The sequence below is a fragment of the Periplaneta americana genome, chromosome 15, assembly GCF_040183065.1.
Source record: "Periplaneta americana isolate PAMFEO1 chromosome 15, P.americana_PAMFEO1_priV1, whole genome shotgun sequence".
Classification (NCBI taxonomy): domain Eukaryota; kingdom Metazoa; phylum Arthropoda; class Insecta; order Blattodea; family Blattidae; genus Periplaneta; species Periplaneta americana.
The window spans coordinates 18,589,361-18,661,449 of NC_091131.1; the positions used below are offsets into that span (position 1 = coordinate 18,589,361).

Here is a 72,089-nt window from a genome sequence, read left to right on the forward strand (position 1 = left end):
TCCTATCAAAATTTTGTATAGAATAAAACTTATCGGAAATAATTAAAAAAAAAAACTTTTGTTATGTAACATTTTTCACGAAAATTAATAATAAGGGAGATATTTCGATTTATGTAATTCAAGTCCCCTTATAACCCCCCTTTTAAATAAAGCATTTTGAATTCCATATAGCCTAAAATCTAAGTTACAACGAACTTAATTTATATTCCAATTTTCATATAAATCAGTTCAGCCATTATCGCGTGAAAAGGTAACAAACATCCAGACAGACAGACATACAAACAAAAATTTCAAAAAAGCGATTTTCGGTTTCAGGATGGTTAATTATACATGTTAACACCAATTATTTTTGGAAAAGCGAAAATTACCAGAAAAATTTTGGCTACAGATTTATTATTAGTATAGATTCCATTAACTCAGTTTCCATTCCTAAACTTCATAGTGATCCACATATAGTAAACAGAAAAAAGTCGTTATTAATGTTACCAGATTTTGTACCGTTATCCACTGTCTGGCCGCAACGAAGAGCAATGGATGGGATGTCCAATGCTAGTGTTTACAGATGTTCTATATATTTTTTTATTATAACTTCTGAAATGTTCGTCAGTAACAGTTAAAGAATTAAATCTATTAACTTGTTCTAAAAATATTAATCTGTTTACCGTACACTGGCGTTCAAAGGTAAGCCTATCTGACCTACAATATTCTAATTGTGTAAACGAACTTTCTAACCACGGAAATTTCGGAACCAAAGATATAAATAATTGACAAACTTTGAAAGAGTTCCGTTAGTTCTCAATAGGTGGCACCATTATTGGGGCGGTTAAAAAAGTGCCGGGGAAAATTAAGCTTAACTTATTCTCATAATTGACAATATCAACGGTTTTCACCAAAACCCAGTGTTGTTTTATAGTCAGGAGGGTGATATAAAAATTGAAATCTATAATGCGGGTATATTTATGTACGATTGGCAACATTGACTACTATTTTCGCCGTGTAATCATATAACAACAAAAGAAGCTACACTTACACCAACAAATTATCGATCACTATCAATTAGAAGGGTCAGATAATATCTTTGAATGTTAGTGTACCTGTTCTACGGAGATATTTTCTAATTTTTTTAAATAATTATTTGATCTCTGAAATGTTTCTTTGCCAGAAAGGGCTATTCTTCAGGTTTTAAGAGATATTTCCATGCCATATGCATAAGTATGTTGTATTTAATTCAAGTATCATTATTTGTGTTTATGATTTCGTTGCTAGGATGCAAAAATTTCATTCTAAAATCTATTTTATTCAGAAAAGGTATAATTTGGTAAAATTCTTATTGCATTATAATAATTCTATATACACTATTATGTAGCGGTTTTAGATCACAAAATGGAGGAGTTTTGTAAAGGTTTTTCGTTCAAGACAGATGACGATGTTTAAATAAGAATTAATTAATTAAAATATTTCGTAATTTTGTGAATTTTACAACAGATAATTAATAATTTCACCTTAGATATTATGTTATTTAATTCTTTTCTGCATTAAGGGAAGACTCCACTGAAAATCATGAAAATTTTTCCAAATTTTTTTTTTTTTTTGCTATTTCACTTATTCAGAATTTATTTTCATACCACAAATGGAATCAGCTTAATTCTGATTACAAATACTCGTATGTTTACACTTTTTAAATTAAGGCTGGAAGGGGGCGTGGAATTTAAAGAGCTGTCAATGTTTTTCATCGAAGAATTCCTTTTTAAAATTTCTGATTACAAATCTAGTAACTTTTTGTTGGCTCCCTGAAGTTACTAGATGAATGTAGCGGAGGAGAATAGTAATTTATATACAGACGTGGACAAATTATTAACAAAATTGACGATTTTTATGATATTTTGTTTACAAAATTTTACTTTTCAATTTAGACTACAGTTGACAATTTTGGATATTTCCATCATTATAGTAGAGAGAAATATGCAAAAATGTCAACTGTAGTTTAAATTGAGGAGTCAAGTTTTGTAAAAATATATAATAAAAATCTTAAATTTTGCTAGTAATTTGTAAATTAGCAAAAATGTCAACTGCATTGAAGAGTCAAGTTTTGTAAAAATATAAAACAAAAATCTTCAGTTTTGCTAATAATTTGGAAATATCCAAAATGTCAACTGTAGTCCAATTTGAAGAATCGAATTTTGTAAAAATATACAATAAAAATCTTCAGTTTTGCTAATAATTTGTAAATATGCAAAAATATCAAATGTAGTCCAAATTGAGGAGTTAAATTTTGAAAAATATGCAACACAAATCTTCAATTTTGCTAATAATTTGGAAATACACAAAAATGTCATCTGTAGTCTAAATTGAAGAATCATATTTTGTAAAAATATATAATAAATATGTTCAATTTTGCTAATAATTTGTCCACGTCTGTAAATATTCATTTTATTTTCAAATCTATTTTTCTGTGTTCATTTTTGTTGATTCAACACCAACTTTATTATGCCAAATATTAATCAATCTGTATGAAATTTTTACTGCAAGTATTTATGAGGTAGCTGCATGTTTCTATGCATTTATTTTGTGAGAAATGTTGCTAGTTTATTTTATTAAAATTTTTCTTAATGCTGCTAGTATATTTTATTAATATTCTTAAGAAAAATATTAATAAAATAAACTAGCAGCATTTCTCACAAAATAAATGCATAGAAACATGCAGCTACCTCATAAATACTTGCAGTAAAAATTTCATTTAGATTGCTTAATATTTGGCATAATACATTTGGTGTTGAATCAACAAAAATCAACACAGAAAAATAGATTTGAAAATAAAATGAATATTTATGTAAATTAATATTCTCCTCCGCTACATTCATCTAGTAACTTCAGGGAGCCAACAAAAAGTTACTAGATTTGTAATCAGGAATTTTAAAAAAGAATTCTTCGATGAAATCAATTTTGACAGCTCTTTAAATTCCACGCCCCCTTCCAGCCTTAATTTAAAAAGTGTAAACATACGAGTATTTGTAATCACAATTGAGCTGAATCCATTTGGGGTATGAAAATATAAATTCTGAATAAGTGAAATAGCTAAAAAAATTTGGAAAAATTTTCATGATTTTCAGTGGAGTCTTCCCTTAGATTGTGGATAAATGCTGTTTATCTTGTATTCTCTGACGCTGAATTCGTCAAACTCACATTAATACAAATTCCTTCCCTGCTTGGTTGCCATACTTTATCACCCATCCGCATACATAAACACACGCGCAAGGATTTGAGCAAGTCACAGCATACAGTATTACACAAATAACATATTTACATTATTATTATTATCATTATCTATTCTATATACAATATACAGTCTTTCACGAACAATATATACGTACATACATATTTACAAACACATCTAAGAGGAGGGAGTGGGGGGAAAGGAAAATATTGACTTGGAATCAAAAACGTGGGCAGGAAAACGTCAAATACAGAGGGCGTCAACGACGCCTTTCGAATTAAATATTTACAATGTTTACCACTTTCAAACTGTGTCAAGACAAGCAGCTAAGTGGTTCTTGCAACGTGTAATTTGAAAGCACTGGAATGAGTGATTGTTGATATTACGCTTATAAGCATCAATACGGAAGTAATTTTGTTGAAAGCTGTTCTGATTTATGCAAGGTATACATCCATGTAACAATAATGTACAGATATCAACTCACAGGGGATTGTTTTTTCTGTTATCACGCTCAAAATGTTAAATACTCCAACCTCATGTTTCTTATTAACAACTACGTCTTTATAATAAAATGCAATTACAGACAGGAGTATTCGCAGAATTATATACAGTGTGTTCATAATAAGTTTATACATATTTACTGCAACACAACTGATGAACTGTAAGGCACGTAAATGAAGACTAAACTCATTTAATTTATAAATATTTTGAACAAGGGAACAATGTTCGGCGAATTATAAACGGGCAGTGAATTATTAATTTCAGCGGTTACCAGACAAAGTCCAGGATTGTAATGTCCATACGTCAACATGTCCATGGAATAATGTCCACGTTGAAAATGTCCAAGTTAAATCTTCCAGAGTCAAAATGTGCATAGTTCTATAATGTACACTACAATCCATTGTTCATGGTAGTTACAGTAATCTGTGTAAACATTTTCAAATGCAGAACTAACCAGAACTGAATTTTTTTAAAGACGGAACAAAATCCTCAGTTAGCACCATCAAAGGAGAGTAAGCCACTTCTTTCTCTTCGTGGATACCTGTACCAACATCATGACTTTAATAAAGGTAGGACAAAAATATATTGGCGATACAGGAACATGAACCTCCCAAGCCTGAAAGGCATGCAGCTCACAAACAACGCGGTAGAAGACTGGCACAATCTTCTTCTACGCGTGATGGCTGTACATCCATCCACTTGGCGATTTATACAGTGCCTAAAGCGCGAAGAAAATGGAATTTGGACGCAAATATTGCAAGCAAGAGTGAGGCATACACAAATTAAAGAGCTGGGAATGAAACATATTTGACGAATCAAAGACAAATTCTCCAGATTGTGAGAAACTACAACAGGTACAAAGAAAAATAAGAAATTCTCTTAAATCTTAAAAGTATTAGTTACCATCTTAAAAGTGGGGCTCCGGTTCCCGATGATTAATAACTTATTTGTACGAGTTATGGAATAAAATTTGTGTTCTATTCAAGGAGAATTTTCCTTTGAACTTGGACATTATGGACATTTGACACTATGGACATTTTGATCTAACGGACGTTTTATCATATGGCCTTTCTGTCGTATGGACATTTAGTACATGGACTTTTCACCGTATTGACATTTTGACAACATGGACATTTTGACCTTATGGACGTTTTATCATATGGACGTTCTGTAGTATAGACTATATACGGTGGAGGCGTTTCAGCAGGCAGTACTATCCACAGCAGCAAAGGTGTACATGTCACGTAGAGTTGAAGCTTTATTATGGATTTGAATTCTACTGAGGGTTCATGATCAATTTAGATAAAGGGCTTATGTTTTGCTGGTTTCATGACACGGGAAGACCAAGATGCTTTCATAAAATATATTCATAGAACTAAATATAGGCCCAAAGAAATCCCCAATATTGCGTAAAGTCTTATCTGAAGAAGAACTAGTTTGGACATTTATATTTTCCAAAATAGTATAATACGGAAACATGTCTCTTCCAAGAAACAGTCAACAATAATTTTATTATCTTCAGCCAAATGCAGAGCATCAAAGACTTGATTCATCTTTGTTCTCCTCGCTTATGGAAATCATGACAAAACCAACTTCCTAAATGTCATGTGTTCATATACAGTGAAATAACCCTGCAAATTTTTAGAGCAAATAGCTCATGCTGTATGTAACAAAAACAAATGTAATACTATATTGGTGGAAAGTCCATAGTTTTGTCAGGAAAAAAAAAAGTCCCCACCTCCCCAAATGTTTAACACCCTCTCATTCAGTAACTATTGCGAGTTTGGATCGTGATTTTTGTCCATATCGATAGAAAATGTAATGAAGAATAATTTATCCCTCTGTCGTATTTGAATAACGTGGGCGGTTTCGCGTAAATTAAATTTAATAATCACTAATTTAAAGCCACTGAACGATGCAACTGAGACAATGAATTGCAGTAACATCTGTATGCAGAGCAGAGGCTCTGTAGGTCTGTAATTTCTGATTCAGGGATAACGCTCTTTTATTTGCTATAAACTTGCTACATGGAACCCCCGTATTTACTTCCCTTTTTAATGAATTCATATTACTTAAAGGTTCAATAAATTACTAACCTGCGAAACAATTGTCATGAAACTATTGTAATGGCTTTTCTATATACTTTTTTATAACTGATATACAGTCTAACTCTAGAAAAGTAATAGCAAATAAATTTGAAATAAATATATCATGTAAGAGAATTAAATAATTGCAAGCATTAAAAGTTTTTCTGGGCCCAGCCTGCTATCCAACTCGCGATGCACTGCAGTCTATTGTATTAGCTTTCGTATTGCTTATATGTTATATTTTCTACTGTAACCGTCACAGGCCTCTGAATTTTCACAATAAATCCTATTCGCAAAGAAGGAATTGTGGACATAGTTATATGAGTTTAGATTTCATTTCTGCTTCTTTCATTTCAAAAGCAATGAGACAATCTAGGGCAAGTAATATATTTATGTGATATCGATTTATATATACACAGTGTTCAATCCAATTTTACTAACCAGTTTAATGACATTTCACTTTTCCTATTGTATTTCATGGTGACCGCTCTTCCGAGAGATTAACTGAACCAAACATTTTTTTTTTTTAAATTTACTTAAATGTAGTGTTCGGAATTCTTTCCCTTGATGGGTTGTTGTATTTAGAAGTCTATGTTATTTGAGTTATCACAGAGTATAGTCATGTTCACTAAAAATGGGTAGTAAAATTTGATTGAGGTTTTTTGACTTTCATAAATGTTGGTTTGTGATGTAGATTTTGTATATTACAACCGTGACTAAATGTTTAGGCAACAATTTTTTAGACTACCAGTTGATTCCATTTTTTTTAGAGGCATAGGCAACAGAAGCCTGTGATACAAACAGGAACTGCTAATAATTATCCATGGTATTCGTTATGCCAAATATTTTTCACAAATAAATATACAAAAAGTAACTTCGCGCAAAATATTTTATTTATAAAATCATAATAGAAATTGTAAATGCGAAATCAATAAATTGTTCCTACCTACATTTATCTTATTAATATGGTATCTGTTAAATGTCTTGTCACAAACGAAGCTAAAGGCTGCATTAATGATAAGAAAAATTGCTGCAATGACAGTAGAGGAAAACAAGATAAAATTTAATTTTAAAACAATTTATGGAATAATACTATATTATTAAAGAGTACCCAAAAATTCTGATCCTGTTTCGATCAATTCTAACATATAATTAAATTTTCAGTATATTTCAACCTAGAAATATTTCATTCCAGATCTTGATATCAGTTACCATAGTTACTATGAAAGTAATTTGAATTTATTAATGTTCACCGTGCTCATACTGTAGCTTTGATGCTCCAGTTTACCACTATGAAAGTTTGTTTTGCGTAATTTAAACTTGACGAAAATCCGAACAAATAAACACAGGGGTTTCAAAATATGAAATAACCAGATCTCATGTTCTTAGGATAATAATTATAACTATCCTTAGAAAAGGAAGACCAAAGTTAGTTTATCTTTTATTGTACATAAGGTTTTCACCTCATCTTAAACAAATCAACGTAATATTTTTCAATGACATTGATCGAGACTTTTGAATCACCCGGTATAGTACTAAAACATTTTTCAATAATTGTAATCTTCGTAATAAATACCGAAATAGAATAATATTTATAAACTTCATACTTCACCACACGCTTGCAACACTCAGTTAGCCAACCTTTTACTGTACACAAGCTTTTTGCCTCATCTTAAACAAATCAATGTAATATTTTTAATCGACATTGATCTAGACTTTTAATCACCCGGTATAGTACTAAAATGGTTTTCAATAATTATAATCTTCGTAATAAATACTGAAATAGAGTAATATTTATGGACTTCATACTTCACCACACGGGTGCAACACTCAGTTAGCCAACCTTTTACTGTACACAAGTTTTTTCCTCATCTTAAACAAATCAATATAATATTTTTCAATGACATTGATAGAGACTTTTGAATCACCCGGTATAGTACTAAAATGTTTTTCAATAATTATAATCTTCGTAATAAATACTGAAATAGAGTAATATTTATAAACTTCATACTTCACCACAAGGTTGCAACATTCAAAGTTAGCCAACATTTTACTGTACACAAGCTTTTTGCCTCATCTTAAACAAATCAACATAATATTTTTCATTGCCATTGACCGAGACTTTTGAATCACCCGGTATAGTACTAAAACATTTTTCAATAATTATAATCTTCGTAATAAATACTGAAATAGAGTAATATTTATGGACTTCATACTTCACCACACCGGTGCAACACTCAGTTAGCCAACCTTTTACTGTACACAAGTTTTTGCCTCATCTTAAACAAATCAATATAATATTTTTCAATGACATTGATAGAGACTTTTGAATCACCCGGTATAGTACTAAGGCATTTTTCAATAATTATAATCTTCGTAATAAATACTGAAATGACTAATATTTATAAACTTCATACTTCACCACACGGGTGCAACACTCAAAGTTAGCCAACCTTTTATTGTATACAAGCTTTTCGCCTCATCTTAAACAAATCAATATAATATTTTTCAATGACATTGATCGAGACTTTTGAATCACCCGGTATAGTACTAAAACATTTCTCAATAATTATAATCTTCGTAATTAATACTGAAATAGACTAATATTCATAAACTTCATACTTCACCACACGGGTGCAATACATAAATTCTACACCACAAAAATTATTACAGGTAAATGCAGGTTAGCCTTCCATTGAACACTCCACAATGAAAATGAAATTTAAATTTATTTTGGGCAAAAGGGATCTATGTAACGACGTAACAGAAAGTTACATAAAATTTCCAGTTAAAAATTCTTAGGCTCAAGTAAAACACAGAATACATCAGTTCCGGCCTGCCGGAACATTTTTTTTAACTACAAAGGTGCAAATTGTATTCGTATACAATGACAATCAAGCATCAGGACACAAACATGACAACAATCTGATTGCGGCTTAGAGGACGGATGATATTATAGTGTAAAACTTGGGTGTAATCTATGACACCAAACACTAAGCGTATATGAGAAAATGTTATCTTTGAACCAAAGTGAGTTTTCTCATTAATTGAACATGAGAAAGCAGGAATGCTTTTATATTTAACTACGTAGGTTGGAGTGTGTATTAAATATATAAATTGGACTCAGTTACAGTGAATAAATTGAATTCTTTTGTTATTTTATGACATGAACACCGAAATGTGGCATATAAATTGATTTTCGGAAGTGATTTGTATAAAGCAGAAAGCGAACATTCAAATTCCTTCGTTATGACAAACCGTTTCTTACAAAAAGTAAATAAATAAAATAAAATAAAATAAATTTACAATTCTTGTAGCACAATAATTCAAATATTATTTACAGACTTTTTGGATTGAGGTTGCGACAAAGTTTTGGCATATTAACTGAAATAAGGTGATTGTTAGAACTAAATTATTGGATTAAATGCTATTATAGTCACAATCATGCCATTGTATGAAAGAAAAATTTCACAACCTCGAGCGGGAATCGAACCTGCGACTTCCTGTTCTCCGGTCAGGCGCTCTACCACTGAGCTATCGAGTAGAGCGCCTGACCGGAGAACAGGAAGTCGCAGGTTCGATTCCCGCTCGAGGTTGTGAAATTTTTCTTTCATACCATGGTATGATTGTGACTATAATAGCATTTAAATCCATTAATATGTCACATCAACGGACGTGTATACGTCACCAAACATCGTAAGATGGAGATTACATTACTAAATTATTGTTGAAAGAATGGAAGAATTTCAATGCCTTTTCCATGAACATATCAATGGCATAAATAAACTGAACACAGTTTTCAGACAAAAATTAAGGGGAGATTAACTACCCTATATTGCCAATGCGCCAAAATTCAATTTGCTTCTTTAATGACCCATTATTTCAGGAACTACTGAAGATATTACACTGAAATTTTTGGACTATAATGGTACAAGATTTCTAAGTAAACCGATGCAGATTTATCAGAAAATTCAAGCTGTAAAAAAAAAATAAAAGATTTGAATTTTTAAAATAACGTTCATATTATTTTTTCATGCAAAACCACTTTTTCTCTGGAACTATAAATGATAGAAGGATGGACTTTTAAACACACATTGACATCAGTACAATAAAAAATAACAGCATTACATGAACATTATTAAAAAAATCAAATATTTTATTACAACTTGTATTTCCCAATAAATCTTCGTACGTTTGCTTAGAAGCTTGGTATCTTTATCTCGTAAAAATTTCAATATGATCTCTTCATCAGTTTCTGATATAAACAAATTTAACATTGACGATATGGGGCAGATAATCTCCCCTTAACAATGTTTATGAAATCCTAGCATTAAAACACGCTTGTTATGATGCTATAAATCGTGCATAATTCGTCTAATTCTGGCACTGGTGCCAGAAAAGGTTACCTAGACACTAGTATTCTATGACGTCATCACAGCCTTTACAACACAATTTTATACACCGTATCTGTAAGAAAGAGCTTCAAAACAAAAACCAAATAACATTTTCTTAGAAACGGTTGCTTAGCAACCATGCAATATATTATGTTATATCCAGTACTCATGTTTCTACTAAGTCATAACATTACAATTTGTAAATTTTATAATACTTATTTTTTTTTACATATTTTAATGCTAGAATAGCATAAAACGTTGTATGTAACACGTGTATAATCTTCATTATACACACTCGTGAAAATTAGCGTGCTAAACATTCATTCGTGCCATAATTATCAAGATTATACACTAATTACATAAATTACTATTTTTATAATTGTACCAGCTAACTTTTGGAAAAATCAACAATATAAACCTCTTTTTTGAGTCACAAAATTTTTAATATCGCTTATTTCAACTAATTGTTTTGGAATATTTCAACAATACTTATCTGAACAAAAAAATGACTTCGAAAATTATAGTTGTTTTGGACTCTATTTTCGAAAAAAAAAAAAAAATGAAACGAGAAGTTAAAATTGTATTTGCAGAAATCGATTGCTTGGATTAAATTCTCGGAAAATCAAGAATTTCAGCCAACTTGTCACAAAATTTATAAATGCAGTTTACATTTATTAATTGAGCTTCTTGATTGCAATGAATTCTTAAATGTAATACAATGCCTGCAATGGGATGTCCACAGCTTAACTACGTGATTCTGAGGTCATTATTAATGTGAAAGTATGTATCATTTAACATGGATACATCAACAACGGATTGCATAGAAAACTACAATCTTGCAAGACCACCTCGAACGATCCAACAACCTGGAAAATTTTGTTGTAAAATCATGATTGTTAAAGCAATCTTGCTTACGTGACATACGTGCTTTCTATTATTGGGAAATTGATTACTTTTATGTAATTTATCTAATCAAGGTCGCTTTGTTTTGAATGTAAACTATGTATTTGCATTGTAACAATATCTACGAACGCGGAAAGGGTTTGTTCGAATAATCTACGTGATCAAAGCATGGTGTATGCTAATTCACACTATATTGAGAGACAATTTAATTTTAATACAATTACAACTTTGTTATCTAGAATGATCTCAGAATCATGTCGTTAAACTATAAGTAACATAAAGCCCTTTGTTATGGAAGAAAGATTTTAAATATAATTTACATAAATTAATAACAGATATCACATTATCTGTGTTACAAAGGGAGAAATGAAATGAATAAATTAATACTTTTAGGTGTGTAGGAATCTTTTCTCTAAGGTTTGAGTATTAATAATACATCCCGAGAAATGATAATACAACTTCACTTCTCTTCGCAGTCCATAATATGCTTTTACATTATGTATAATGTACATGAGAGAGAGAACACTGCGAGAGTAACATTCTTGTCCAGTCTTTCTTCATTTATCAGCGGTTCATTATTATTCCGTGTCGGATATGACACAAGTCAAAAGAGTGATAAATGAAGCAAATTTAAGCGGTTATCAAAACAGTAAATCACTTTCTATAAATGCTTATGACAATAGCAGCAAGAGCTGTTGGCTGACTTTCCAGCTAACATTATGAATGTTCCAGAATTCACAAAATTATAGAGACATGGCCAAATTATTGCGCGTTTAATAAATAACGAAACCTGAACTTTGTTAATGTTTTATTTTGTTTACTTACTCACTTACTTACAAATGGCTTTTAAGCAACCCAGGTTCATTGCCGCCCTCACATAAGCCCGCCATCGGTCCCAGTCTCTATCATCATATCCCACCTCCCTCAAATCCATTTTAATATTATCCTCCCATCTATGTCTCGGCCTCCCTAAAGGTCTTTTCCCCTCCGGTCTCCCAAATAACACTCTATATGCATTTCTGGATTCGCCCATACGTGCTACATGCCCTGCCCATCTCAAACGTCTGGATTTAATGTTCCTAATTATGTCAGGTGAAGAATAAAATGCGTGCAGTTCTGCGTTGTGTAACTTTCTCCATTCTCCTGTAACTTCATCCCGCTTAGCCCCAAATATTTTCCTAAGCATCTTATTCTCAAACACCCTTAACCTATGTTCCTCTCTCATAGTGAAAGTCCAAGTTTCACAACCATACAGAACAACTTTCAAATATTTTGACAGCAGACTGGATGATAAAAGCTTCTCAACCGAATAATAACACGCATTTCCCATATTTATTCTGCGTTTAATTTCCTCCCGAGTGTCATTTATATTTGTTACTGTTGCTCCACGATATTTGAATTTTTCAACCTCTTCGAAGGATAAATCTCCAATTTTTATATTTCCATTTTGTACAATATTCTGGTCACGAGACATAATCATATACTTTGTCTTTTCGGGATTTACTTCCAAACCGATCGCTTTACTTGCTTCAAGTAAAATTTCCGTGTTTTTCCTTTCTTAAAACTTCATTAGTACATTGATCCGTTTAGCATGGTTATAACGGAAGATTTGTGTTGCAATTTTATTAATTCCTTCATAAACACATTAGGTTTGTTCCAACACGGTTCAGAATCGATTCTGAACTGCTTGCTCATGCGCAGTATCTGAACGTGCATTCCAACAGGACTAGAACTGAATCATAAGCCATACTGAACTCCCAGTTATCTGTTTCAGCGTGGTTTAAATCTCGTACGGAACGAGTGAATTGGTTCTCGATTAAGAGCAGGAACTGGGAATTCTGAACTGTTGACGCATGCGCAGATGGTTTAATCTGAAGTTATAGTTAAAATGTTTCGAGACTAGGAAGGTTAAAATAAAAACCAGCCCATCATTAATGATTTGGAAGGTGATAGAGTTATATTTTAAGACGAATGAAGTTCAGAAGATGAATACAATTTTAATATGAGAAGAAACTTCGAAGGCCGTGAAACAAGATTCAAAAAACGTTCTAACAATGTAAAATCCCGAACTACTCGCAGTTCTGAGACCGTACACAACTGGCGCATGCGTCGAAAGAAGTTCTGTTGAAACAAATCTATTATAATCTATGGAGTAATTGTATAGCCTCTTTTGTGCTTTTAAGTCGCATAGACATCGTGTTTCATAAAGATTTGAGAGGTTACTTTAAAACTTTAATGCAAGAAAACTGTTGAACTTAAGTTAATGAAACCATTTCAGAACGAACGAGGAATTGAAACAATTTTTTGACACCTACAAATTTAATGTTAAATCTGTGTACCAAGGCTGACATAATACAAATCCACACTTGCATCAGCATGGACCTGTCGTTAGTGTCACAACTTGTGCGATGATACGCTCCTTTAGGTCTGCGATATCACGCGGTGTTTGTAGGACGAATACCCTGTCTTTGATATAACCCGACAAAAAGAAATCACACGGTGTGAAGTCCGGTGATCTTGAGGGCCACATCAGATATACGTCCTATCCAACGTCTTGGCAGCACTGTGTCCAGGTTGATAGGCAACTTTTGGACAGAAAACTTATTTATTTAAATTTTTGTACCAAGCACGAATTGAATTTTCACTAGGTGGATTCTTTTCGAATTTTGGAATAGTTTACTTACAATGAAGTTGTGTAACTCTTCAAATCTTTAGGAAACACGATATATTTAATTTAGTTAATAATTTCTTTTGGCCAAAGTTTTTTTTTTTTTTGTTCAATACCAACTATGTCTCATTTTTCAATTTGTTCCACAGAATATAAAACAACTACGAAGAAAATGACTTGATTTGCTTCAGAGTGAATATCTGAGGTGGAATCACGATATAATCAAACAAATACAAACAAAAAGCTAGAATATTAAAATAAAAAGGAGGAAAAGGTTTTAAAGGGACTTAGGCCTATACGTGAAGTATTAAAAATCATTATAATCTGGTAATATTTATACTGCAGATGAAAAAATAGTTGTAGTCATAATTTGATGTAATAATAATAATAATAATAATAATACTACTAATAATAATAATAATAATAAATAATAATAAAAAAAACAAAATAGGAATAAAGTAACACAAATGAAATATTTTAGAAAAATATGAAAGTCAGCTCTAAGGAAACACAAAAAATATTAAAGATATCATATTTCATTTTAGACATCATATGGACTACCTGAGTGAATATATACACTTACTGGCTTTTAAGGAACCCTGAGGTTCATTGACGCCCTCATATATGCCCACCATTGGTCCCAATTCTGTGCAAGATTAATCCAGTCTCTACCATCATATTCCACCTCCCTCAAAACCATTTTAATATTATCCGCCCATCTACGTCTCGGTCTTCCCAAAGGTTTTTTTCCCTCTGGCCTCCCAACTAACACTCTATATGCATTTCTAGATTCGCCCATACGTGCTACATGCCCATCTCAAACGTCTGGATTTAATGTTCCTAATTATGTCAGGTGAAGAATACAATGCGTGCAGTTCTGTGTTGTGTAACTTTCTCCATTCTCCTGTAACTTCATCCCTCTTTGCCCCAAATATTTTCCTAAGATCCTTATTCTCAGACAGCCTTAATCTCTGTTCCTCTCTCAAAGTGAGAGTCCAAGTTTCACAACCATAAAGAACAACCGGTAATATAACTGTTTTATAAATTCCAACTTTCAGAATTTTTGACAGCAGACTAGAAGACAAAAGCTTCTCAACCGAATAATAAGAAGCATTTCCTATATTTATTCTGCTTTTAATTTCCTCCCCAGTGTCATTTATATTTGTTACTGTTCCTCCAAGATATTTGAATTTTTCCACCTCTTCGAAGGATAAATCTCCAATTTTTATATTTCCATTTCGTACAATATTCTGGTCACGAAACATAATCATATACTTTGTCTTTTCAGGATTTACTTCCAAACCGATCGCTTTACTTGCTTCAACTAGAATTTCCGCGTTTTCCCTAATCGTTTGTGGATTTTCTCCTAACATATTCACGTCATCCGCATAGACAAGCAGCTGATGTATCCCGTTCAATTCCAAACCCTCTCTGTTATCCTGAACCTTCCTAATGGCATACTCTAGAGCAAAGTTAAAAAGTAAAGGTGATAGTGCATGTTCTTGGTCAGCCCGCAGTGAGTTGGAAAAGTGAATATATGTGTAAGGTAATGTAGAGAAGTGAAGAAACTATATCCAATGAATGGATGGGACTGGAATTAATAAAAAAACTCTAAATTATGAAGATAGTAGCATGAACATGAAATACAGGACTACCTAAAAAAAGCTAAAAGTAATATATTGAATGAGGTCGAACAGGCGATTCTGTCAAATCACTAGTTTGGAGCCCAATAATTAAATTAGAACGTGACCGAAACGTGAACACAACAAAGTTGTATGTGTTCTTGTAATTTACAATTGTCAATCTCGTGTTAATACACGCTTCTACCCTCCCAGTGTTCTCACTCCATGTTGTGTGGCGCTAATTGCAAATAATTTAATACTGAAAATATTGTTAGTACAGTAGCATTGTGGTGTGCTTTACATTTCATACTCCAATTAGGTTAACACATTTGCTGTTTCATTGACGTTTCGCTTTCAGATTGTGGTGGGGCAGGATCAGCTGTGGGGAAACGCTGAAGAACAATGCTGTGGGACACACACATAAAACTGATTTCAGGGCTGTACATCCATGGTGTTCCACGGCCTCTGTGTTCTTATGTTGGCAATGGGACACAAACGATGTGTCAACACGCATCACACACACGCTATTTATAAGAAGGACGATGTCCATGACTAGTGGCACTCTTTGAGTTAATGTCTATCAACAAACATGGCGTACAAAATGTCTTACTTCGATGTAACATGTCAGAATATGTCTTATAGTCCTGTTTACATTTGGTGGAGAATTAAAAAATTTCACACCAGTGTATTATCACTATTATCATCATTGCTATTACCGTTATTTTCCCTATCGTCTTTTTTCTTGTATTACCTTAATGTTTGCTCTATAGCAGCCGTGGCGAGAACGTGGCTCGCGAGACATTGTGGCTCGCAGTGATAGCTGTGCATTTCGCTTGCTTCTAACCTCCGCCAAACAAAACAATCTCACTCACTGGACTCAAAACTCCGTTCCATTTGTAAAGGGTGCGTCAGAAAGAACGGATGGATTTCACAGGGCAAGAAAATTGTAAGGATTCATCAAATCAAAAATTTATTGTTATCAACAGATTCACCAATACATGCAGTTTATTTATGGTATACAACACCATCCATATGATGTCCTTGGCTTTCGATACAGGCATCGAGGCGTTTTCTGAAGTTCGCCGTAACTTTCACAGTCATAGTTCGTGGGATTGCCGCAATTTCTTCACGAATCGCCGTCTTCAGTTCATCCAGTGTATGTGGTTACTTACGCCTTCAAATGGTCCCAGAGAAAGAACTCGCAGGGCGCGAGATCTTACCGTAACCTCGGACAATCTCAGTGCAATAGCATGTTTGCGGGCTGATCGTTGAGGTGGCCGGACAACCTACTGTCTGTCTCCACATTTGCAGGAGTACTCGCGCTCCGTGTTCGTCCTGGTGATTTCTTCTTTAATGTTGAACCTGTGGTACGAAATGAAGCCACCCACCTCAAAATTGTATTCCGAGTTGGAATCCTAGCGTGACGTCCGATGTCGAAATGAGTCCTGAGTGGCGATCACAGACTCTTCATTTTTCAAAAATGTCTCTGCGATGAAAGCACGTTGTACACCAGACCAACACCATGTTCTCAACTGAAACTGCATTCTCTGGCTGACCCAACAGTCGTAGTCCCCCTCACTCTATCCCTCCCCTCGCTGCCTATCGATAGTTTGAAATCCATCCGTTCTTTCTGACGCACCCTATATTTGTCTCTGACCTGCGAGTGGCATATGTCTCTCTCGAAACCATGTACGAAAGTTCCAAGTAGGATGGGAGGACGCATTTTTTTTCCTGTCAATATGATGAGAATATTAAATGTATGATTTGTTCACAAGTATTACGAGGAAAACGGTTGTATAACATAAAACGGCATTATACTACATGTTACTGATGAAACATAAAAAAGTTAAATGTTATCATCATCATCATCATCATCATCATCATCATCATCATCATCATCATCATCATCATCATCATCATCATCATCTCTGTACGTCGCCCCTTTTTCAGCAGATGTACGAATAATGCGGTTAGCTCTTCAATTTGAACTCACTGATTTACAATGTGATGTCAAATGAAAGCTAGATGTAAGGACTTGACAAATGTTGAACTTTCAAATCTTTGCCAAAAAATAAATATCCGAAGCTTCGTTCTTTCGCTTGCTCTGTTGAAGCCATGTTCGCTACAACTTACGTTAATGAAAAATTACTTTCAACAATTAAAATAGTAAAAACCAAATTTAGATCACGACTGACAAACAAATACATTCGTGATCAACTACGACTGGCAGTAAGTGACATAATTCCTGATTTTGAAACTCTGTCGCAGAGACATTCTGAAGACAGTTAATTTTAGGTTGTGATATTGTTCATTTATTGTTCATTTCTTTCTTCGTTACACGTACTAAACATTAGTTTGTAGCCTTGTACTGTATAAAATTATATTTAAGTGCTTGACGTAAGCAAAATGAAAATCCGTTAATAAGTCAGAGAGTTGCTTCACTTCCCCTTCGGGTGTCCGTCTCCCTCCATAGGTGCTATACACGTTGCAGGTTACACAGTGGCTCGGCGCACGATTACATTTTCGCCACCGCTGCTCTATAGTGTTCTTTAGCCCTGTCGATCCCCTAATGGACTTCAATGTAATTTGTATTATTTTTGTCGTTTGTTGTATTTGTATGTTATATCTGGTAGGATGGAAGAGAAGGCCTTATGGCCTTAATCCCGTCAGATTAAATAAATAAAATAAAATGAAATTATAATAAAAAACTGAAAATAAATATAATTTTGTGTATTTTAAATTATAAAATCGCCTCTAAAAATAATAAAATTATATCACAAAATGATTCAACATTAGAATAATAGTGAGAAGCCTGGTATGAAAGACGACATACGCCATTTTTATCGAAATTTAGTTAAAGATCGGTTCTTATAGTACTTTTCGCGCTCTTTCAAAATCTGTGGTCCGTTTATTTCATAAAACAAAAACATTTTTTTCGAATGTTAAAGTATGTTGTTATCATTTGAACTATGAACAAGAAAAAGATATTTCTACAAAACCGAATTACTTTAACTAGTATGCAATAAATATCATTAATAACATTTTCAAACGTTCTCTTGTCCAAAAACACACAAGAATTAAAGCCTATAAAACACTGGCGAGAGCTGTTCTCATGTATGGAAGTGAAGCTTGGGCCATACGTAAATGTGATGAACACCGAATCACTACCAATGAAATGAAGTTTTTAAGAACTGCTGGCTATACTAGATTAGACGAGAAGAAAAATTTGGATATTTTGAAAGAATTAAATATTAACTTAATTTTAGAGAATATTCAAAATTTTAGACAGAAATGTAAATCTCATATAGCCTACTCAGGATGCCTAGAGCGAGGATACCACGCCAAGCAGTAAATTGCCGCTCTTTAGGAACAAGATCTTTGGGCCGTCCGCTGAAACGATGGAGTAAGACCATAACAGGCCACCAAGCTTAACACGTGATAGGAAGAAGAAGAAGAAGAAGAAGAAGAAAGTATGTTGTTACTTTCATAATCGGACACTTCCATATATGGTTTGTTTCAAAAGCGGACATGATCATTTCAGCCAATCAGGTTGCTGGAAATTACTTAAAACTGTCATGGCGACCAGTTAGTATTTACATTCTGACGAGTTTGCATGTTTTAATGGTTACATTCCCTTTCATTTCGAAATTTTATTGAAATATAAGAATTTTGGGACACCTGAGATCAATATGGAGCGCAATACGTTGAGGTGTACGCCTGGACTGACTAGAAGACGTCAATTTAATCCTGAACATTGGGAACGTGCTAAAGAAAAATAATTGAAAGTGAATCTTTCGCCAATTAAAATAGCGGTCAAAGTAAAGACAGAAGAAACTTGTGGAAAATGTTATTTTTTATTTAACGACGCTCGCAACTGCAGAGGTTATATCGGCGTCGTCGGATGTGCCGGAATTTTGTCCCGCAGGAGTTCTTTTACATGCCAGTAAATCTACTGACATGAGCCTGTCGCATTTAAGCACACTTAAATGCCATCGACCTGGCCCGGGATCGAACCCGCAAACTTGGGCATAGAAGGCCAGCGCTATACCAACTCGCCAACCAGGTCGACGAAACTTGTGGATTTTGAGACAGAACTAACACTTCGGAAATGAGTGGAAGGAAACCCCCTTTCTTCAGTGGTATGTGTAGTTGTGTAATACAGAATTCTAATAAAAATATAGACACTCATAATCAATATTATTGTTCTGAAGACCCTTTAAATGAATTGCAGTAAAATAAGAACTAAAAAGTAAAAGTGACATTACAAGAATTTAATATAAATAGCATTCCAAATTTAATTTTTCCAAGTTTTACAGTTAAATATTAGTTTTAGAATACAATCATAACTCCCGTAAGATTTTTAATCATTATCTTGATTCTGGGCTGTGTCTTTCAAAAATGCACATTTGCATCTTTGTTTGTTTCAAAAGCGGACAATTTAATTTTTTTAAGTATATTTTAAAGTGTTTTAAATTAATATTTGTAAATGAAGACCATAAACATTTTTATAATTACTTTATACTAAAGTGATTTATATAGAACTAACACATTTCTTTCTTTATTTATTTCAAAACGAATGATGCTAGCCAAAATTTGTTATACCTCAAATGTAGAGTATCTTTGGGTGATTATTAACCTTTATAGCAAATATTGAAAATTCTTTATTTATTCGACTGAGAATTCACTTAATGACTGATTTTTAACGTCAAATTAAGCAGGAGTTTTGATTCCCTGTCACGAGATGCGCAGATGTTTATTCTTTATTCTGTATTCTTATTTTTTAAAGTTAATACTTGTATACTAGAATGTATTTTCCTGTTTGTGATTATGTATTCAGTCTCTTTTTTATTGTATAAATATATATATATATATATATACACATAATTATTATTTTAAAGTTAATACTGATTGTGTATATGTATTCAATCTTTCTTTTTTACTTTATTATGTTTATTATTATTTTTAAGTTAATATTTATGTACCAGTATGTATTTTTCTGTATGTGATATGATCCTGGTTGAGTGGAAGAGAAGGCCTGATGGCCTTAACTCTGCCAGGGGAAATAAAACTATTATTATTATTATTATTATTATTATTATCATTATTATTATTATTATTATTATTATTATTATTATTATTATTGTCATCAAAATTAATATTCTTTGGGAGGGATTACGAACATCAAATTTGTATGTATGTATGTATGTATGTATGTATGTATGTATGTATGTATGTATGTATGTATGTATGTATGTATGTATGTATGTATGTATGTATGTATGTATGTATGTATGTGTGTATGTATGTATGTATGTATGTATTTATTAACACTACAATTGGGTATACACCCGGTGGAAGTGATATATATTATATACAATAATTACAATTATTGCAATAAACCTAGGACTATAAATAAAAACTATTCTATAATAACGCCTACGGTAAGCAAAAGTAAATCTAGCAATTCTCTCTGGTATGCCCTTTGAGTAGCTGTAATTGAATTCGTAATCCAGTATTGCTTCTCAAGGAAGAGCCGTTCATTTAATGTGTACTGCATTTTCAATGACTAAAACAAAATGTCGAAAACATCTGCCAATAATAAGGAATAAAGAATAAACATCTGCGCATCTCGTGACAGGGAATCAAAACTCCTGCTTCATTTGAGGTTAAAAACTGGTCATTAAGTGAATTTCCAGCGGAATAAATAAAGAATTTTCAAGATTTGCTGTAGAGGTTAATAATCTCCCAAAGATGCTCTACATTTGAAGTATTACAAATTGTGGCTAGCATCATTCGTTTTTAAATAAACAAAGAAAAAAATATGTTAGTTCTATATAAATCACTCAGTAGAAGTTAACATAATGAAACAAAAATGTGGCTCTTGTTCATCTTTGATTCTAGACTCCTCAAATAATTACTATATTATTCTATTGTCTCTGATATGTAGATTGGATTAAGTTGCCTATTCAGTCTTCGGAAGAAAAGAAACAATTGAATTTCAAAACCTCTTATCTCTATCTAAAGGTTTTATTAAAAAACATGTATTTTAAGGTTAATCTGTCTCAACGTATAATAGAAATGTAAATAACGTATGTCTTATCATCAAATAATATTCCGAATACTGCATTTTCTCGGAGCAGAATGTACCGAATACCGGTATGCATTCCATTTCAAACAGTAATTCTCCACTCGGCCAGCTACTATCTAAATGACGCAGTTTTATAGTTCAGTTGGTCATGAGTTGGACTCCTATTTAGAGCATGAATTTATGTCCGTTAGTAATATGGTATTCTGTGTTAGGTGAGGGTCTCGCGCCCTTTTGACCCTGCTATAACGTAAGTTTCAGCATGTAGCCTGTATTGTGTAGGTCAAATGAAGGTAAAACCTCAACAGTGTGACGTAAATGAAGTGAGACTGAAGAAAAAAATACAAATAATTTCTTATATGAAATATCGGTAATTTCATAGAAGACGGGCACCTGGTTGGATGTACTAAGTATTACCAACTTTTTTACTTTAGAGTTAAATGTTAGTGATTTTTAGTGACTTCTATATGTTAGTTCTAGGTTTTTATACGAGGTGTCGCATTGATGATGTTTCAATTTGATTGGTTATAGTTGTCATTTGTTCTAGAATTTTCGTAAATTTTGAATGGGTAATGACGTTGTCAATTGTTCTTGGTTGTTTAACGTGAGTGGTGTTATACTGTTTTGCTGGCTAAAGCTATTGGAATTTTGTCATTTTATGATTTTCCTTCGATTTGATTGGTTATATTTGTCATCATGTGTTCTAGAATTTTCGTAAATTTTGAATGGGTAATGACGTTGTCAATTGTTCTTGGTTGTTTGACGTGAGTGGTGTTATATTGTGTCTGATGGGTAAACCTATTGAAAGTTTGTCATTTTATGATATTTGTGAAAGATGTGTGAACATAGAACAGAGTATTAAATTTTATGTCGATTTTGGTTCAGTTCTTTCGCTGGTGAATAAAAATTGTGTCGATTGTTGACGAGAAAACTGTTCCTGTGATTCCAAGGAATTGTTCATTGAATTTTCCGTACAAGTTAAGGTGTAATAAGAGTTCAAAGAGAATTTCATTTTGTGTAAATACATGGTTTAATTATGTGAAGTTGACTGTACGACAAAGTGGTGGTTTAGTTCTTTGTTGGCTGCATGCTTTAAGTTTAGATTGCCTTGAAGCCTGTGTCATAATGCAAGTGAAGTGGTTGTCTTTGAAGACGTCAATGAGGATTGAATTTTGTTTGATTAGGTGATAAATTATTGTTTTGTTTTGTGTTTTAGTGATTTGTGGGGGTAAAGTGCGGACGAAAACTGCCAGAAAAGTACTACCAACTATGAAGTTCAAATGCCACCAAACACCATAAAAATCAAAGATGAAAAATTAAACATATTTTCATTTTTTGAAGGGCTTTTTCTTCCTTAAAAATATGATTATATGTTTGATTTTCCATCTTTGATTTTGTAATGTTTGGTGACATTTGAACTTCATAGTTGGCAGAACGTTTTGGTAGTTTTCGTCAGCCATGTTGGATTTTGCCCGTCTTCTAGGAAATTACCGAAATATCAAACTATTGTGAAGGAATATTTTCAAGCATTTTCTGACATGTAACATCGAAGATTATAACGTTCCTCAACTGGAAATTGTTCAAACAAACTTGACATCAGTAAGATGTACAATATCAAGCAAACCAATACGTCTTTTGGTTCAGTATAGACTTCACCCACCTGAAGCAACGCATTTCGAAGCAAATTAAAATACAAAGAAAAATGTTCATACAAAATCTTCGGTAGTACATCGACACAAACACATCTACACAAATATTCACGTCCACTCGAGTTGTCAGTGATCCTATTTGACTGTGAGCAGTTATAACTGTTTTTATAAAAAACTGCACTAGTCTGAGTTCTTCCTTAGGTGGGATGGTTCTTCTCCTTAACCTCTTCAGAACACTCCTCAGCGTATAGAAATAACAAATAGGGGACTTTACAAATTAGCTGCTTCCTTTTCACGTACGCATGCACGAAATAAGATGTACAGTTCCACATTGTTCTTCCAGATGTCTCTGATACTGGAATGAGTTTCTTTAGCAGAATACTGTCAACTGTTCATTGTCGTCTTGTCACGTTGAGATCACAATGATAAGAGTGCAATTTGTGGCAATAATGGCTAAACCCATCAGCTGCCGATCTTTATGTGTCAATGCGTTTAGATCAGTGAAAGCAAACACATATTTAAGATATGCATAAATATTTGAAATTACATTTTTCTGGCCATTTTAATTAAGTTATTTGAAAGCTTAAAGTGTCTAGTTTCAGGTAATAATTCTGCCGCCATAACAAGAAAAACATTTAAAGAACAGTTCGCGCGCAATCTGGCTGGTAAGGTAAGATATTCCTTCGTTCCTTTCTTTCTTAATACTATTTTTTTTCTACACACTGCTAAAATAAGAAAATAAATATTTACAATAATGAGCTATAAACTTCATTCTTGCATTAAATAAAAGCTTATTAAATGGTTCTGTAGTAGAATAATTATTAATCTAATCAAACAGATATGAGTGTCAGAGACCAAGGAAGAAATAGTAACTTTTAATTTTATTGCCGTTATAAGAAATGAATTCTAGTAGGAGGCTGTTTAGATATAATTAAATTATTTTACTACCAGCCCTTCCATATTTTCCAAGGAATCACTTAATCACCTAGGTTCCTAAAATTAATTATTTTCAAATACTCTAGAATTATTTTTTATACCGAAAAGTTTTTTTTCACTTAACATTTTTGGAGCCCTTCCAAAATCTTTTTGGAAGAACTGTCGTATTGCAATTTATTTATTTATTTATTTATTTATTTTAATGTCACCAGAATAACTATAAAGATTTTTAAAGAAATTGATTAAAAGTAGTGATTTTGAGCTACAACGTATATACATTTCTTCAAAGCTATCCTGCAGAATGTACAGGGAGTGCTTAAAATGTTGGTAATGCAGAGTGTATGCAGTAGTATAAGATACATTTTTATAGACTTTTTATTTACTATATTCTCTTCTTCAATCTCTTATTTGCTGTCGTTGACTGTTTTGTCCATGTTTCTACCCTGCATATATTTAGTTTTTCTGTCAATAAGTTTTGTCTATACAGGGAATTCAGGAGGTATAGTAAATATTATGGGGAATGATAGTGTGAACTATTCTGAGTAAACAGTTCATTTAAAATGTATCCAATTTCCAATAAATGTGGTACACACCTGTGGAGGAACGGTTAGCGCGTCTGACCGCGAAACCAGGTGGTCCGGGTTCAATTTCCGGTCGGGGCAAGTTACCTGGTTGATGTTTTTTCCGGGGTTTTCCCTCAACCCAATATGAGCAAATGCTGGGTAACTTTCGGTGCTGGACCCCGGACTCATTTCACCGGCATTATCACTTTCATCTTATTCAGACGCTAAATAACCTAAGATGTTGATAAAGCGTCGTAAAATAAGCTATTAAAATTCAATGAATGTGGAGATATAGCTGTTTAAATATTGCGGATAACAAGTTTACAAGTAGGAGCAAGTAAAAACAAATGAATTATTATTAATTTGCATGGTATCAAGGCATTTCAACGGTTCAATGCACTTTTCCGCTCTGATGACAACAGTAAGTGTTGCTCTTGTGAGATCGTCTTGCCGTTCTTTTATGAGGGCAGCACTATTCATTAATGCTAGCGATCAATTCGCCTCTTGCGTTTATTTTGTTTTTGTACACTTTGTCTTTCATACACCTCCACAGACAATAATCGACAGGAGTAAGATCTGGGGACCAACGAACGTGACCACCCAGACCGATCCATAGTTTGAGGAATGTGAGGTTTAAGATGATGTGTCACATGTCGGCTAAAATGTACGGGGGCTCCGTCATGCTGGAACAACATGCCCATCCTTGTAACCAAGGACACTACAAACAACTGTTTCTCTACACCCGTTATGAACAGTGCTGCCCTCAGACGATTCCAAAAAAGCGAAGAAGTACTATTCCTTTGTACTTAGTCAATAGTATGTAATCATTTGTACAATTTGCAAGTCTTTTTATGCGTAACATTGAAGTGCTGCATCTCCATACTCATTAAAAATTGGACACATATTTATAGTAGTTTTTTTTTACCCAGAATAGCTGGTACTGCCACTTCTTAAAACGTATACTATTCCTCCAGAATAATGCTCTATATCCTTATTTTTCTTCTAACTACCGGTGGGTGAAAATCTAATGCAATTAATAAATATTAATTCAATCCTACAAACCTGATATTGCTCTGAGCAGATATTTTTCTTGCTTGACAACTGCCTGGCATTTATAAAAGGTCTTTCAGCAGGTTTTGCAGGATAATGTTTTAACTGTGAGGCAACATTTTTTTCTGCTTGGGAACATTTGAGTTAATTAATTCGCGGGAGCGCACGGTCTATTTGCGAGGGAGCACTACTGTGAGCATTTGAACATAAGGTCGAAAGCTGAAAGTTCTTTCAGCAGGTTTTGCAGGATAAAATTTCAACTGAGACACCAATTTACTCTGTTAAGGAACGTTCCAGATATTCAGATGGCACGCACGGTCTATTTGCGAGGGAGCATTCCTGTGAACATCTGCACACAAGATCGGCAGCTGACGGTTGATACAACTGTTAACAAACTTGAATATCATCAAGTTCAGTAAGAGTAATCCTACTGAAAACCTACCAAAAGCTGAAACAATCGAACGAGCTTGAATGTATCTTTCAGCAAATGCTTGACATTAATTTATAAAACTTCCTCCAGCAGGTTTTGCAGGATACGATATCAACTTGAGACACCAATTTATTCTGCCAGGGAACGTCTGAGTTATTGTGTTGGAGTGCACGATCTATTTGCGAAGGAGGACTGTAATGAGCATTTGCACATAAGATCGGCAGCTGACTATTGAAACAACCGTTAATGACTTGAATATCGTCAAGTTCAGTAAGAGTAATCCTACTGAAAACCTGATATTACTTTGAGCAGAAATTTTTATTATACGACAACTGCTAGGTACTTGTACAAGTTCTTTCAGCAGGTTTTACAAGATAAGATTATTTCAACTGTGATGCACCAATATAGTCTGGTAGGGAACGTTCGAGTTATTCCTATGGTATGCACGGTCTATTTGTGAGTATTGCATTGGTATGCACATTTGCACACAATATCGGCAGCCAATAGCTGAAACAATCAAACGAGATTAATTGTCGTCAAGTTCTGTAAGAGCGATCCTACTGAACAAACTGCTATACCTCTGAGCAGATATTTTTATCTTTCGGCAAATGTATGAAATTTGTAAAACTTCCTTTAGTAGGTTTTCAACTGTGAGCCACCAATTTATTCTGCTAGGGAACGTTTTAGTTATTATGCTGGTCTGTGAGGGAGCACTGCTAGGAGCTTTTGCACATAAGATCGGCAGCTGACGTTGGAACAATTGTTAACGTACTTGAATATCGTGAAGTTCAGTAAGAGTGACCTTACTGAAGAACAAATTTGATATAGCGTCAGCAGCTGACGGTTGAAACAATTGCTAACATGCTTGAATGTAGTCAAATTCAATAAGAGTAACCTTACTGATGAACAAATCTGATATTGCGTCGACAGCTGACGGTTGAAACAATTGTTAACGTACTTGAATATCAACAAGTTCAGTAAGATTAATCCTACTGATGGGCAAACCTGGTATTGCTTTGAGCAGAAATTTTTTCTTATATGACAAAATTGCATGACCCTTAGAAGTTCTTTCACCAAGTTTTGGAGGATAAGATTTTAACTGTGGCACCAATTGAAAATTGTGATCCCAAAACTCGCTCAGTTTATTTGGCCATTTTTAAGATATATACATATATATGATTATGTTTGAGACCTCTATCATATTTTAAGATTGTTTTCTTCCAAAACAACGCCAATCCTTGTCTAAAAGTTTGTGATATTGTGAATGTCACTTGAAAACTCGACACATTGGATAAAATCTGTACACCAGTGGATAAAAACTAGCCCAGTGCTTCAATAAAAATGGACTGAACGCGTTTTGGGGTAACACTCTTCAATTTATTCTGCTCGTGAACGTTCGATTTATTTCGCTGGCGTACACAGTCCATTTGAGAGGGAGCATTGCTGTCAACATTTGCACGTAAGGTCGGCAGCTGACGGTTCAAACAATCGTCAACGAATTTTGAACATCGTCAAGTTCAGTAAGAGTGACCCTACCTGTTGTTTCTACACGCAGATCGTCAGAGTTTCACCTGGCACTGCACTCACCACCACTCTCACCCGGCAGCACGGTTCATATCGCGCTGATCTCCTCACCCTCCACAATGTCCTTATCGGTGGAGTTGACCCTCGTCTGCCGCAGGGTGCCCACGGACCCGGCGGAGCTCCTCGGACTCGAGCACTCCTTGAGGTGGGTGCAGGAGCCGTTGTGCCGCGGCGTGCCTCCGAGTCCCTTCTTGTTTCTGAGGCTGCCGAACTCCCCGCCGTCGCCGGCGCTCCGTCGTTTGCCCACCCCGCCCAGCGAGGACCTCCCGCTGACGGCCTCGTAGCCGCACTTTCCGTCGCAGCACCACGACGGGTAGTGGGCTGTGAGGATCTTCTTGAACGCCTCGCGGAACTCCGTGTTGAAGATGGAGTAGATGATGGGGTTGAAGGCCGAGTTGGAGTAGCCGAGCCAGGTAAGCACCTTGAACACGATGCCCGGGATGCAGGTCTTGCAGAAGGCGGCCACGATGTTCACGCAGAAGAATGGCACCCAGCAGATCAGGAACACCCCCATGATTACCCCCACCGTGATGGCGGCCTTGTGGTCCGACACGTGGTAGGGCGAAGACTGGTGGTGCACCTGCGGTATGAGGAGAGTGTCTTCTGTATACAGAGATCTAAATACATCGTGTCTCTGAAACTCCGTTCATTTCTTTAAATAATACTGAACAATAAATGTTGTTCTGTTTTTAAATGTAGTTCTGTTTATAAGTATGCATAAGGGTGTAATTATTTGACTTATTTGAACTGTTGTATCAGTGAAGCGAGGTGAGTCAGTGAAGTTATGGTTTTACAGTGCAGTGAACAGTTCCGATCAGTGATAATTTATAGCGTCAATGAAATGTGTTCTATAGTGTCAGTGAAATGTGTTACAGAGTGTCAGTGAAATGTGTGCTAAAGTGTCAGTGAAATGCGTCATAGTGCCACTACAGGGAATGAGATGAGAGTAAAGTGAAAGACTATTGAAACTTATGTAGGGCCTATGCATAATTATGTAGGTTGTATTGTAAAAATTAGGTATTTTATTTATGTTTTATTATTATTGTGTTAAATTGTATTGTGTATAAAATTGTATATGTATTGTAAAATTGTATTGTGTACTGTAAATTTTATTGCGTATTGCTTATCATTTTATTGTGTATTGTTTATATTGTATATACCACTGCCACTGGGTACTTGCCCACTTGCAGTGTAAATAAATACATACATAAATACTCGTATGAGTCACGTATAAAGTTGGATGGGTTTTGAATGAGTATCAGGGGGATGAAACTTATATTCAATTAATTTTTATTTTCTTTTAAATATTAAAAGTTGTTGAACCAGCATATTCATCCATCTCTGATGGCGTGATTTGGATTGCCTATCGGGACGACGTTTCTGGGACAGCCTGTATACATTTTTGGGCACACTTCTCTTTTTTCAAAGTTTTTATTCCGATGATTTTATAGTATATTACGATAGAAGATTGGAAAGTGCTTTCTACAAAATCGAGGAAAATTTTGAAAAATGAACAGAGCGAGTGTATTGTACAACATTTTTTGAACGATCATATTTTTAAAATTGCAATACAATATATTTTGAATTTAAAATTTAGAGCAATATTATTCCAAAGCCTTCTCAAAACTGTACTGTAATGGTAACTAAGTAACAATAAGTGCACTGTAATGGATCTATTTCAGTATAGTTTTATGTTATGACGAATGTTTTTCCTAGCAACGAGTTTCTGCTGGAATTCTAACTTTCAAATCCTAACAACAATAATAGCTGTAAATACAACAGAAACACGATCATGCAAAAATATAATTTTCACAATGTCTTCAGAGTAGCTTCTTAAGTTATTCTATTATGTTTCGAATAACTATGATGAACGGCTCCAACGATTGTTTTCTTATATTCTTGCTTTTAATTATGACCCAAACTTCTTACGTCCATGTTCACTGGAATGTTTAACAAACTATACATAAAATCAAACACACAACACCAAATGAAGTCCTATTGTTTGTTTGTTTATAAATTAGCATTAGGAAAATATACATTACTGTATATTTAAATATAAAAAATGAATAAATTTTTATTTTGAAATTGGTGTTTTTTCATAACTTTTAGCAACAAGTGAGGAATAACGGTATTTTAAAAACAAGTGGTATTTTTCTTTTTATTATCTGTTTCATTTCTCTTACGGTACAGACTTACAGAGCACTTCAGTGTGAGGAAGGAGGGTACAGTCTCTGAATAATTTTTTTTTTAAATTTTTATTTTAGTTGGTTAACGACGCTGTATCAACTACTAGGTTATTTAGCGTCGGTGAGATTGGTGATAGCGAGATGATATTTGGCGAGATGAGGCCGAGGATTCGTCATAGTTTACCTTGCATTCACATTACGGTTGAGGAAAACCTCGGAAAAAACCCAACCAGGTAATCAGCCCAAGCAGGGATCGAACCCGCGTCCGAACGCAACTTTAGACCGGCAGGCAAGCGCCTTAACCGACTGAGCCACGCCGGTGGCTTTCTGAATCATCACTAGATACCTACATACTGCAGGTCCCCCTGGATGTGGGATTGACACAACGTGGGGGCACCTCAGAGACATCACAGTACAATCGCAACCAATCAATCTCGTAGACGGAAGACAAAATTACAAGTAATCATCAATTGGAAGTAATCAGATGGCGATGAAAGAGTAATGGACCCGGCCAACTAGTCACTCATAACGAGTGCACCTCAGCACATGTGTGGACTTCAGTCCTACATTCATAGACATCTATGACGTAGTGCAGAGGGCGGCCACTAGAGGGAACCCAAGAGTTGGAACTTAAACTGGGACGATTCTATCCGACACCGGGATGGGTATCCGGTGTGGCTTAGTGGATAAAGCATCAGCACGTAGAGCTGAAAACCCGGGTTCAAATCCCGGTGCCGGAGAGAATTTTTCTCCGTTTCCATTACTCTTTCATCGTATGATGACGCAGAATATCTGCATGGAAATATCATATGTACTTCGGCACATTAAAATAATATATATGATATGCGTAAATCACTTCGTGATTTAAGAGGGCGCTTATTCCGTCGGATCCCGGCCAACTAGTCACTCATAATGAGTACACCTCAGCACATGTGTGGACTTCAGTCCTACGTTCATAGATATCTATGACGTAGTGCAGAGGGCGGCCACTAGAGGGAACCCAAGAGTTGGAACTTAAACTGAGGCGATTCTGTCCGACACCGGGATGGGTATCCAGTGTGGCTTAGTGGATAAAGCATCAGCACGTATACTGTTTTCGCTGTAAGAAAAATCCTAATGTAAACACAATCACCTGGCTGTCATACCCGTGATTGGCTCACAGTCGAAACACTCACACGACGCAGAAAAAATATAGTCCGTATTTGGAAACTATCATCTTGTATTATTATAAAATAAAAAATTGAATTCTAGTTGTTAAATACAATGAAACATATACTATAACTTCACTCATATGTAAAACGATATGTAAAAGAAAAGCTAGTTTTATATTTTGTTATGTACTATGAATGCGGATGAATACCAACAGTAATACCGAGGTAATCTGTTCTCGTAACAAGCTAGCGTCACTAGAGTTCGTAGTTGTTCACGTAAGCACGTTGTACTGAAGTATGGCGTCTGCATCCTCGGTGTGTGTGGTTATTAAACATAAGAGTAGAAACCCTCTCAAAAGCGGAGAAAAAAAGTAATCTTAAATGTATATAATCAGTTATGTGAGATTTAATTACAGTAATTATAAAGTAAATGTTTCCTAAGCAAACGAATGCATAGTAGTGAGGTTAGGTCTACTTGACGAGTAACGGGAAATGTTTAACATGAAACAGAATGTACAACAGTAGGCGGGAACATGTACTGAGAATCTATGGCGCCAAACAGCGGCCAATGAAGCCTCACTTCAGCATTGTTTATATTAGGATTTTTCTTACAGCGAAAAGATTATAGAGCTGAAAACCCGGGTTCAAATCCCGGTGCCGGAGAGAATTTTTCTCCGTTCCATTACTCTTTCATCGGATGATGACGCAGAATATCTGCATGGAAATATCATATGTACTTCGTACATTAAAATAATACAGGGACATCATTTTATTTTTACTCACATTTTTAATATCAACCTGGCTATATCTTCGGATTAAAGGTCTAGAACCGGAAACACCGCTTGGTCCCCCTTCCAAGACTGGATTTCGATGATACTGGCGTAAAATACAAATCACTTTACTAGGTATAGGAGGGAAGAAAAGTAGTTCATCCATTTATGTAAACTAGGAAATATCGCAATTTTGAGTTTTATAATTTTCATTACGTTTTTTGTTTAATCAAAATACAGTACTGTATTAACACTTGGTGTTTTTACTCAGGAATTGAGCTATCCATTCGGACGTATTCATTATGCAGTGTATATTATACTGTCTACAGCACATTAGCGTACAATATAGAGAATGAAGTTAAATTGGAAAATAATCATAATATGGATATTTAAACACATTTTTTAAATGGCAGCCGTTCATTTCGATACAGGCTTTAGTTCTTTTGTGCATATTATCGCACTATAGACTATTGTACCTAATCCAATTACAATTTTCGTCTTTCGTACGAGTAACTCATGTTGAAATAATTCTGTACTTAGTCTATAAAAGAGTACCTTACGTACTGTAAATTTAATCTTCATTTCTGCCCGATCCGAAAAGATAAAATTACTCACAAATGCTATCTGCTGTCCGTTCAAGTGGTTTTGTCACAGGGTCGTAGAAAGAGGAGAGGGGAATCACGTGGCAGTTAATTACTTAACGAGGCCCTTTTATTTAAGTTATTTTAAACAGTTGTATAATATTACGTAGACGTCCAATTCATTAATTAATGTTTTCAGAAAAGAGCTAAGACAGCCCAGCTACTAGACTTTACAGAGGGGCGAACAGAAGCAGGTGGGGGAAACCGGGATGCGACGTAGGCAAACGGACGACAGTACCTGTGCGGAAATATGATTGAATATTGAAAGCTCTTTCGGCACTGGAAAACGCGAACATATTTATGGAACGTACAATACTCACTAACTCAGTGCTACATACGCGGCTTCGGTTCTGTGTGGAGGACGGTTGGATGTTTACTAGTAGAGGGGGTGGAAGTGAAGTACATTCAAAAACTCAGGTACAATAAAAATTGAAGTAATAATAAAATGATGTCCCTGTATATGATCAGATGGCGCTACTGACCTGGATCTTATTGTGGGTGGGCGAGTTGGAGTCCAGGGTGGCCCCGAAGTTGGTGGTAGCCGAGGACGCAGTCAGAGGACGCGTCACGGCGCGTATATTCTTGACATGCTTCTGCGCGTAGAGGTAGAGGCGGCAGTAGATCCCCAGCATCACGAAGGTGGGGAAGTAGAAGCTGATGCAGGAGGACACCACCGCGTACGTGGGCGTGAGGTCCAGCGCGCACGTGGGGTACTCGGTGTCGCCCACCTGGTGCACGTAGGGTTCGGGCGGGCGGTGCAGCCCCAGCGAGATGGGCAGGAAGGAGATGAGCGCCGCCAGCAGCCAGATGCCCGCTATGGAGCCGACGGCCACCTTCCGCGTCACCCAGCGCCCGTACCTAGTGCAGACCACGTCCAACTCAGGCACAGTTTTACTTCGTTTGCGTTTTCGTGACGTTATTAACGGAAGAGGGACATGTCATCGTCCTTAGTCCTGAGACATGAATAGGCTAATTGGTTTTTATTTATTCCTTCAGGAAAAAATAGGCATAAAACCGAGATTATTAGCATCTAAAGACGGAGTTGCGTCAGTCTTAGGCGAAAATCTGTCGGTTTCATCCAAGTGACCCTAGAACAGTCTTGCGATGGTGACCAGTACTTTCGAGCGAGAGTTCTTTTCTGCCCGCTGCGCGCGCGCGGAGCTCTTTTACCTGTAAACATTGCTAAAGGATGCACAGATCTTAGAACACAGCGCATCATGACGGAACGGAAGCGCTTATAGCTTTCAAGGAAGAGTGGAAGATACAATATTTATGCTTCGAACATGGTGATGAAGTCCAGTGTTTGTTGTGCAAAAAATATATCATTTGCAAAAAAGCAACATAAAACGGCATTATGAGAAATAAATTTAATTCGGAATTGACATCGAAGGTAATTAATTTACATTTTGGTCAGTAGGTTGTATCTAGATTCCTTTTATTTCTTTATTTTAAATGTATTGTTGATGTTTTATTTGTTGCTTGTTTCTGGATATTTACTTTTATTAGACTACGTGTTTCTTTAATTTATAAATAATATTTTATCTTTGATTGCACTTTAACTTATACTATTACTAAGCTGAAAAAGCTAATTCACTTTTACTCAAATAACTATTTTCATGATTTTGAGCAAATATGAACTAAACATTTTGAAAACTTTGATGCACAGAGATTTTTTAGTAACGTCAATATAAAATATACTTTAAAATATAATTTCAAAACTATTAGACCTAATTGCACCAAATTTTGTACAGATGATATTATTACAGATCTGTTTATACAGTTTAAATTTCACCAATTTTGGCCGAAAATTGTGGAACATTTAAAAATCATACTTATCCCCTTAAATGATCGACCCCAAAAATTACGATGGCTCTCAATATATTAATTTAATCAATTTGTTTTTTCGTGTTATGAGCATCTCACAAATCACTCTAAGAAAACTCATTACATAATCACGACTGGAGAGTAAGGACTACAACACAATCAATATACTCTATTTCAATCAATATTGCCATTATTATTTTTTCAACAAATACTCAAAAGTACTTAGAGATCACACACGTCGAGCAGGTAGATCCTATTAGTTTCTCCTAACCAATGAAGTGAAGTATTTACATAATAAATAATTGCTTTTAACAAGAAAATGGTTTACATACAATTAACTTTTCCTATTTCTCTTTTTGTTCCTAAAAACCCTTCCCTTTGCGGTTTTGTTTATACATGTACATGTATATTAAATAACTTAGTAATTAGCCCTATTACATAGCCAGAAATTTAGTAAGGCAAGTTATCGTAATAATTGCTGCCTTTATTCGCTGTACTGTACATCCCTGATGTGTTCGTTACGACGTTATGTAGTGGATGCGCTATGCCAGGCATGTCAATTGATGCCCACAGGAGCAAGCGCGCGCTTTAGAGCCCAGGAGAGCCTGAGCGCTTTACAGCGGAAAGGAAAGAGACAGACGAAAGAGGTGGTATATGCCGCTTAGTCGAGCTATATTCAGGGATGGCCAGCACTGATTCAATTGATAAAGGGAAGAGAACTTATTAAAACTGTATCCATGTTAATTTTTCGATTTGCCTGAGAAGTATAAGTGCATTATAAGAATGTAAGTTTTAATATTTTAATGCTCATTTTTCACAAGTTTGATTTTTTTATTCAAAAGGAATATTGTCTCAACTTTTCGTATAGAAAAGTGAAATTTTCGGGTATAGGCCTATTTATTTAGTAGCCTTACAGAATGTTCCGTAAGTCTAATATACCGTATATACGTATTAATGAAGATAGTGTATTGAAAATTTGGAAAACATTCGAATGGAAATTGTTTGTAAGGAAATGAATTAACAAAGCAACTACTGTTACATCATAAGCAAAAGATACGTGCCCATGAGTTGTAAAAATGTCAGCTCTATAGCTTCAGCAGATTTCGAGAAAATAATTTAATATTCTGATGATACGAAGTTGCTCACAAATATCACCTTAAAAGCATAAAGTGATAAGAGTTTTGTTATGTAATATTAGTTACACTTAAAACAGATACATTACCTAAGTAACTTTGCTTTGTACTGTAATATTGTTTTGATTAGTTTATTGATTACTTTTGTAAGGCTAAAGATACCATCAATATAAATTCCAACTTATCATTTCATACTCAATCTCTTTCTTTGGAATATCACTTTCTTTATGAATGATGTATTTCATCCGCTTAATACAGTATAATATTATACTACTATGGAATTTAAGTGAATATTCCTTCTTAACTCTCTATTATGTTATTAAGATTAAAACACAAATGCAATATTAAGAAATCAGTGTTAGTACTTTTCCTTTACAGGCAATATAGATAATATTAAACAGAAAGAAGACATAAAATAAGGACATAAAATTTCACGTTCCGTTTGAAGTTTGTGCACCACTGTTTTCTTAATCCAACAGGCTGCTTATTCATATACACAACCCTTCCTCTTTCCATACTTAGCGCTTGCTGCCCGCGCACGACGTCAAGGTCAGAAAAATGCGCTTGCTTTGACATCACTGCCCTAGAGTAATAATATTAAAAACAACTAGAGAGAAATAGTTAAATTTCTATACAGTATTAACAACCCCTACACTGCCGTACCACTTGGACTGTTTGTATGTTAACAGTTTGGCGTCTAACCTGAGCGGGTCCTTGATGTGAATGTAGCGGTCCAAGGAGATGGCACACAGGTTGAGGATGGAGGCGGTGGAGCACATGACGTCGAAGGCGATCCAAGTATCGCAGAACTGCGCTCCGAACATCCAGTAGCCCAGTAGGTCGTTGACCACGGCGAACGTCATCACCAGACTGGACACGAACAAGTCCGCGATGGCCAGCGACGCCAGGAACAGGTTGCCAATCCGCCGGAGTCCGCGGTCCGTGTAGATGGCCACGCACACGAGGATGTTGCCCGCGATGGACAGGAATATGACCAGCGACAAGAAAACACCTACAATGCAATGGCAACTCATTACCAAGGTTGGCGAATTTTTGTTTAGTGTTCGAATTTCGTCACAGATCGAAATTCAGTAGCAGACGAAATACAGCTCTGTTATTACTCTGTGAACAATTATATTATAATAAGTTATATCTCATTTTCTTCTGAATTATTTTCAAAATTGTGTTTAAAGGTGCGTACTATCCACACTTCACGAGATGATCTCTGTGAGGGGGAATGGTCCTTGCGGAGTAAGAGTCGACGGTAAGGAAATGTACAATAACTTAAAGCGTCTGAAAGAGCAGGTAGATGAGGGTGGTGCCCAGTGGCGGCTCGTGATAAAATATTATATGTGTTCACAATTTTGTGGTTCCAAAATCGAAGAGAATTTGAAATCGTACTTTTAATCTAATATGAAATGTCATGATTCCAATGTGCCACTATCGAAAAAAACCGTATATAAATTCAAAACAACATATAATAATAATAATAATAATAATAATAATAATAATAATAATAATAATGAAATCCAGTTTTTTTATTTCCAATTTTTCCTGGTAAGCCAGTTTACCCAGTTCTTTACTGTTCAAAATTGCTTGAACAGAGTTCATTGTTTACGTTTGCTAAAAATGAATACATACCACAGTCCCGTTATTTACAAACACGTGTGCTCAGTAATATATTTTGATTCACAACACACTGATACACTATAGCCTATACCAGTACTGTAATCCCATTCGCATAGATTGATTACTATAAATACAAACCAGTAAATATTATTCTTAAATATTATACACCACCATACAGATACTTAAATTCAGCCACCACGTGTTTAAAAGTCAAACTGTGCTATTATGCCGACACTGAAGTGTAGTAATTCACAAACTACACTCTCGTAGCAGCACTGTACACACATCCTCGTAAAGTAAACGTTCCTACAGTCAGATGCTGACATCTACAGGCTATTAAATTTCCTCCTCGAGATATAGCACGTGAACGATAGGCGTCGATACACCTGACATCTGTAGGATAGATACTCATCATGTTCACTTAACGCTTTGTGCTCTTGACGAGTCATAAGCGGCCAGCTAAAGAGAATTTTCTCCCGCGCATGCGTGAAATTCCTATAACCACCTTGAAAAGAGCACGGCTTGTACGCGAACGGATGTTGCCAAGTTTACATAAGAAGTTTATGCAAGATGCTGGAAGTTTAAAATACTCGATTCTGATATTATACATTCCCACTACGTCAATACGGTATCAAATAATAAAACTAGTCGTGCATTAATGGAAACAAGGTGTTCACGTGCTCTTGTGCTCTTATTGACCCACCGCCACTGGTGGTGCCATTGACTGGCTGGGACAAAGTTCAGTGACATTCAACCAGAAAACGTTGGTTTTGCAAAATATGCAAGCATTTTAGTTACTGTTGACATTTTATTGTATGATGTTTGTGTTGTGAATACTGTGGATAACAAGTGTAGTTTATATTAAAACATTCTTGAGTCAGATTTTAATGTCTTAAGTTAACTTAAATATCGTGCCAGATTGGCTGCATTACGCTTTAATCAGGCAATTATCTTAAATTCGTAATTTAGTTAGACAATGAGTTACGAAGTTGTTTGGTCAGTGAAATATTTAGTTAAGTAGTTTTAAAGCGAAGTAGAGTTTTGTTTCATTTCAGTAGTGTCACATATCAGTTATCACAATGTTTACAAAGTGTAAAAATGGAAAAACTATACATAGTGAAACACGACAAAGTATAGCGAATGTAACAAAGATGTGTGATGAAGAAGCAAGGCAGAAGAGATTATTGTGTCCTTTGATGAATGCTACAGAAAGGACTGCTAAATACGCAGGTATTAATTTTTTGTAATTTAATACTAATTTCATTCACATTGACAATAATACTCTCATAATGTCAACATTAAATTATTGAAACTTACAATAACTTCAGTTAACCACGGGCGTGACTTCGAGAGGGGAACAAATTTAAAACTTTAGTTAGCTCAAAAGTATAAATGAAGCTTTAATATTTCATTTACAGACGTGGACAAATTATTAACAAAATTGACGATTTTTATGATAATTCAGTTTACAAAATTTGACTTTTCAATTTAGACTACAGTTGACAATTTTGCATATTTATGTCATTACAGTAGATAGAAATAGGCCTATGCAAAAATGTCAACTGTATTCTAAATTGAAGAGTCAAATTTTGAAAAAATATATAATGAAAATATTCAATGTTGCTAATAATTTGTAAATGTGCAAAAATGTCAACTGCAGTCTAAATTGAAGAATCGAATTTTGTAAAAATATATAATAAAAATCTTCAATTTTACTAATAACTTGTAAATATGCAAAAATGCCAGTGCAGTCTAAATTGAAGAGTCAAATTTAGTAAAAATATATTATAAAAATCTTCAGTTTCGCTAATAATTTGGAAATATCCGAAATATCAACTGTAGTGCAAATTGAAGAGTCAAATTTTGAAAATATACAATACAAATCTTCATTTTTTTAAATGTGTAATTACGCAAAAATGTCAACTGTATTCTGAATTGAAGAGTGATATTTTGTAAAAATATATACTAATAAAAATCTTCAATTTTGCTAATAATTTGTCCACGTCTGTAAATAACATGCAGCATTATTCTCGTAAAAATTTTAATTTATATATATTTAAAAAATCTTAATAAATTAAATAATTAAATTAATAAATTAAGGTAGTAGCAGCAGCAGCAGCAGCAGTAGTAGTAGTAGTAGTAGTAGTAGTAGTAGTAATTACTATATTGTAAACCAAAAATATAATATTTACATTGACTGGTGTAGTATAACACTGTCGCTGAATAATTGCTTTCCGTAATTAACTTAATTATAGATATTAAATGAATAATATGTAGCCTGTATGAATTAATAATCCGGATACAAAGTTAATGTTTTACTGAGGGACAATGTTTTCACTGTAGTTGATAGCGAAAGTTTAGAGCACACAAACCCGATTCTGTCTCGATGTTTGGTTGTGAGAGTGGGGGAAAACCTTGCATTTCTTGCTCGGATCATCTCGTGAAATGTGGACAGTACACACTTAGCGAACGAACAACGAACGAACGACAAACGAATGCATTCGCTTATTGAAATCGGAGCGTGTGTACGTCGCAACAAAGGCAAACCGATCTTTTGGTTTGCCTTCGGAAGTGATCCGTCGCTTGTCGGTACATCAAAGAAAGTCGGTATTCGTTGTGGACGGGATTTGCCACTAGTTTGTAGTTCGTAGCAGAACGCAGCGCTTAGTTCAATTTCACCAACAGGATGTCAAAACTGGAGTGGACGGAAGACGCTGTTATAAATCTTATTAATGCATATAGGGACCAGGAAACTTTATGGAATCCCAAGCATCCTCTTACCACAATAAAGTAAGAAAACATGATGTTTGGGAAGCTATTGGAAAGATGTTCGTTCAGCTGCCAGGTAGTCGAGTCAAACACGTGCAAAAGAACTCTCCAAGACTGTAAATTGGGATGCAAAATTGAACTGCAAATAATAATGGACATGAATAAACCAAAACTAAGCTCAGTAAGAATGAACTTACCTAAAAAAAACTAAACCAAAAGTTAGAAAATAAGAAATAAATTATTCAAGACAAATTTTGTTACCTACATCGCTCATTTATCTTGCAAAGCCACCTTAAATAAACGCAGAGTAATTTGTTTTCACTTTATCATGTCATCGAGGCGGCACTGACATAAAACGCATTGTTATTTTAAAATTTATATAATTATCTAGTTAAATATCAATCCTACCAAAATTTTTCATGGAATAAAACTTGTCGGAAACATTTTGAAAGCAACTTTTGTTATGTAATATTGTCCTAATAGATCAATAATAAGCGAGATATTTCGATTTATTTACTTCAGGGCACTTTATAACCTTTCTTTTAAAGGAAGTATTTAGAATGCAATGTAACTTAAAATCGAAGTGAGCTATAACTTATTTTACACACAAATTTTTGTAGAAATCGGTTCAGTCATTATCGCGTGAAAAAAAGGTAACAAACAAAAAGACATACAAACAAAGATTTCAAAAATATAATTTTGAGTCTCAGGATAGTTGATTATTGCATGCATGTTAATATAAATTTTTTAAGCGAAAATTACAAGAAAAATTTAGGTCACAGTTTCATTATTTATTTATTTAGTTATTTCTATAACAGAGCAAAGCCCCAATTACGACAGACAGTACAAAAATTTGCTTACAACATAAAATTGGAGATAGAATGAAAAAAGGGATAAAAACACAAGATACAAGTGTAAATACAAATGAGAAATGAGGAAAAATAACAAATACATAATACGTAAGCAAAAGACACATATATAGATATAAATGAAAAATACAAAATAAAAAAATAAAAAATAAATACAGTAATCATAACCAAAAGATGTAAAATTAGCTATAAATGGCAAATTATATAGTAACAAATAGCAGTACTATAGATTATGCATAAATTACCAGCTTTAACAAAATAATAATAATAATAATAATAATAATAATAATAATAATAATAATAATAATAATAATTATGATAACGATGACAATAATAATTACCATAATAATATTAATAATGTAATTATATAATGATTTAAATAAATCGACATTTTCAGTAATTCCGAAAATCTTATATAATTATAAAAAATTGGAAGCGTTGAAACGAAACTAAATCCACGATCGGGGGACTGAAAAGAAATTTCAATTTTTTTAGGTTAGTTGTTTCATTACTATACAATTTTGTTATTCTAGGTTTAATTTGTAATTCAATAAATATAAAATATTCTTTGTTTTTCATTAGTCAGGTAATCTTTTCGTACTTTGATTTTTATTGTAATTGTAATTTTAATATTGTAATTTTATTTGTAATTGTAATTGTAAATTTAATATTAACTGTAATTTTATTCTTCATATTATAGTTGTAATCCCCTGTAGAGGGGCAGAGAAGGCCTGTCGGCTTTATCTCTACCAGGTTAAATAAATAAATACTAAATACTAATTGTAGTTTGCTGATTCTGATTCTCGCTTTAGTTTATTAAGGTCCATTATGTCCTGGTTAATGTCGCTTGATTTATCTACGTTAGTTTCAAAATCATTGACGTTAGTAATAATTTGAATAGTTTATTTCTCATTTTCTAAGTTTTGGTGTAGTTTTTTTTTTTTAGATAAGTTTAGACTTATAGGGCCGTATCCATAGACATTCTTAGCGCTAGCTTCCGGTGGATGATCAGCGAAGTAACGTTTTTCACATTCATAAACCAGTGTTAGCGCTATATGATACGAATTCTGTACAAGTAATCAGTCGATAGCCGGGGCTAGTTTAGCACGCTCGTAGCGCGGGCCAGCGAATAGGGATTATAAAGAATGGACATTGAACGAATTTTCCTGTGTTTTGTTTCTCTGTGCGCCAGCGGCTAGTTCCACTTTCAAGCGCTAGAGGTAGTGTAATCGAGCATACGCTAAGATAATAATTGAGAATAGAATTAAGACACAGGATCCAAACATCGCCTACCTTATTGCATAATCCAGTAACGCTTTGCTTCAAATAAATTCAAGTTAACCGCTTTTCCTTATTTCTCAGTGACAAACTAGTTGTAATAATAATATTTTATATTTCAGATATCATAAATTATATTATAAAATAATATAATACATTATAAAATTAAGTATAGAATTCGTTCAATATTTATATATAATATAATATAGGTATATGGTTTTACTTCTCGTAAGAGTTTTGTTTTTCCATTTTCAGCGCTATCAAATCATTACATATTTTAATTGTTGTTGGGGTCAACGTCTGAACTCTCATTATAAAGGAACTCTAGAGTCTAGACATTACAGTTAATGAAGGATTTATTATTTTATGGATCCAATTTATTTTATTTGAGTACATAATGTACCTAGATGTATTAATTGTATGTGTTATATTTCCGCTGTGTCGACTGCTAGCTGGTGTGATGTCAGCGCCAACTCTAGGGAGATAGCAGAATCTGACGCTCTAGCAGGCTTGAAGGTCATTGAAATCAGTCCGGCTACATCAAAGGTACCGACGCGAAGTGTTCATTCTTTATAATCCCTATTCGCTGCGCGGGCTAGCGAAATGTCTATGAATAGCACCCTTAGAGCTTAGTTATCTGGTTTATAGATGTCCATTTTGACTTTCTTAGTTTAGTTTTGATTTACGCGCATTGCTTTCGAATTTCTTTGCGTTGGTGTTGACTTCGTTAGTCTATTATTTATTATTTTTTCAAGTTTGATTTATTATTTTGGTTAGTTTTGCTTTTCTTACATTAGTCTGTATGTGCTGTAGTTAGTTGGGATTGAATTAGAGTCCACTTTCTCTCGCGACCCAGAAAACTGAATTGGAATAGAAGTTATCGCATTTGCAACGAGCCTTCTTTCCTTGAACAGTACACTGAGAACCACGCCGAAGTCAATCGCTCCTTACTCTTCACGAATAATCTGAAGTTACAACATCCTGATAAATATGGACGGAAATCTAAGGACTGCAAAATCTTTTCACTACTTGTCAGACGGGTTTATGAGTAACTGTCACTTACCCACGAGCACCACGGTGAGCGTGGTGAGTGCGTCGGGCTCTCCCTCCTCCTCATAGCCGGTGCTGTTGCCCGTTAGCGCTGTGGTCGAGACATCCGTCACAAGGTCATTCTGAAACAGGGGCGGTTATTCAGGTGAAGTGCGACTTCACTTATTTATGCGTAAAACACAATTTTATCTCGTACTATTAATTAATTCTAGTTATTACCGGTATCATATTTCTAAAACAAAAAAAAAAAAAGTTTTCTTTTCAGTCGTTATGAACAGTGTTTAGTTGTATAAATAGTACCTGTAACCGTCCACTGAATAGAATAATGTCAACTGTTACGACCGCCGAGCGGTGTCTATTGGAACTTACAATACTGTAGAGGTGAAATTATTTGGGCTCCCATTCTCATACAGCACTTGGTTTCCATGGTAACGTGACGTCACGCACTAAAGAAAGATTGTATGAATGAAGTGCGTTTCTGAGCCTTTCAGTTACGGAGAACCAACGAGTTAGAAAGAGAAAGATATAGAGTGGTCATTGCGCCGCCATGTTTGAAGAAAATTGAACGACCGTCGGTAATGAACTTATGCGCCCAAAACAAAGTGGGCGTGGTGATAACTGACATTAGAATCGTCAGCTGTCTTAATTTCGTTTGCATAAATCAGTTAAATTGAAGTGGAAATACCTAGTATTTCGTCAAATACGTGCTAGGAACTTAATCTAAACTTATGTACGCTAAATTTAAAACACTTGAGCTATTCCTAGAAGGAATGCTTAAAAGAATAACCTAAGCAAAATTGTCATGTAGTATGACAAGAAGTCCTAGCAAATACACTGAAGAAAATGTTAATATTCCTAGGTTCTTTTAAATGCGACCTGCAAGATTGCCTATAAAATGAACGAGTATGATTCGGATGATTTTATTAAATTGTTTTCCCAGTCTCTACATGTTGCAAAACTATTTACTATACCATATATATATATATATATATAATGAAAGTAGGCCCTATCTGTAGTAAACAACCTTTACCTCCAAGCTTGTAACGTGGGTGAAACATGACAAAACACGCCTTCAGTTTTTTTGTTACAGTAAAGTATAATTATTATCGAAATGTGAACGTGAGGCCAACAGCCGGCTGGTCTGTCTGAGCCTTTCAAGGGCTGTGGCACCACAGATAATTACTAGTGTATAATTGAGCACCCACGTACAATAATGGGGTAAGTAGTTACGAAATATATTCATACTTACCTCATTATTGCACGTGGGTGCTCAATTATGTTTTTTCATGTCCTTCCAGTCAAAATACTGTGAATTTTATTAGTTACAACAATGTAATTTATTCGTCACAACAATAATTCCTTTCTACAATTCACCTTAAACGCTCTCGTCAACAATTGGATCTTCACTCAACACAGTATTCGTTATAGCACTCCACCGACGACAATGACAATTTACTTGGACTATTACGCACAACAATGAACTGTTAATCTTAACTAATATTTACAAAGCACTATTTACAAATCAGAACTACCAGTTCTCAGTTCACAGTTCTTCTATCTCAGTCACTCGAGTTCACGGTATCTCGAACCACAGACCTTCAGAGACAGTTCACTGTACTCGAACTCGGGTCCCTCCAACTGCGGTCCACTGCACTCGAACTCAGGTCCCTCCAACTGCGGTCCACTGCACTCGAACTCAGGCCTTCGGATGCTGACGCAGATGCGGACGCACACTCGAGTCGAACTCCGGCTGGCTTGCTTGCTCTGGCTTTCTCACTGACTGAATAACTGAAAACTCTGAAACTGCTGTCGTTCCTTCGCGACCGTAATTTATAACCACAGTGACGTAACCTCGAAGGTTCCACCCGTCTCTAGAGACGGCATTCCAGAGAAATCCAGAGCCCTCTCCTCTCTACCAGCACCAGATGCGCGCGCAAACTCGTCGCGTGACGTAATACACCCTCTCTCTTCTCTCCACCGCGCGACGTCACTCAATGTTCCGTGCAGCCTGTGCGATCTGCTTTCATGCGGGACGCTGGTCGTGAGTTCGAATCTCACGTCGCTGTCACAATACTAACAACAATACGACCTACCCCAGAGTTTTGCGTTATTTTGGATGCGAGTGTCGAAATACAATTTTAATATTTGATTGCTATTACTAGGTTTGAAACGGAATTGTAGCGGTTTTATCCGTATTTAGTTTAACTTTATTACTAGTGAACCATTTATTTGATTAATCGTTTGTCTTCGAAATAGGCCTACTTCTTATAAGCTACAGCTCATCGTCTTCCTGTATAAGCAGGAAGGACAGAAGGAGCAGGAAGGATGCCGGTGTCGAAATACAGTTTTAATATTGTATTGCTATTTGTTTTTCACTGGGTCCGAAACGGAATTGTATTGGTTTTATCCGTATTTAGTTTAAGTACATTACCAGTGAACCATTTATTTTGTTTATGCCGGGCGTTGTTACACATTAATGCATGAAAAAAAAAATGCTGCTAATTAACAAAACTATGGACTTAACTTCATAAAATTTACATGAAATATGATATATCAGTTGCTTTTTCCTTTTGACATTGCAGTTATATGCAGCACACACAACAGGCATGTTTTTTCTTCGTTATTTTGTACTTCTTACCTCCGTTATACAACATTGTAAGCAGACGAATTTTTACAAAGGTGGGCGCTTAGTTCAGATCTGCCGTGTTTCGCGGTGGCACCGCAAAGAGCGCTGTACAGGACAACATGGCCACTCTATAGTCTTCTCTTTCTAACTCGTTGCGGAGAACTGTCAGACATGTTGTAGGTGGAGTAACCAGTTTGCAGACCTAACGGTACTAATAAGGGTTGAAGCTGGTCTCCAAGGCCGGGGGCTATTGTTTAAGGGCTGCGAAATTTTAGAGTATGTACTACCTGACTCGACAATACTATCCTCATTCATTATGTCGAAGCAGCCACCCCTGCAATAGTAAATTAGCTAGCTCTATGTTATTTTATCAGAAATACACCCAACATAGCCTACATTCGCAAAGTTTAAAAGTTGTTTTCCGCAGCGTGTATTATTTCCTACCAGGAGCTTGCCAGTTTTGTTCCAGCTCTTGTATTTGAAAGTTTAACGCGCGCGTGAATGTACACATGAAGTTTAATACTGTGTACGTACATATTAACTTATTATCTAGTATATTTAGAGCATATTAATGATAAGTGTACATATTGTATTAATCCTACATCATAGTGCATATTATATGTTTAATCACTATAGTGCTATTATACAAATACTTAGGTACCAGTACATAGAAAATATTGATAAATGAGTGCGAAATATGTATCCCGAAAATAGCATTGTTTGTTATTTATTAGAAATGCCGTTATGTAGACTTAAATATGAGGATAAGAAAAATGTTTTAAATCCTGGACGACGTACAGTCCCATTTGTTCTTTATTTTAACAAGTGCTAAGATAATAGAGAAGTTGTATAAAATAACTTTAAAAATTTTTTTCGATGAAAGAATATTTTGTGTTTGAAGAGATTAAAAAAAATTCAGTCGGAATGCTACATCACAGGAGAGATTTTCCTCATTACCCCCTAAGCTTTGCATAGAGGTATACTGCCCACCCTCAGTTAAAGTCAGACATTTTATGAAGACATAATCGACAGGTTTGCTGCTTTAAAAGATAGGAGGATTGACTCGGTATGCAAGAAATTGGGTGAGTCCTGAAATAAATTAGTTTTTTTTGTTTGCATGTGTTATAGAACTATTAAAATTGTACGTAGTTTACGAATAGTAGGCCTACTCATTGTATTGGTAAAACTTTATGCATTTGTGTATGTGAACAGCAAGGAAAGGAAACCCACAACACCTTCAAGCAACTAACATCGCAGCACTACATGAAATACATGTTTATTGCTCTATTGTTGCATCCCGAGCCTTGCAAATATGCAGTGTGACTCAAAAGGTTGAGCTGAAAGTGAAACACCTTATAGAAGGGTTGGAATATAACAATTTTACAATAGAAATTTATACTGTGGGAGTAATACTCAAATTATTCATGATTAATTCTATTGAGCTCTCGGCCTCAACTTAACTATAGTGAGGGTCATATAAGAACAATTCCTAAACAGCAAATATTGTCGTCTTGTCAGTGTTGCCAACTGTTACCAGATATCACAGGATCCTACGTACTAAATGATTTATTTACTTAATGTACTTTATGTTCGACACGGCATGGCGCGTCCTCAGGTTGCGGATAGAGGAGACGGCCTCCGGATATGGAGGGTAGCTGCGAATATATTGAATAAGCAGTCGTGGACAGCCGATAAGGGGTGGTCCTCCAGCTTGGGGGTTGGGCGAAGGGCTAACAACCCATCACCGTAAAAAGCAGCTTGTTACGAATCCCTACAATAAGCCTCGGAATAGGACTGATTCTCTGGCACAACCACAGCAAAGGAATAAGGTTTTGAGATTTGGCACTTGGAACGTAACTAGTCTTTATAGAACAGGAGGGGTAACATTAGTAGCTAAATCGAAGCGGTGGAAAAATTCAAATATCTTGGAGCAACAGTAACAAATATAAATGACACTCGGGAGGAAATTAAACGCAGAATAAATATGGGAAATGCCTGTTATTATTCGGTTGAGAAGTTCTTATCATCCAGTCTGCTGTCCAAAAATCTGAAAGTTAGAATTTATAAAACAGTTATATTACCGGTTCTTCTATATGGTTGTGAAACTTGGACTCTCACTCTGAGAGAGGAACATAGGTTAAGGCTGTTTGAGAATAAGGTGCTTAGGAAAATATTTGGGGCTAAGCAGGATGAAGTTACAGGAGAATGGAGAAAGTTACACAACACAGAACTGCACGCATTGTATTCTTCACCTGACATAATTAGGAACATAAAATCCAGACGTTTGAGATGGGCAGGGCATGTAGCACGTATGGACGAATCCAGAAATGCATATAGAGTGTTAGTTGGGAGGCCGGAGGGAAAAAGACCTTTAGGGAGGCCGAGACGTAGATGGGAGGATAATATTAAAATGGATTTGAGGGAGGTGGGGTATGATTATAGAGACTGAATTAATCTTGCACAGGATGGGGACCGCTGGCGGGCTTATGTGAGGGCGGCAATGAACCTTCGGGTTCCTTAAAAGCCATTTGTAAGTAAGTAAGTAAGTAAGGTTATTCTAAATAATTCAATAATTTGTAACATATTTTCGTAGGCTAACTATACGAGAAAGAGATCACATGTCAAGTATTTCGTCTGGCAATACGAAATTCATTGGTTTGACCCTAGATCATATATGAAGAGCTTGCGGGAAAAACGATGAATGTCACATTTCTATTAAGAATTACATAATGATCTAATTGAGTCTATAACTGCAAGATGTAGTGCTGTTTCTATAGAAAATAAAGGAAAGGATTGCTGTATTCGTGGTGATAATTCTCCTTTTTAGCATTTTTCATAAGAACAACGTTAAATTTCGCAGTAATCAATTGAATTAGATAATGACATCAACCTTATGAAAACTGTGACATTCATCGTTTTTTCCGCAAACTCTTCATATCTAACAGATATGTCGGGCTTATAGGCTTAGAGGTTAGCAACTTTTGTCAGGCTTACTACGCTGCCATCTAGTTGTTACATAAGGAGTCACGTCATAATTGTCATTTGAATTGTATTAGCGACTGTGCTGCCATCTCGTGTTCGTTTACGGCGGACAGGTGGCGATCCTGGCGGTTGTTCTCTTCAAATTGCTGCCGATTTTAACGTAGCGAGGAGTTATCTGTTATATATATATGATCTAGGGTTTGACTAAACAATTGACTCAAGAGGCCTAACCTAAAAATGTGTTTTGTTTGACCACATGAAATTATTAGTACTAACTCCAAAAACTTACCTGATTATAGTCTTGAATTATAACCACATCGCAGCACATAAAGTACTGATATTAATTAATTATTAGTATATTCAAATTTCACTAGTTTCCAGTAACCAGCTCAGAAATCTAGTATAATTTTAATTTCATGGAACTCCAGAACCGACAAATATTGTCGATATTTGTCTCAGCTGCCAACATACCAGTTACAAAATCACTATTGTGTATTTGTCAGTATCGAAATTCGAAACGAAGTTGGCAAAAGAAAATTCAACCTGCAAACTAGAAAATCACCACAATCCACTAGCATATGTAGTAATGGGAGAAAAATGGTTAGGTTTCATCCTTAGGGTATGAAGTAAGCTGACCCGGACTATAGAATTGGTCGCTTTCCTCCTTTACCTAATCTAACTACTTCCTCGATATTGTGGTCATTCAGGTTCAGCCCAAAGCTCACACTGTACAGTTGTCGCACTGCGTTATACGTGGAAAGTAACAGAGTCAGTAGGAGCCTGTGTGAGGAACCACTTGGTGGACAGCATGTCGAAAACAGCAATTTATGCAAAAATGTAATCCAGTAAATATTGCACGAACTTAATAGTTCATTAATTAATTTTTATTCCCATGACTATTTTCAAGCTTTTGAGCAAATATGAACTAAAATCTTCTAAACCTGTGACGCAAGAAGCCTTTTTGGTGACGCCAATATAATAGTACATTATGCAACGAGCCTATAATGATAGTAATTAAGACGTAAGTATGGATATTTATGAAACGAGCGCAAGCGAGTTTCATAATATTCATACGAGCGTCTTAATTACCATTATAGGCAAGTTTCATACGACTTCTTATGCTCGACCATATTTCTAACTTGAAATTATTCAGATGTATCGTATACATTTTATTTGCATCTGACAAGATTGGAAGTGACCTTGTTCTAGGTCGTGAATTGTGAGATGTGCGCAGACGCGAAAGTATTGATTTTTTTCCGAGGAACAATAATGTCATTGACCATGATGTAATCCCGTTAAACTTAATATAACCTTGATTATTGAATTCGACATTGAAAAACGAGATGACGAATTGAATTTATTTGAATATTATTTACAATTAACGCTAATTATTATAGTAACAGAACATAACCTTCTGCGACAGTATTCGATTTCCAGCCTCCGTGACTTTTCGCTAATTCTCTTCCGATTGCATATCCGAGAATAATCGATACTTGCGGTTTTATAACGGTACAAAGCTGTCTTATCATTGGCTGAACACCTGTAAGCTGAGTTGTCATTGTCTGAACACTTGTACTTTAATGAGGTGTACTTTAATGACATGCATTAAAGGACTGCTACCAGGTGTATAATTACTACATTTCGGCATGGTCGAGTATAAAATATATTTAAAAAATATAATTTCAAAATTATTAGCCTAATTAGTGCAGATAGTGTTGTAGGCCTGTTTCACAGATTTCGGATGAAAATTGTGGAACTTTTAAGGGGAGAGGATGGTAATTTTTTGTTAAAAAAGAGTACATTTTCAAAAAGAATATCTTTAAATACCCTGTGATATGTGTGGAATACATTGGATAACATTTTATGGGGATTTATGCCTTTATCTGATGTTGAGACGCCATTTTCAAACTTCCTGCGCTCTGGATTTTTAAATCACACTTCCCCATTGATTGTTGTTTCCGGTAACTTAATTTTTTTGCTACATTGCCAGACAGAAATGGATATAATTTCTGGACTATTGAAGATACATGCATAAAATTTAGAACACATATTCTTTAGACTATTAGGAAACTTTTCCCTGTAACAGCATTTTGCTAATTGATTTCGTTTTTAAAATATGTATGTTTGGAAAAATGATAAATACAAGAGTCTTATTAAATTTTAAGTGTTTACTTTACAAATGTAGGAACTAATATCAAAATTCTCTTACAGACAGTTTGTAGATCATGCTTTTACAAGTAAACTGTAAAAAACTGTTTGAATTTATCTATTAAAATGGCTTAGATATATCGGTTTTAGTAAAATCCTCCATTGGGTACATTTTTTTCAAACCTGAGCATCCAAATACTTTTTCAAAATATTTATATTTGGTTGAATTGCTATATTAATGAACTCTCTACATACAAAACATTAATGTTTTACACCAAATATCAAGAAAGTTTAAAAAAATATCATCCTCGCCTCTTAAAAAAATGTACTTACTTACTGGCTTTTAAGGAACCCGGAGGTTCATTGCCGCCCTCACATAAGCCCTCCATTGGTCCCTATCCTGAGCAAGATTAATCCATTCTCTATCATCATGTCCCACCTCCCTCAAATCCATTTTAATATTATCTTCCCATCTACATCTCGGCCTCCCTAAAGGTCTTTTTCCTTCCGGGCTCCCAACTAACACTCTATATGCATTTCTGGATTCGCCCATACGTGCTACATGCCCTGCCCATCTCAAACGTCTGAATTTAATGTTCCTAATTACAGTATATGAGGTGAAGAATACAATGCGTGCAGTTCTGTGTTGTGTAACTTTCTATATTCTCCTGTAACTTCATCCCTCTTAGCCCCAAATATTTTCCTAAGCACATTATTCTCAAACACCTTTAACCTATGTTCCTCTCTCAAAGTGAGAGTCCACGTTTCACAACCATAAAGAACAACCAGTAACATTTCTAACTTTCAGATTTTTTGACAGCAAACTGGATGATAAAAGCTTCTCAACCGAATAACAACAGGCATTTCCCATATTTATTCTGTGTTTAATTTCCTCCTGAGTATCATTTATATTTTTTACTGTTGCTACAAGATATTTGAACTTCTCCACCTCCTCAAAAGATAAATTTCCAATTTTTATATTTCCATATTCTACAATATCCTCTTCACGAGACATAATCATATACTTTGTCTTTTCGGGATTTACTTCCAAACCTATCTCTTTACTTGCTTCCAGTAAAATTCCCTTGTTTCCCCTAATAGTTTTTGGATTTTCTCCTAACATATTTACGTCATCCGCATACACAAGCAGCTGATGTAACCCGTTCAATTCCATTAAAAAAAAGTTCCCTCAAAATAAAAAGTGAAATTACTCAAACAGAATTGAATGGTAAGGTTTATTTATCTCATAATGTTATCGCCTACAGTTCTTACTGTTCTTCTAAGTTCAGCTTAAGCTATACTACAAAATGTTAGTGTGACGTAGCTGCTGTCGTTCGATTTTTAGGTCGGTTGAGAAATCAATGAAATCTTTTATCGATTCTGTTATCTGTGAGTGGCTTCAAATACCTCGAACAGTTGTGAACTGTGTCCTACAGCAATGCAAGCCACTAATGTCAGCAAATTAGTAGCATCCTCTTCCCCCCTACCCGACAACCACTCTCCCTGGCAACCACGGTCCTAGGAAGACCGGCAATTTGCGGTAGACCCATGCGATAACCAAGCGGTCACCTGGTTCCAAGCACTACAGTGGGCTAGCATGCAGAATAGCACCGCGTAAAATAGCTGTACACAGAAACGTAACTACACGGACACACTATATTACTAGGCATCGTCCTAATATGGATAATAAGGAGATGACTTTTCATGAACATCCGCTCCCTAATTATAATAATAAATTATTTAAAGAATATTTTGTCCTTTAAATATTCATAAATTTGTTCAGAAAAATGTAACTTTTCAGTCTGTAAAGTAATTTTAAAATGTTACATTTATTTGGTTCAAATTTCTGCACACTTAAAGGACAAAACTAAAACTCTTTGAATCATTTATTCTGCCCTCCCAAGCCAAAAGGCCGTATCTCAAAACTTGAATATTTTTCAGTATTGAGGATTTAGTGAATGATCAAAGCGCGCCTACTTTTAAAGTTAATTTATTGGAATTTTCAGCGTATTCATTATTGAAATATATTCAAAATATATAGAATACAATTTTTAGGCTAATTAGCTTACATTTTTGTGGACAATTTGAGATGCGCCTAATTTGCTACGTATTAATATTAATTGTTGAAGATACTGATATGCTTAGCAAATTAGGTGTATCTCATATTGTACATAAAAAACCAGTATGTGAAATTAATTCTGTTTTATTTTATTAATTATTTTTATTATTTTAATAAATTACAACACATACTGCATAGCAGTATTGTAAAAAATACTGCAATCTAAGACAAATATTATCTAGAAAATTAGTGAAGAGACAGCAATTTATTTACCAATCATTCTGTTAATAGTCTATATTAATGATACAAAGGTACAACATTGAAGTTGAAAATAAATGTTTGGTTATATTTACTAAGGTACACAGTTCACAAAACACTTCTACTTAAATTACTGAGGTAAATAAATTAATTAAAAAAATAACAAAACACTGAAAAGTTAGTTAATACCAAATAATTGATACTTGAACATAATAAAATTTTAGTCATCATTTACTGGAAGATACTCCCAAAATGTCAGTCTGTTTTTCATTATTCCACCCAAATTACGAAAAAATGGCACTCTTTTTTTTTTAGCAGGGAATCCAAGAGGTTTTCGTTGCTGCTCAGGACGTGGTAACCGTTCCTTCCTTCAGTTTATTTTTCCAGCCAGGAAATTTATATTGAATGATGTACCATCGAAGTCATTTTTGTACTGCATACTGTATGATCCTCTGGAAACCGTTATTCAACCATATCATGCAGACAGGTTCTTGAATGAATCAAGTTCAATTTATATTGTGACGAGTAGTCAGACCAAATGGAAAAAATACTGAAGCTCCACTGGCAGTACCTCAGTCTGGTAAGATGCTGATTTTACTCCATCTACAAAGTCTGCAAAATCATATACTTTATATCCACGTCTTTTCACTGACTGTTCTACTTTGTGATGAAAGGATCAGAAGGCATAAACGAATGTCCTGGTTCAAAATATCTTATCAAAATTTCATTAGTACTTACTTCATTTGAATTAACAATGTAAATCAAAAATGAAAAGAATGTCCGATTTTTGTTCTGGACCGTGCAATTGTCCAACCATAGAGTAATTTTGAACAATCTCTCTTGTACTTGAACAAATTGTAGAAAGTGTTTACTATTTCTTCTTTGCTCCTTTTAAAGAGAGCCTCGTGTCGGACAGCTGCAAATGGCTTGCACATATTTTGTTTGTTTGTTTGTTTTTTTTCTTCCCCAAACAGGAACGAAGCTCTCATGTAGACAGTCAAACACTTGTGAATTGTTGTGTCCAGTCTTGGCAACAAGATAACTTTTTGAAGATCTGCGAAATAAATTATTTTATTAACCTCTTCAATTTTTTCAGCATCTTCTCTGTATTTGGCCCGAGATTTTGATGCTCTCTCATTATGTTTTCCATATTTTACAAGTTTAAAAATTAGTCTCCAAATTTCCCTTTGTATGGCTATTATTATGCACATTGAAGATTTCACAGTTTAGCAAAAGATATGTCCATTTCACTGGCTACCATTCTGTACTTTTCATATGAACATTTGTAATTAACATTCTGAGTAATAAAATCATGTTGCATGGCAGTCAGAGTTATATCACTTGGTAAATAAAGACGATTAGGTGCATGTTCCCTCCGGTAGTGTACTAATGTGATATGGTAGGATTAAATGAATTTGTGTCTACGAATAATTCCATAGTCCATTTAGTTGTCTCTAAAATATTTGTGCATATGAACTATAAGTCCAATAGTGATAAAAATATATATTATTTTACTTACGTGGTGATTATAATGGCGTTTCTAAAATAAGGTTAAGTAGAATCAATATTCTGCGTCTTGACTACATAACAACTAACAGGCAAATGAAAATTGTGACATGTTTTCAATAATAAGCCAGAAAAATTAATCGGAACACACCTTGTATATTAATTTTCATGATCAACAATGAATTAATTATAAGAACTATGTTTAAACTATGGGAAATGAGCATTCGGGTAGTGGCGATTACATTGCTGAGAACGGATTAAAACACGAAGGATTTGTTACTGATGCAGTTACGTCTAATTTGACTAGAATGGCAAATAGGAAATACTAAGCCAAAAGAACGTATGTCTGAGAAACGGCCTTTTTGCTTAGAAAAATGAACTTCCGCCAAATTCGCTTAGGAATTCATATTAATTTTGAGATACGGCTTTCATTAAATCACATTTTAAAGGCACAATTTATTGAGAAACGGCCATTTTCTTTAGGAAATAGATATATTAGCATCTGAACTATCCAATTATTTCAAAAACTGATTTTCAGAAAATCCTTGAGATGCGCCCTTTTGGCTTGGGAGGGCAGTATTGTCATAATACACTGCTCTCTTAAAAAACATTGAACAACAAATTTTTACTTTTTGTCTTGCTCCGAAATAAAAATAGGTGTATATTAATAATATGTGTGGCCTAGATCTGAATTTAAAATCCAAATCGTTCCATCACGTACCATTTTCCGGGGACAATGAATTGAATTTTTTATGACAAAACATATTTGCTTCTAATTTTTCACTGCTACTGATAAAATTACAACACACTAGGGATTCAAAATTCCTCATAATATTTTAAAAATGTGCACTGGTAACAATAATGATGTTACATAGTTTAAAACACAACAATAAAAATATTTCATGAGTACAATGAGAAAAATCTCGGAATTTGAACTTACATTTAAAATAATTTTCTGGATGACTTCTGTTTATAACTAGACCCGGGACTGTATTTTACAAGGAACCAACAATAGTCTGCAAGCATGCAGGATGATGATCTTCATTTATATCGCCTTTCCATTTTTTTCGGATATTTCTTGATGAAATCTTTCCCCATGCTCGTCGCTTACCGCTCCAAAGTTAGGAGGAAAGAAATCCAAATGAGAATATAAAAAGTGTATTTTGAGAGACGTATTACACTCCATTTTGTCATATGCAATTAACATGGTTTCCACAACAAGTTCTATATAGTTATCTGCCCTAGAATTTCCAAGGAAATTTGAGCAAACGTATTTGAAAGCGCGCCATGCCATTCTTTGTGTATCGGAAAGTTTTTCCTCAAACAAAGGGTCAGCCATAACTTTTATGAATTTGTGGATCGATGAAAATGCCCTCTTTTAATTTTCCTTCACTCAAACTGGTAAACTTTTCCTTTAAATACTGAAAACCACACGCTTGTTTGTTCATTATATAGATCTCACTTTGAACTGCTATGAAATTTACTTAATAGAAGGGAAAAAAAAACCTGTTTATTTATTACTAGCCGTACCCGTGCGCTCCGCAGCACCTGTTAGAAAAAATATAAAGTAATTACCTAATTAAAATAGGACGTTTGATCCAGAGAACATTCGTGTTTGATAGAATGATAAATCGTTTAATATGTTACTTAATTTAAATTGTATTTAAATAATTAAAATGCGGTCATTTTGGTCCAGAGAGCAATCATTTGGTGCAATGACAATTCCTTTAACATGTTTCTTAATTATCATTACATGCAACCGTAGTTTAATGAAGATTGTCATATCATTTAGTTTTAATGTGTATACTTTATATTACTTGTTATATGTTTCAGAAGTTACTGTAATAACATTCTAGAATTATGTCCATCTAGAGAAACTACACTTTCCAATGGTGAAATAATAATTAAAAAATTAATTAGCTTCCGATATTACTTCATACAAACACAGAAACATTCTCTTAGCCTATGTTCAATAGCTTTCGATTGTTGTTATCTTAGGCCCCTTATAGACGAAGTCATTTGTTTTTATTTCATTACAGCGCGCTGCAGCGTCTTAGATGGCGTTGTTATTTTAATTTTAAAACTCATTTATCTCATTAAATATCAGTCCTATCAAAATTTTGTATAGAATGAAACTTATCGGAAATTATTTTTAAAGAAACTTTTGTTATGTAATATGTTTCACGAAAATCAATAATAAGCGAGACATTTCGATTTATTTAATTCAGGCCCCCTTATAACCCCCCTTTTAAATAAAGTATTTTGAATGCCATATAGCCTAAAATCTAAGTTACAAAGAACGTAATTTATATTCCAATTTTCATATAAATCGGTTCATCCATTATCGCGTGAAAAGGTAACAAACATCCAGACAGACAGACAGACATACAAACAAAAATTTCAAAAAAACTATTTTCGTTTTCAGGATGGTTAATTATACATGTTAACACCAATTATTCTTGGCAAATCGAAAATTACCAGAAAAATTTTGGCTACAGATTTATTATTAGTATAAATAAGTACAAAAGAACATGCCAACGATCATAAGAAACCGGAGATAAGTCATAAACTCATAAAATGCATTAGCTTTTGTTTTGGTTTATACCCTAACCCGCGCCAGATGTTTCCTGGGGGAGCGCTTATCGAAAAGTGAAATCATAGTATATCTTGAAAACCTTACGTGATACGAAGAAAAGAGATGCATTTTCGGATTCAGCGCCCATCAAACCATAAGGGACACATTGTTTTAAGTCGGAGCAAAATCTTGATGTTCAGTGTAACTGACTGAGCATATTGTCAATTAAATCAATGGCTTTCCCAAAACACTTGTGAAATATTTCACACAAAATAATATTTTTTCTCAGAAAGGAAGCAGAAACGAGCAAAACTGTATTATACTTTTTTTGTTTGAAGTACCTCAAAGAATAACCTCTTGAAATTAATGACATTACTTACGATTCATTCTGGAGATCGGAGAAATCTCATTTCTGCAGATTCAATTCGTCTTAGTTGGTGTGACATTAAAGTACAGGTTTCGCACTCATATGATAATAGCGGCAAGGAAACAACTTTATGCAGGGTGATTCACGAGGATTTACCGTCCCTTACGGAGCTTATTTCCGAAGACATTCTGAGCAAAAAATGTCATATAAACATGGGTCCTATTCTCAATATTTACAGAGTTACGTTTCGTTATTGGAACGCATTGCTGTGAACGCTTCATCTTGGTCAGCGTGCAGTCAGCAGCCAGCGCGATCGCTACGGAAATCAAAGATAGCCGTTTGCAATTACGTAGAGCGACGAGTGCCGTTCACAAGCGTGCGGCCAAGTGTACTCAAGCGGACGGCGACATTTTTAAAATGTGTTGTAAACTGTCCAAGATTGTAAATTAGGATGCAAAATTTAACTGCAAATAATTAAGTCGGTGAAAGTGGTGTGATTTGTAATAATTGTTGTGATAAGTGCGTAAGAATACTGTAATTTTCTAGTTAAAAGTAGAAAAAGATGTCTGTGCGAAGCAACTAAGGAGTTCACAGCACATTTTTAGCTTCATAATACTTGCCAATTAAAGAAATGATACTTCTGAATTGTTCATTCTCTATTTGTATTATTCCTTTACCTACAAACTAAAGAAAAAAAGGTATTTTACAAACAACTTTAAATTTATTTATTTATTTATTTATTTATTCTGGTACAGTTAAGGCCATGAGGCCTTCTCTTCCACACTACCAGAAGTAAAATACATAATGAAACAATGACAAAAATAGGAAAGTCATACTTACATATAAAAATCATTTTCATGCACATTAACAAGCTTACACGGGCTATAATGAAATATTAACTAAACATGATACATAATTAAATTATTTACAATTCATATCCTAATGCTACTTTATGATAGGCCTAAATGACAATTTATATACACACAGAGTAATCTATAAAAAATCGGCTAACACTCACAAATCAATTTCATGTAAAAGTATGTAATTCTTAATTCTTAATTTAAATTGATTAACCGTTCGGCAATCCCTGACATGACGAGACAAGGAGTTCCATAGACGACAAACTGACATTGTGAAAGAGGATGAATAGAAAGAGGTACGATGACGAAGAATGGATAATAAAGGCTGATGTTGATTCCGTAACGTTGTATGATATTTAAAGCGAGTTCTCAGATATTTTGGAGTAGAAGTGAATAATATTCTAAACAGTAGAGATAAAGAATGTGCTATTCTACGTTCCTTTAGTGTAGCTCTGAAAATATTGAAAATAAGAACTATGTTTATATGACATTTTTTGCTCAAAATGTCTTCAGAAATAAGCTCCGTAAAGGACGGTAAATCCTCGTGAATCACCTAGTACAGTTTTAATTACGATTCTGTTGTTACTATCTGAATTAAATTACATCCCGAATTAATATTGCCATATTAGCCAACATTAACACAAATTTGGGAGTGAGAAGTAATGGATAAATCTAAGTGCATAAGAATGTAAAGCAAAATAGGCGAAATTATTAGAACGTGAGTGGTAGAAAGTCCTAATTCGCAGCAGCCATAATTAGTTACCGGTTTGATGAACATTACCCAACATTTTGACCTAAAGAAAACACACAGAAATAAATACTTTTAAGATAAGAACAATCTGTCGTAACCTAGTAAGCTTGATGTCTCTGAAAGAGACGTCTTCCCTTCGTGTCACTTCCGGTCGGTCTTGCACGCATGCGCAGTGTGAATGCTAATGAATATGGGTCGCTGTCACTTTGAAGTGTGACCCCTGGTCTCATTAGAAATGCAAAACTTTCGCGTTTGAAGCAAACTTCTCCTTGTTTTGTTTCAGAACTTGGAATTCTAATTCTAGTCTTTCTTTTGTCTTTGTGAGACCTCAGTTCTGTTGGTAAACAGGTTTGCTAATGACGGCAAAATCTATGACATTATAATTTCCGTTATGATACAGTACAAAGATAACACTTTTAAAGAAGTTTTCTGCCAGTTTAAAAGGGTATACATACATTCTTTTATGCCTCAGAGCCTTAAAAATTGTTATTCACATAAAGCAATCATAGTGAATTGCTTTGAATATTTTTTTTCTAAAAGCTATTGTATACAGTCTTAGAAAACAGTTTTATCGCATAGATACTTCATAAGTTCCAGAAAGGAGGTAGTGCGCATGATCAGAGGATGAGCGACCTGGTTCACAAGAGAGTGACTAGTTGAGGCAATAAAATTAGTTTTATCAAATAAATGTTTTGTTATATTGCCGTCATTAACTTATTTTATAATATCATAGAGTGGATCTCTTTATATTACATATTTTACAGTTTGTATGAACTATTGTGACGTCATCAGACACATGTATATTTTTTCAATATGATAACCTCATTTGTGTGGCATTTAGCTGTAATATACGACATCATTTTATGTTTACTTAAATTTTTATTGTACCTGAGTACTTCACTCCCACCCCCTCTACTAGTAAACTTCCAACCGTTCTCCACACAGAACCAAGCGTATATAGTCAAAGTCGCCTTACGGTCATAGTAAACAGTACTGAAATAGTGAGTATAGTACGTTCCAGAAATATGTTCGCGTTTACCTGTGACGAAAGGACTTTCAATATTGAATCATATTCTCGCACAGGTACTGTCGTCCGTTTGCCTACGTCGCATCCCGGCTTCCCCACCTGCTTCTGCTTCCCCTCTGTAAAGGCTAGTGGCTGGGCTGTCTTAGCTCTTTTCTGAAAACATTAATTTCTGTTAGGAATTGGACGTCTACGTAATATTATACAACTGTTTAAAATAAATTAAATGAAAGGTCCTCGTTAATTAACTGTCATGTGATTTCCCCCCTTTCTACGACCCTACGACAAAACCACTTGGACGGACAGTAGATAGCATGTCTGAGTCATTTTATCTTTTCGGATCGGGCAGAAGTGAAGACTGAATTTAAGTACGTAAGGTAATTTTTTATAGAGCAGGTACAGAATTATTTCAACATGAGTTACTAGTACGAAGGACGAAACTGGTAATTGTAATCAGGTACAATAGTGCGATAATATGCAAAAAGAAACTGTATCGAAATGAACAGCCACCATTTTCAAAATTGTGTTTAAATATCCATATTATGATTATTTTTCAATTTAACTTCATTCTCTATATTGTATGCTAATGTGCTGTAACAGTATAATATACACTGCATAATTAATACGTCCGAATAGATAGCTCAATTCGTGAGTAAAAACACTTATTGTTAATACAGTACTGTATTTTGATTAAAGAAAAACCTAATGAAAATTATCAAACTCAAATCGCGATATTTCATAGTTTACGTAAATGGATGAACTAATTGTCTTCCCTCCTATACCTAGTAAAGTGATTTGTTTGTATTTTACCCCAGTATCATCGAACTCCAGTCGTGGAAAGGGGTTAGCAAACGGTGATTCATGTTCTCAATCGTTAATCCAAAGGTATAGTCAGGTTAATATTAAAAATGTTAGTTAAAATAAAATGTCCCTGTAGTAGAGTGGAGTTGTTAACACGATATTAAAGATGAATGCTAAAAGACTTAAATTGAGTTAAAAAGTTAAAAACATTGTAAACGACACATTACTAGCCTTTAGTTACTAATAAAACCAACGTTTTTGTGTTGTATGTTCATAATTAAAATCACGCAATGTTGTATAAATCATTAACTTTATATGGTTATATGTGAGTGAAAACTCGTTTACAATCTTTTGTTCGCGTAGAACAATTTGCATTTTATATCACAAGCCGTACCTGTAATCAGTAATTAATGTTTAATTAATGTTTGTATTGTTTACGTATTTATATGATGTGAAGTAAGTTTCTGTTTTATGGATACATTTTCAGTACATGTATTTCTCGTATTCCAGTCTTGTATAATATCACAGTCTACTATATACAGTCACGAAGCTTGAGTTTTGAGGTGCTAGAAACAATAGACTGTGACGGTACTATTTTGCATTGCCTGTGATGAGGCGATATTAGCGATTCTAGTGGTGAGCAACTACCTAATGTTTGCATATTTACTACGTATTGAGCTTCGCGATTATATATACTAGACTGTGACAATATGATGATGCAAACTGTGGAAATATTGTCGAAATATTGTATGACTATTTTATAATTATGTTATATACATAATACGTGTTATATCAGCTGCTTGTCTATGCGGATGACGTGAATATGTTAGAAGAAAATCCACAAACGATTAGGGAAAACACGGGAATTTTATTGGAAGCAAGTAAAGATATAGGTTTGGAAGTAAATCCCGAAAAGACAAAGTATATGATTATGTCTCGTGACGAGAATATTGTACGAAATGGAAATATAAAAATTGGAAATTTATCTTTTGAAGAGGTGGAAAAATGCAAATACCTGGGAGCAACAGTAACAAATATAAATGATACTCCGGAGGAAATTAAACACAGAATAAATGTGGGAAATGCTTCTTATTATTCGGTTGAGAAACTTTTATCATCCAGTCTGCTGTCAAAGGATCTGAAAGTTAGAATTTATAAAACAGTTATATTACCGGTTGTTCTCTATGGCTGTGAAACTTGGACTCTCACTTTGAGAGAGGAACAGAGATTAAGGGTGTTTGAGAATAAGGTTCTTAGGAAAATATTTGGGGCTAAGAGGGATGAAGTTACAGGAGAATGGAGAAAGTTACACAACGGAGAGCTGCACGCATTGTATTCTTCATCTGACATAATTAGGAACATTAAATCCAGACGTTTGAGATGGACAGGGCATGTAGCATGTATGGGCGAATCCAGAAATGTATATAGAGTGTTAGTTGGGAGGCCGGAGGGAAAAACCCTTTAGAAAGGCCGAGATGTAGACGTGAGGATAATATTAAAATGGATTTGAGGGAGATGGGATATGATGATAGAGACTGGATTAATCTTGCTCAGGATAGGGACCAATGGCGGGCTTATGTGAGGGCGGCAATGAACCTCCGGGTTCCTTAAAAGCCAGTAAGTAAGTAAGTGAGTTATACACATAATTTGGAAGTAATGGTGTACACAGGGTGGTTCAGACCACCCGTAACAGTAATTAATTTGGAAAATTAGTGTATTAAAATTTTCGAGACAAAAATTTTTATAACTAAAGCCATGTGAACTTTCACTTGAGCTTTATTTCATCAATCAGCCTTAACAGGAAGTGTGGTCAGTGGCGTATTACTTCAAAATTTCAAATGGGAGTCGTGGCCAAGTATGGTATCTTCGAAACAAACAACTTTCATAGGAAATGTTTTTATTAATTGCTACTCTTTCAATGAGAAAACGTACGAAAAAGCAATGGGTGATTCAGGCCACCCGTAAGTCATTTATTTCGGAAACTAGTGCATTAAAACTTTCTAGACAAAAATATTTGTAACTAAAGCTTAATTTCATCATTTTCATACCCTCAGGATATAGGTAATTTTACAGCATTTTACAGCATTAATGTTGACACAAATTACACTTAGAATGGAATATTTTCATCATTCTTGCACCAAAATGAAGCTGATTAACGTAGCTAAGTGCCAAACTACAAACAGTGTCCTACTGCTTAAGAACGTTAATTTAAAACTCCAAGATCTTAAATTTTTATTTTTATGTTTTAGATTTTGAGAAATTAAATGAAAAGTTTTCTTATAGGGATTTGATAGGGAAAAACATATTCTGAGCTCTTGTGGGAGTAAGGCAGTGGTAGAAATTTTGTTCTAACATAAAAAAATGTTGACCAAAAGCTGAAAGAAACAAATTTCAGTTTTTGTTTTAAAAAATTGCTCTCCTATTTCCAGAAATATTTGAGGGATTTATTTTGTGTGAAAATCCTTAATTTTGTGTCAAGTAATCAGGGAAAAAGAGTTTTAAAAACTGGATAAAAATGACAAATTTTTCTCCTGAGGGTAGATAAGTACTTTAAGTTACTGAAATGAGAGGAGGATAAAAACATAGCATGTCACAGAAATCCCAGCTCTAATGATCGTATAGCAATCTGTTTGTAAAAGCTCAGAAGTGGATGATCAATAAAGTCTTTAAAGGTACTGGGGGTAGAAGATAGAAAGGTTAGTATCACTGAGGCTTGTTACTCGTGGAGGAGGGTCCAGAATCGAGACTTTACGCCTAAATAGCTTCGAATCCTGCGCCTGCAGCTAAAGTTCGCTTTATTTGCAGAGCTTGCTGGGCCTTGACTTGAAGCCTATGTAGGTACGATTTTCAAATACGCCAATACACACACACACGGACATTGCTGTGTTTGTAGGGGTATCAAAAAGGACTTATTGCAGGAGTGATTGACTTGTCGTGTTTACACGCGTCTCATATCGATAGCTGAGTGTTGCACTTGATTCTGCTGCTACGATTATTCAACAATGTCCTTAACATGAAATTATTTCTGAAGTTGCGTCAGCAGAATGTGCTGTTATTTCATGCCTTAAAATTTACAGGACAGACTCTGGCCACTATAGCAAACAAATAGGTTCATATATATCTAATCCACCATGACGTGAATACAGAATGATTAAATAAATAAATTAGATAGACAGACAGACAGACAGACAGACAGATAGATAGACAGATAGATAGATAGATAGATAGATAGATAGATAGATAGATAGATAGATAGATAGATAGATAGATAGATAGATAGACAGACAGATAGATAGACAGATCGATAGATAGGTAGATAGACAGATAGGTAGATAGACAGATAGGTAGATAGACAGATAGATAGGATAGATAGATAGGAAGGATAGATAGATAGGAAGGATAGATAGATAGGAAGGATAGATAGATAGGAAGGATAGATAGATAGATAGATAGATAGATAGATAGATAGATAGATAGATAGATAGATAGATAGATAGATAGATAGATAGATAGATAGATAGATAGATAGATAGATAGATAGATAGATAGATAGATAGATAGATAGATAGATAGATAGATAGATAGATAGATAGATAGATAGATAGATAGATAGATAGATAGATAGATAGATAGATAGATAGATAGATAGATAGATAGATAGATAGATAGATAGATAGATAGATAGATAGATAGATAGATAGATAGATAGATAGATAGATAGATAGATAGATAGATAGATAGATAGATAGATAGATAGATAGATAGATAGATAGATAGATAGATAGATAGATAGATAGATAGATAGATAGATAGATAGATAGATAGATAGATAGATACTTTATTGCTTTCACATAAGTACGTTATGCATAGCAACGTCAATATAAATAAAATCATACAAAATTATTTGCCAAGTTGAAATATTCGTTAATGCTATACAAACTGTGTTCATGCAATTTTCTTTTAATTAACGATTTGAATGAATCATAATTTAAATTTTTAGTTGAATTTGGTAAGCTATTATAAAACTTCAGAGACATATAATAAAAACCGTTTTGTGTAGTCTTGTATCTGCATAAATCAAGTCTTATATCGTTACAACTTCTCGTATTGTGTTCGTGAAAATGCAAGTTCAAAAGGAAATTATCTATATTCACTTTGGTATATAACAAACACTGCAATACATATAGCGATGGAAGAGTGAGAATTTTACAGGATTGAAATAATGGTTTACAATGTTCTTTTGGTCCAACACCACAAATAATTCTCACTGCTTTCTTCTGTAATTTAAAAATATTAAAAGATGAACTATGGTTCCCCCATAATAAAACACCATATTGAAGATGGCTATGAATATATGAAAAATATACTGTAAATAAATAAATAAATATTATTATATTATTATTATTATTATTATTATTATTATTATTATTATTATTATTATTATTATTAACTATCCAAGTTTATTAAATCCTATTTTACCCTAGGGTATATTAAATCATACATATTATATACAAATATTTATAAATTTATTCACAAATACACACTCAGCATATTACTAGGTAAAACAGACGCATTGCATAAAAGATACGAAGGACATAAATAAACAGACATTACACTTTTTATGAGAGTGACGTTATATGCGTGATTTCATTATTCGAAGCAGACAAAACATCAAGACAGGAATTTAATAACTTTGCTAGCCAGCTTGAGAACATGACATCTAACACCTGACTGTTGTATGGCATTGTTCATCGCTGTCTGCTATTCGTTTGTTTCTGAGGTGAAAGAATTTTCCATGAAGGCGTCTTAGAACGACATCCCTATAAATAGTTTTGAAATATAGGAATAATTTCCACATTTCTGGTTTATGTTTTAGATTACAGAGCACAATAGGTATACCGAATATTAGAGTGAATACGTCATACATATCTGATCGAAATGTGTGCCCTGCTTCCTATTGTGCTCGTGGTATTAGCAGTAAATTACTGCATGATGGCCTGCGTGGTCGGCCTCAATTTCAAGCATTCCATGCGGCCAGGACTACACAGAGCCGGAATTATTTCTATCACCAGTATAATATGTTAACTGTTCTTTTTTTATTACATTAGGACACGTTAATCATCCACGTTAAATGTTAAATATATGCAAATATTGAACCTACTAGACACCGTAAACGCATAAATACTGTTATACAAGGTGAGTAAAAATTACGGAAAACTACTTGTAACGTTTCTATTTTTAAATTTATGACGAAGCTTTATACAGGGTGATTCACGAGGATTTACCGTCCCTTACGGAGCTTATTTTCGAAGAAATTCTGAGCGAAAAATGTTATATAAACATTTGTCCTAATTTCAACATTTTCAGAGTTACATTAATTTGAAATTGTTTGTAAAATACCATTATTCTTGAGTCTTAAGGGTAAAAGAATATTACAGACAAAGAATGAACTATTCAGGAGTATCATTTCTTTAATTAGGCCTATCTAGTATTCTGAAGCTAAAAATATGTCATGAATTCCATACTTGCTTCGTACAGAATTTTTTTTAAACTACAAAATTACATTTTATTACGCATTTATCACAACAATCGTTACAAATCACGCCACTCTTGTAACTTCTTTAAGACTGTAGATTAGGATGCATAATTAAACTGTAAAGAATCAAGTTCCTAAAGTCGTATGGTTTATAACAATTTTTGTGATATGTGCATAAGAATGATGTCATTTTTAGTTAAAAATTGAAAAAAAAATCTATACGAAGCAACTTACTAAATATTTTTAGCCTCAGAACACTAGGCAATGAAATAAATGATGCTTCTGAATAGTTCATTCTCTAGTTGTGATATTTCTTACCCTTACAACTAAAGAAAAAAAAGGCATTTTACAAATAACTTCAAATTAATGTAACTTTAAAAATATTGAGATTAGGATAAATGTTTATAGGGTAAGGGGGTACATTTTCGAACATAGTACAATTCTGAACTTACTAAGGTTTTTGAACATTTGCGAGTTTCATATGTTCGTAACTCTGCTTAAGTTATATAGCGTCGATAATCAGTCTTCTGTAAGTTTGTCTCCTAAAATGCTATGTTGTAAAGTGTTACTATATACCACTAATAAACCATTTTTAAAACAAAGGTAAGCAATTAGGCTACAGAATATGCTCTGTTATAAATTGGCTCATAGTTTCCCTTTGTATTGTATTACAATGATAAATATTGGTTTGTATATGATTCTGACCTGTTCTGTGGTCTTCGTTACACATGTCACCGGCACACTTGTGATATCAATGAACAGTTTAGAAAACTATTGAGTCATTTCTCAAGGATAGCTGAAGTACAATTTCGAACATTATTCAGGTACAATTCTGAACGCTAAGAGTACAATTTAGAACAGTTGTTTGTAACCATTCTAACTACTAATTTCAGAGGCATATTGGTTCCGTTAAGTTGAATGTTATTTGAAAAATGAGTTCTATTCAGTCAATACTTAACATAAACACAATAAAACATGTTACAATAACATTTACACAGATTTAAAAACAAACGTTTTCGCCAATTTAGATTGGCATCTTCAGGTCGTGTAGGTCGAATGGAACATGTTATGATAAGTGAACACTTGGTATATGACGTTAAAAACCAAAGTTACAACTGTAATATCACTAAAAACAGAGAATAGAATATAGCAAAAAGCCTCCACCATGTGTGAAGAATCACTGTGTTGAAAGAGGCGTGTGTGAACCAAGGAAACAGCAAAACTCTTCTGTCATTGCAGATACAGTTTTCAAGATAGATTTGAAGGTGCTACGAACAGGTCGGTCGTGTGGCCGTTATGGAGAGCAGGGAAAATCCTGTAAATTGTAAGGATAGAATGAAAGAATATTTAGAAGCATTTAAGTATTATTTAAATCTTCTAAAACAATACTTACAAAAAATGGAAGAACGTTTTGAAATCCATGAGGACGGCGACACGACTGATCTTTACATTAAGTGGTATCGTATGACGAAAACTGTATACGTTGCAAGACTAGTGGATGAGTGACCGTTACTTGCGTGTGATTTTAAACAGCGGGTTATTTGAATTTGGGTATTGTTCGTTGAGGAGCGGGCTATCATTATTATTAGAAAAGGTGGCAATATATAGTTCCTCCGCAGCATTCATACAATTATGATTGTTAATAGTCTTTAAGACCTGAAGGGCTTCTTCTATGCCAGTAAGTTCGTGATTAAGGGAAATAAGATGCGTGGCAAAATTTGATTTATTCCTATTGAATTTGAAGTCAGAGACGTGCTCTTTGTAACGCGTGCGAAAATTCCTTTTTGTTTGGCCAACGTGTTTACTGGGACAGTTTTTACATTGTAATAGATAGATACCGCTATTGGCAAATTTATTGTAATTTTTAATGTTATTGGGAATTATATTATTAAGTTTGTTGTTGGTCCGGAATGCTACTTTAATTTGTTCTTTACTAAACAGGTTACCTAATTTGTAATATACATTACCTAAAAATGTCATGGGTTTCCAGTGGGTGGTTTTAGTCTTTTTGACAGAACTTATTAAAGTGGTATTAGTTTTGGTTTCTGCTTTAAATTTATTTAAGCGTTTTCTTATCAAATTGGTAATTAAATTCTTATTAAAGCCATTGATTTGTGATTGATTGATTCTAACTACGTCATTTCTGTTTGCTGACATTTTTGATGCCACGAACGAAAACAGAAAAGGAAAAACGTCTGAAATGGGATTCTAATGCTATGGAAAGACAATCAAAAGTGTAATTTCAGACGATATTTCATTGAAAGGAGCATCCGCGTTGTATCACCTTCCACTGAGCACTCTACTGGGTGTTCATTTCAAAGTGTGTCATGACGTCACTGTTGTTGGGTCACCGATTTGAAGCGAGTTTCAGCTTTTATGTCGGAGAAGTTGCCTATTATATAAGGCGTTCTTGAATCTGAACTTGAGAACGTGTACGGTATAACTTGAACATCGTAGCAACAGATGGCGGTCTGTACGGTCTGTGTGCTACCATAACCTCTTTCGAACTGTGTTTTGCGCCGGCAAGTCGTACGCAGGGTACTTGTTATCATCGGTTGCGTACGGTAACATTCCACATTAACAGAAGAACTGGAGAAGTACAAAGAAAAAATTGAAGAAAAGAAAGAACAGAATAAAAAAAAGAAAAATTAAAAAAAAAATCAGAAAATAAAATATCAAAAACAGGAAGTACTTTTTATAATGATAATCGAAAATGTTGCTATGTCAAAAATAATATTATTTTCTATCGGGAATAACTGCAATCCGTTGCCAAGCAACACCTGAATGCATGCTAACTCGTGCGTATTAAAAGCGTTGATTTCTCCTGGGTGTTAGCACTGAGTTTGAAATCAACTTGCAGAAATCATCTTCAGGGCATAAGCGTCTCTTGGGGGTGTGCGCGGATGATACAGGGTGGAGAATTAACAACTGCACTCTTATTCTGAATCCAGCTCGCACATAATCCTATTCTCTAGCAGCCTCCCGGGAGATTCTCGCTTGCTTTATTTACTTCGCAACCGCACAGTTTTGTCTTCTTCCAATAATTTATACGACACGACTTTCACTCCCTATTTTTTACTCTTCTCTTTCTCCGATTTTCCGCTCTATTTCTCACCGTCTTTTCTCTCTGTAATTTTCTCCCCCTCGCTACACCTCGTTACACGGATGTCAAAATAGCACGTCTTCTTGTCTATTCCCGTATAGACTTAGCTTCCATCAAGTTTTTATCCCTTCTTCACTGAATAAAACAGTTTATTTCCTGTTCCACTTATCAATCTAGAATTATGTCGCTTTTAATAAAGTGCTCAATGTTTCTCAACCTATGGGACGGCAGGAACTCTTTCATTTTCTAATACATAAAGTGGAAAGAAATCTAATTACTTCTTTTCCAAGTACCAATTCCTAAAGCGAGAGTAACAAAGACATCCAATAACACCTTCTTCCTTCGTAGGTGTTTTTTATAGAAATAAATGTCACACGAGATTTCAGGAAATTCCTGTGATTGCCTGTAAAATGTATACAGGAATTAGGTAATGGAATTAGGATTAAAGAATACAATTTGTTGTAAGATTTAATGAGTCTAATGAACGGAATAAAAATATAAATTATGAATAGTGTCAATCCTCTTCCACCAATAATAATAATAATAATAATAATAATAATAATAATAATAATAATAATAATAATAATAATAATAATAGGCATTATAATAATAATAATAATAATAGGCATTATAATAATAATAATAATAATAATAATAATAATAATAGGCATTATAATAATAATAATAATAATAATAATAGGCATTATAATAATAATAATAGGCATTATAATAATAATAATAATAATAGGCATTATAATAATAATAATAATAATAGGCATTATAATAATAATAATAACAATAATAATAATAATAGGCATTATAATAATAATAATAATAATAATAATAATAATAATAACAATAATAATAATAATAGGCATTATAATAATAATAATAATAATAACAATAATAATAATAACAATAATAATAATAATAGGCATTATAATAATAATAATAATAATAATAACAATAATAATAATAATAGGCATTATAATAATAATAATAATAATAATAATAATAATAATAATAATAATAATAATATTAGGCATTATAATAATAATAATAATAATAACAATAATAACAATAATAATAATAATAATAATAATAATAATAATAATAATAATAATAATAATAATTGGAGATTTATTCTTCGAAGAGGTGGAAAAATTCAACTATCTTGGAGCAACAGTAACAAATATAAATGACACTCGCGAGGAAATTAAACGCAGAATAAATATGAGAAATGCCTGCTATTATTCGGTTGAGAAGCTTTTGTCATCTAGTCTGTTGTCAAAAAATCTGAAAGTTAGAATTTATAAAACAGTTATATTACCGGTTATTCTGTGTGGCTGTGAAACTTGGACTCTCACTTTGAGAGAAGAACAGACATTAAGGGTGTTCGAGAAAAGATTCTTAGGAAAATATTTGGGGCTAAGAGGGATAAAGTTACAGGAGAATTGAGAAAGTTACACAACGCAGAACTGCACGCATTGTATTCTTCACCTGACGTAATTACAAACATTAAATCCAGATGTTTGAGATGGGGAGGGCATGTAGCACGTATGGGCGAATCCAGAAATGCATATGGAGTGTCAGTTGGGAAAAATACCTTTGGGGAGGCCGAGACGTAGATGGGAGGATAATAATAAAATGGACTTGAGGGAAGTGTGATATGATGGTAGAGAGTGAATTAATCTTGCACAGGATAGGGACAGATGGCGGGCTTATGTGAGGGCGGCAATGAATCTGAGGGTTCCTTAAAAGCCATTTGTAAGTAAGTAAATAATGATAATGATAATAATAATAGGCCTAATAATAATAATAATAATAATAATAATAATAATAATAATAATAATAATCTATACTAATAATAAATCTGTAGCCGAAATTTTTCTGGTAATTTTCGATTTTACAAAAATTATTGGTCCTAACATATATAATTAACCACCCTGAAACCGAAAATAGCTTTTTTGAAATTTTTGTTTGTATGTCTGTCTGTCTGTCTGTCTGTATGTTTGTTACCTTTTCACGCGATAATGGCTGAACCGATTTCGATGAAAATTGGAATATAAATTAAGTTCGTTGTAACGTAGATTTTAGGCTATATGGCATTCAAAATACGTTATTTAAAAGGGGGGTTATAAAGGGGCCTAAATTAAATAAATCAAAATATCTCGCTTATTATTGATTTTGTGAAAAATGTTACATAACAAACGTTTCTTTAAAAATCATTTCCGTTAAGTGTTATTCCTTGACAAATTTTGATAGGACTGATATTTAATGAGATAAATGAGTTTTAAAATTAAAATAACTGCCATCTAAGGCCGTGTAATGAATTAAAAAACAAATGACTTCGTCTATAAGGGGCCTTGGACAGCAACAATCGAAATCTATGAAAGATAGCCTACAGATAATGTTTCTGCGTTTCTATGAAGTAATATCAGAAGCTAAATTAACCGATTTGTATAATTAATTATTAATTCACCATTGGAAAGTGTAGTTTCTCTAGA

General features: G+C 34.2%; 1 protein-coding gene across 1 annotated transcript; it reads right to left on the bottom strand.

The window, feature by feature from the left end:
• Positions 1-24,744: 24,744 nt before the first annotated feature.
• Dop1R1 (Dopamine 1-like receptor 1) lies at positions 24,745-43,102 on the bottom strand. The gene is made up of 4 exons (XM_069846761.1): positions 43,000-43,102; positions 36,094-36,403; positions 32,917-33,292; positions 24,745-28,266 (listed from the first exon to the last, which is right to left on the bottom strand). The coding sequence occupies exons 2-4, from the start codon at positions 36,252-36,254 to the stop codon at positions 27,715-27,717; spliced, it is 1,089 nt and encodes a 362-aa protein (XP_069702862.1). The 5' UTR covers positions 36,255-36,403; positions 43,000-43,102; the 3' UTR covers positions 24,745-27,714.
• Between the last annotated feature and the right edge of the window lie 28,987 nt (positions 43,103-72,089).

What these genes read in the sequence shown, in the direction of transcription:
- Dop1R1 (XM_069846761.1), bottom strand. Translation starts at nt 36,254, where the DNA reads ATGACGTTCGCCGTGGTCAACGACCTACTGGGCTACTGGATGTTCGGA. An exon ending in CACATCAAGGACCCGCTCAG is followed by an intron (nt 33,293 to 36,093) that starts GTTAGACGCCAA and finishes GGTCTGCACTAG; the next exon opens with GTACGGGCGCTGGGTGACGC. An exon ending in CCACCCACAATAAGATCCAG is followed by an intron (nt 28,267 to 32,916) that starts GTCAGTAGCGCC and finishes CTCATACCGCAG; the next exon opens with GTGCACCACCAGTCTTCGCC.